The following is a 68,114-nucleotide window of genomic DNA, read 5'->3' on the forward strand; positions in this document are numbered from 1 at the left end:
CCCCCTGAGGGCTCTTCGCTGTAACCGCGCTGCTGCTGGCGCACAGCACCGCCCCCCCCTTCTTCTTAATATCACACACAAACGTTGAGAGATACAACCGGGAACTTTTGAGTATTCCCTACTTAACGACTTGTTTTTAAAGCTGAGGAGAGAAAAAATAATAATAAAAAAAAAAAAAAAAAAAATCAGTTGTGCAACAGTGAGGTTACCGCACAAATCTGGCCCTGGAAGAAATTATATCACGTAGTGCTTATAGGAACTTAATCCATGAGGTCCCAGGAATGCTGGGACGCTGTGTGTACATGCACGCACGCATTGACAAAACCGTTCATGGAAAAATCCGTTTCAGACTGTCATTTTTGGACAGAGCAACTCATTCTCGCCCTGTTAAAGAAGCCCTTTTAGGATTCTACTGGTGCTGACATCGGGTGGATTTGCTGGATCAAAAAAATTCTGTGTCATATATGATTATAGGACAGATTTCAATCGAGCTTGGTAAACTATGGGATCTTATCTGTGTCCTGACTAAGAATTAAAACAAAGGTAATACTGCTATGGACAAACAGGGGAGCTGCAACAGAACAGCGGGGCTATGTAAGAAAAGAGGAAAACAAATCACAGGCAAACCTTAACATACTGGTAGTTAAAAATATAATTTTCCAGGAAAATACTTTTCATCCCTGCAATAACAGCAGCAGGTTTCTCAGCTTCACTGAAGAGAACACATCGAGCATGACAGCATCCCAGCATGGATGGTGCAGGGGGAAGTGAAGCCCAGAGCAGGAGGGCTGGATGGAGATGGGATTCAGCATCACATGGGAAAGCGACCTGGGGAAATGACAGCTCTGCTTTTCTGGTGGGAAGGGAGCAGCCACGCTCTGTGCAGCCTGGATAGAAGTGGACAGGGATGCAATTACTCCATGCAAGACTGAGGTAAGCACTGCAGATCTGTGCAGTGTCACTTTGCCCTGCTGTGTCCCACATCAGTTTCAGGAGCGCCACGTGCCAGAGCCACTCAGAACGTAGCTGCAGCATTTATCATGCTGGGAGAAGACTGACACCATTCATGATCTTCACTACTAGATCTGCTCTGCACTCTGCAGTCCAGTTTACGTAACCCTGACTTGCAATCATTCAATTACAGTAAAAGCAATTTGATTTCTCACATGTAAATTATTTTAGCACATGCTGAAACCCATAGAAATGGTGGTAAAGCCCCATGTGAATTCAAGTTTATGCACCATACTTTTTATATATTGCGTATTTGTTAGACTGGAAGATGATGTGAGGATCGTGTTCTCAGTAACCACCACCTCCAGACTGACCTAAAGCTTAAGAATGTGGTCACCTTTCAGATATACATTTATATATGTATATATATATATATATATAACCTGCTAGCCAGTTGGCTTTGGATCTCTTTCTGTATGAAACACATGTTGGTATTTGATTACTCACTATAATAGCATCCATCTGTGAGAAGGGCTGCAGTGCTAATACACACACGAAATCAGTAATCTCATTCTCAATACCAAGAACTGTTTTATCTGCTTTATCTTCTATATTTCCCCGCTGAGAACAGGTTGTGCATAGGGCTCTGGGGCAACTTGCTTGCAGTCCTTCCACTGCGAACACCTCCCCTTTCCACACCTCCCCTTTCTCATTTGAGCTGATCCTTTACACAGCCCAGCGTTGGTTTTTCTGTCTGTTCATCATCTGGCCCAAAGCCAAACCTCCTCGTGGGCCGGATATTAAATCATAAACAGTTCAGGACTAGCGCTGGTAATGGAGGTCGAGTATCAAATGCAACAAGAGGGGGGAAAAAGAGTCAGCGTTGCTCAAATGAGGACATGTCTTACTTGAACAGCTACAACACGGGTGTCAGGGCTGGAAGCATTGTCCCCTGGAGGCAGTTCCTAAGCCTACCTTGTGTCGGGTAATGCACACCGAGAACAGCCAAGCACATGCATACACAGCTGTGTTTTATATCTCCTCGTTCACCACGTTGGGAGGAGCCCAAGCCATCCTTGCATGGCCCAGTTACCAGCTCAGCATGGGATCTCAGCCTGGGATCTCCCAGCAGCAGCACAGCCACACTTTGCCTCTCACCTGCTCGTTTTGCTCTGCGGGCAGCTAACAGCAGGATTGATTGCAACTACAACTGGATTTAAGACGTCTTTTCAAGTATCTGAGATGCTTGCTGGCAATTATGGCAGGATTACTTTCATTGGCTGTAATTCTCATCTCAAATGGAGAACTGAGATCTTACAGAAGTACTCTGATACTTGCCGTTCACTTGTTGGTAGGGCAGAGATCATCTAGATGTGCCAAGACGGAGTAGGCAAAAAGCAATACTTAGGTCAATGGAGTAACCCACAATACACACATTTGATCCTAAAAACAAAAACAACGTCCCCAAAACCAACAGCACTGTTTCTGGTGAACGCTTCAAGTCCATTTCTGAACTCAGCGGCTTTTTCAGCTTGCGTAGGAAATAACACCGCGGTTTTACGGGGAGCACAATAAGGAGAAAAAAAATTCAAAACAAACAAACAAAAGAAGGTTGAAATATGGTAATAGTGTGAGTTTAGAGTGATCATCACAGATCTCACTGTCAAAGAAACAGCATTCTTAAGAAGTTCTTTGAGAAGTTAGAAGCCAAGCACCCCAAACAGAAGCATGCATAACCATGAGCTGCTTGGAACATTCCTGGCAAACACCTAAGAACAAAGATACATCTGTGAACAAAACGCTTAAGGAACACTCTTTGCAAAGCCTTAAATACCGCTTCTATCCTAGAATACAGGCATTTACAAGTCGTTTTGCCAGCAAGCAGTTGTAATTTTAGTACAATGTTTGTTTCCAAGTACTTGAAAGCACCCACTCTCGTGTAACGGACTAGAAATAGTCACTGCCAACTTCACCCTGTCTGCAGAAATCACTGGTTTTTCCTCCCTGAAGCTGGAAGAATGAAGCACAGATTTATCAGAAAGAAAGAAAAAGAATATCCTCTCTAAATTCCTCCACTTCCAACATATGGTTTAGTTTCAGTTTCCTCCAAGCTACAACAATATGCTTTACAGGAGACAAGATGACGAATGCTCGATTTTGGGCTCAGGAGAAGCAAACAACTTTCTCTAGAAGCACATGCTTTGTTTCAAAGTGACATTTGGTGCGAGCCCCGGTGTCCGTGTTGTGTTACATCACTGCAGGTCAACTGCCGGCACCGACACGGGACAAGGCAGGCTGCCCTTAACCCTTCCTGCTCTGCTTCTCCCGGGCACTCTGCACGTTCCTTTTGCACCTCCTCTAAATCGCAATCAAGGCTGGCTACGAGCTTTAAGTTCACGGAGGCCGAGGAAGGGATTAACACGGCAATGGCTTCAAAATACACCAGAGGAGCGTTTAGCACGGCGTGCAGACAGCGGCTTTCCGATGAGCCGTGCCGGGAGCCATCGCACAGCGAGATGCTGCACACAAACCTGGCTCCTGCCTGCAAAGACGCACAGCCCCCTCTCCCCACCGCCAGTGCAAAAAGGCAGGGCTTGCTGCTGCTCTGAGGATTCCCACTACTTCTGGCTATCAGTAAGTTTACATTTTAGCACAGCCATTTACCTTTCACAAAGTATCAACCGGGATCAGAGCTGTTTATGTTTCCAGGTTGAAGTTAAGTGGCTGAATCCACGTTTAAACTTGTAAGTCAGTGAGGTGATTTTGTTACATCACCGACTTACAGGTGCACAACACTCCCAGAACCTTCACAAACGAGCCAAGATACTGCCTCAACTTTCCAAACCAACCGCACCACGAGCTCCAGAAGACCTAACACCAGACAGGCTTGCTTACTAAGGGCCGACATCCCCTTAAGACCCCCCATGAAAGACTGAACACACACCAGGACAGAACAAACCACCCCCCACCCAGCCCATCTGCTCCCATTTGGGAACAGACCACTCCTACCTGGACCCTCTCTGCACTCAGTCCCCTCTCAGGGCAGCTGCCATGCTACCTTTATATTCTTTCCCAATCCCTCTCAAAGAGAGTTTAGCTCCTTTACTGCCACCAGCTGTGCCGGCCCACCCCACGGCAGCAGTTAACCCTTGCAGGACCTGTGTGTCCCACCACCACAGCAGACTATGGGAGATAAGGCCTGGTGTCCCTCATAAGCTTACCAGTAGGATTGATCGGAGGTTAGAGAGTGTGAAAGGGGACCCCAAAAGTTCTTCAAGAACAGTCATTATATTTCTAAAAGCCTTAGTATGGATTTAGTTTACACTGGAATTAAATTTGCATGGCTCGTGTTCCTTTGCTATAGCACAAACAACCACCAAAATGCTTCTGTGCCCAGCATCAGTGAGTTCCCTGGGTACTCAGAGCTGTTTCGCATTTACCTGGGTCTGCTTCAGGATTGGGATTGTGTTGAGGATCTGTGTTCACTGTTCTCCATACTCTGCTGTGGTCATAAGGGAGCCCACTGCTCTGTGTCAAGGTGACGGGGGCAGTGTCAAGTGCTGCATCACCTGATTGCAGTGATGTGATAAGGGAGGAATTTGGACTTCGTACCTTTCCAGTTTAAAAGCAAATTGTTAATGCTTCCTCTGCAGGATTAAGAAAAAGCAAAGAATGTTGATAAGGGATTTGTTTTTCTTCAAAGCTTTTGATAATTTGTTCTCATAAAATAAAATAAAATAAAATAAAATAAAATAAAATAAAATGCAGTGTTGAAGGAATCTGTTCAGTCCTTCAGTCTCTGTCAAGGCGGGTGCAGAATTTCCTGTTTTTGTATTCTCAGAACTGCTAAACTGCTGAAGTTGCCAGTAAAGACCTGGGTGTGTTATCCAGAAGAGGTGGAGCCTTCAGCAAATCCAGCTTCTTCAATGATATTCTCAGATGAGTATAGAGAAATTACAGCTATCCCATCTCTGTGCTCACAAGTGGGCTCGGCCCCCACAGCCACAAATCCTCTGCACTCTAATCCTGGGTGTATTATTGCCATGCTATCCTTTCTCAGTATGAAACCACAGATTTTCTTGCATGCCTTCTCAAAGCCAGCTGTAAATGCTTACAAACACTAGAGCACAAAGGTAGGCACAATGCTGTAAAAGCACAAGGTGCAGGGCTAGCAGTGTGACACGCAGCCACATATACCCACCTGGCAGCAGATTTGTCCATCCCCTGCTCTCAGTGTGAGCACACCTCATTGGTTATCTCTAAAGCACAGCTTTGTCATTAAGGAGCAGAACACAGCTCCTGCTCCCAGCTGGAGAGCTGCTCCAGCTCCACACCATGCTGAGGTGGGATACAGGCCTGGCATGGCCAACAAGTAGACAGCACAGGTGCGAGGTGCTCTCAGGTGTGTTCCTTTCTTTGCCAATCTTCTCCTTGGAAACACAATTCAGCAAGCAGTTTCAGTAAACATGCAACCCATGAGGAACCTCAGAAGATGATTGCACAGGAACCAGACCATTATTATGATATTTTGGGGCATATAAGCATGGCTGAGAAAAGCTATGACAACATGAAAAACATGAGAAGTAATGTACCATGAAACTCAGTGCCCCAGGAGCCTTGTGCTCCGCACGAGTCTCATGCTCAGATGGGCTCCCAGGTGCTGAGCAGCCCAGCATGCAGGCAGTGAGGCTGAGGACACAGGGAGGGTGAGGGGCCCAAGGGCAGCCCTGTGCTGGGCCTGTAGAGCCACAAGGGCTGCTCAGAGCCTCCAGCCTCGCTGCCATGTGCAGGACAGGCTTGGAAAGGGTGGTTTGTTGTTGTTGTTGATGTATTTTGAGAGAGGCTGAGGGTGATGCTTACACCAAACAAGTACTAGCTGCTGAAGTGCAATTATTTATTTTGTGTGTACTGGTAATTAGCGGCTGGTTATGCTTACAATTAATGGGTGGACTGTTTGAAACTGGATATTACATTGTTCTGTGCAGGCTGTGTGCTGTACGAGGCAGTGCAGGGCAGCTTAGCTGGGAATTATCTGTAGAACCCACCTTGAAGTGAAATGAAGTTAGACATCTGGACAGATTCCAGAGAAGAACAATTGAGCTCTGATATACTTACAAAGGAGATGATTTGCTTTCAGGCTATGAAAACCCACAGCACCCGGGCTGCTGCGATGGTGCTCATCTCCACGTGTTTGGACACAGCATGGCCCAGTCCAGCTCAGCCGTGCGCTGCATGCAGGAGGGCAGGCCAGGGGGTAAATGCCTGTCCACTGCAGAGGAGTGCTTCACACACAAAAAGCAGCATTTAAAATCCATTCCCTGGGTTATTTGTATCATCATGAGATCGCGTTTTGCCCTTAAAACTCTTCTGCACGCGTATATCTGAAGCAGTCTGATCTGCTTCAATTCCCCTCAAAAGATCTTATGTACAAAACCGGGGCTGTTTGCTGACAGCGCAGCCTAAATGCAACGCCTTGGTTTGGCCGCTCTTCTCCTTTGTCTTGGATTGCAGTCCTTCCCAAAGCTTTGATTTCCCAACGACCCGTTAAGCTTTACCGGGCCCGAACACAACAGCTGTACTTTCAGGTTTCTTACACAGCGTGTGGAATGCGGAAGCTCGACTTCACTGGGGATGCATCTCCTAAGACTTTAGTTCCTCCTGGGGCTCCCTGTGCTGCTTTGTATTAAGGCTGACTCGCTTCCTCAGAGCTCTCGTTTTCCTGTTGTCAGAGAGGAATCAAACAAAACGGGGAATTTCTCTGCAGGACGCAGTGCCAACAGAACCCTTATTTCATCTGCAATAACAGCTCCGTGGCACCGCGGCACCCGCGGCCAAACTTGCTGTTTTTCTTGTTTTTCTGCCAAGAGGATTTCCTGATTCCTGACGTTAACCCCACCGCCAAGGCACAGGGACAGAGCTCATCTCACAGCCCTCGCTGCCTCAGGAGGACAGAATGGCAGTCAGTGCAGTTCTGCTCCTTGAAGCACAGACCAGCAGAGAGCTATCTTACACAGATCTATCCGTAATATAATAACAGTTATACTATCTGTAATGCAGTAATAATAATGTATGGTGCCCATAATACGATTAATTAGCTTGTGGGTTGGTTTTTTTTTCCATTTGAAAATAGATTAAGTGCTGTTCTAACACAGAGCCAATTGCGTGGGGCTTGAAGTCACTGTTACAGCATGATAGCTTATTCTGTTTTTCTGATGGCATTCACTGTGCTGACATCTAGCTCTCTCATACACACATGTAACCATGCTGACTGTCACACCATAGCCTTGCATTCACTGATTTGACTAAAACTCTGTGCTCCTGTGGCACAGACAAAGCCTAAAACCTTTTTGTTTTGTTGCAGTGTTGGATTTAACAATCCCAGTTCTTCCCTCTTGATGCCATAAAAGGAGACCCAGGTCTCATGCAGCAGTAGAAGTACTCTGTTATGAATCAGGTTTGAAATCTGTAAGCAGTCGCTGTTGGGTGATATCTGCATATGTTAAAAGCCCACGGAGCCTGGGAGCAGAACAGAAAGTGCTACTGTAACTAAAAGGCCTTTTGTCTCTGCTTTCTGCACCCAGAAGCAAGTTTTGGTGGTCTGCATCAAGCCCACAGGGCAGTGCAGAAATATTGTCCATCTCCAGTGATTCCTACGATGAAAAATGACTCTCTTACCTCGCTCTTCTTTGGCTCATCTCTAGTTAGAAATGTAGTTCCACAGACCTTACAGAATTCACATTTGGTTGCCTGTCGTAATCCTTTCTCAAATAACGACAGCTATTCACTTCACAGGCAGGACTTCAACGTGTTGATTTATACCTAAAGGTCACATCAGTCATCTGGGAACAGGGATGTAAATAAAGAATTTTGTCTCCAGATTAAAGCAGCTTTTAATTTTTTTGAAAGGATTAGTATTCGTTTATTTAATCGTAAGGAGCCAATAGCGTACAGTACTGCATCTTTCAGACACAAATGTGCCTTAAAGCATCAGGCTTATGGCTCCTTGTTTGAGCGAGCCCAGGGTTGAATAAAGGCACCAACACCTCTGTTTTCTGCAAAATTTATTAACACAGTTATTACAGGAGCCTCGTGAAGCAGGGAGCTGCCTGGGCAGCTTTGATTTTATTAGGATTAATTACAAGTACGAATATAAACAAATATCGGAAGCAGCTAAGTATTTCTTCCTATCATCTGCCGAACATTAGGAGCAGGATCGAGGCGCAGCCTGGCGTTAGGGCAGCGTGGGGACGCGGCTGCCCCCGTGTGTTCCCATTAGGACCTCAAACAGCTTTAAATCTGTTATCCTGCCTCGCCAAGGCAGGAGGGAAGTTGCCTCAATCACGGAAAACCTTTGCGTTTTAGCTTTGTAATTTACATTAATAACCAAGACGAAGCGTAACTTTAGAGCCGCTGATTCTATCGGACTGCAGGCTTGTGGCTAATTTCAGCTATAGAAAACCACGAAAGGTGACTTGGTTGTTTTTACATTGAAGTATAACGTTTATCAGAGGGGATTTTCTTTTCCTGGCTAATTTAAAGCTCTCTAAAGCTGAGGATTTGTTGCTCACACCCTGCTGCACAAACTGCATTCCTTTGTCACGTGCACTTTTTCTGCTATTTATTTAATTCACTGCCGCTTTCTTACCTTACATTCCCCACCTTCCACAGACTAAAAATCACCCACATGACCTTTCTTTAAATATGCTACTACACACTCTTGATGATCTTTACATTTTCTTTCTAACATCTAAAGAACAAACCCTGCAAATGATACACCTTACATGATACTCCGGCGTTTGCTCGAGCCTCGGGCATTTGATGACAGCCACGTAAAGGAAAATAATGAGTCAGCTCTGGTGCAGGTGAGCTCACAGGGAGCTGCCCATCCTCCCACAGCCAAGTGCATTCATTACTTGGATTTCCCAGCAGGAAGGATAGAGACCGGATCTGTTTGCACTTCAGCATCAGACATCCTTTTGGAACCCTGTGGAATAAGATACAGAAATGTGTAAACTTTTTTTAGTTGGCATTTCAGAACAGTTAGGTCAGGGACTACATGTTAGAGCTTCCCTAGTAGACATCACCCACTTGTTCTCATTCCTGCTCTTTGCTTTTCCTAATTGGCCCCTCACTTAGTTTACATTAATATATGAACACATCCTGACAGTCCCAGACCAACACAGCCTGTGAGTTTGCTTAACTTATTATTTTAATGTATTTCTAATATAATTTTCCCATAAAAAGTGATTGTGCTTATGAAGTGGACCAACATACCAGAGACATGTTGCTGCTTACTTTCAGTATTACAGTTTTGGCCAATTCTCACTAAAATATCTCTGGCCTACATGGTTTATTGAAGCCATGCTGGGAGCTTCTCAAGCATGATTAATAGTGTATTATAGCCAGCCTTGGTCTGCTCTGAGTTAAAGGAGCATTAAATACTTTCATGCACGACAGAAATTTGACAATGTTAGAGTGATAAAACTTTTCTACACGACACATATAATTCCAGGTCTGGAACCAGTTCAAGACACTAATCCAGTTTAGGTTGAAGAAGTGCACAGATCCAGCTTGCCAACTAAATTTTTGGCTAATAATTAATAGAAACTTGGCTCTAGTTTAAGGTACCTTGACCTGATTTTGCTGGCCTTGAAGCCATTGAATCTCAAGAACACAGCAGCAAAATGGATCCACAAACATTAAGAGACGGCTGTTAACAGTGTGTATGGATGCCAGTTCTGTTTGTAGCCCCATGCCTAAATCATTGCAGGCTGAGCAGAAAAACACAGTGACAGTGCTAAATGGGCTGTGTGCTTTCCCTACAATCTGAACTGTGCAGAATCATACGTGAAATGTCCTTTCACACAGCATGCTTCATACTGGGAGCCTGACTCATCACTTCGAGACACCATGGGACTATTCTGTGTCACATGGGGAGAGAAAGACCTCAACTTCCTCATTCCTTTCAAAGAAATAAGATCAGTGTTTTTTTATAGTGATTAGACTTCACTGCACTGATATCCCTTTTCACCTTTGTAAATCTAAGTATAAAGAGGAGCGGACAGCAATTGTAATGGACTGAAAACATCTCCTGCCTGAACGTAACTGCAGTCCTGTGCTGGGGTGGGTGGGTGAAACACCATTGCTTGCTTCCAGTTACATCATTTTGAAGATGCTAGAACAGAATGATTATTGTTTTGTCACTTATGTGCAGCAACAAATAAAAGACATTTTAAAAAATAACAGGCTGTAATGTCTGTCACACAGTGCCAAATGTCATTTGTTTGGTGAACACGACTTGTTTGCATCATTAGGGTTTGTCCAGCAATCCTAAAAACCTCCTCAAGTTAGATTTCCTCCTCTATAAGACTCACTTTGAGCTGCAGTTATTCCGTCCAACGCATGAAGATACTGAACATTTCTATGCTGATCTACAAAATAAGATGATACCATTTGCCATCCTTCCTGTAAATGATGCAGATTGGGTGGAGGAAGGAGTAGGGGAGGTAAAGGTCATTTCAGATAATCCCCGTTTTGACTCATTTAGCACATTTGCAGAAGTATCTCAAGTTATTTGCCAATACTGGTCTCCCTGCTGCACCCATTTTCAAGGTGATTGCTGAGTAAAGCAGGAAGCAGTGAGGGAGAGGGCTGATGATTCTTGTTAAACTGGAATTTCCAAGCACCGCATAAAATAAAGAACTTTGTTCCTGCCCTTTTAATGGCCAAATTCCAGCTCTGCCATCAGAGACTTAAGCACAGGTATTGCTGCCTGTGTCTCGCTCTCCATTACTCTGCACGGCCCTTTTCAGTGCAGTGAAAGTTGTCTGCATTTGTGACAGCTTGGCTGGAACACACTTTGGGCAGAACGCCTCCAAGTGCACACCCAGCAATGTCACAGTGCTGGAGGGGTTTTTTGATCAGAAGTTCGTGTCAGATCTGAATAGGTCAGAACGTTTCCCATGTGCTGAGCACTCCCAGCTCCTGACAGTGTCAGTATGAGTTATGCCAGCTCAGAAAATGATGTAATTATTTGTTCTTTTATTATCAAATCTAACTTTTCTGAATGTCTTCGTATTTCATGTAGCTTAGAAATTCATCTCTTTAGCCATAAGAGCAGATATTACACTTGCAGTCTGTGCCAAAATCACGCAGCCAGGCCATGGTATTGTTTGCCTGCATAAGTGGCTTCATTTGGATTAAAAATTTCAGTATTTTTCAGCCCAAGTGGGAGCAGATGTTTGAACTGAAGCTTCTCCATCAGCTGCATTCCTGGACTATGACATCCTCTCACTCTTTGCCCTTCCCCAGAGGACTCAGTGCATTGAGGAGAAAGTGGTGTTAAAATAGCTGCAATGGAAATAGCTTGCCAGAGTTCAGGAGGAGCTCCATGGCCGTGGGTTACGCAAGCCAGGCCTCCTGGATCTCTTTCTTAGTGTGTCCTGCTTCTTTTCCATCAGCACAAAGCTTAGTATTTTTTCTGAGTTGTTACCAGAGATCTGCACCATTATCTGAAAAAGAAATTTCTGGCATTGGTTTGTGTCTAATCTAATGCTATCAGATTAATGAGTCTTCCTTCCTGGGATTGTGCCAAGAAAAAAAGATTTCTCCTTTTGATTTCACTGGGTCCCAAGATGAATGAAACCAGTGCAAGTTGGTAGGTACTCCAAGTTCCAGAGCTCCAGAATTTCCTTGCTCCCATTAAATATATAGGAACATCCCAGGGATTCTTGCAGATCAGGATTTTACCCTGAACTGTGTGTATGTGGGGGGGGAGGGAGGGGAGAAAAGCAGAAAACAGAAGTGGCTGAACTGTCCTACTGCCAATCATATTGCCAAATGACATTTTCTTTTGTTCTTAATCCCCCTCCCAATATTTACTATTTTGGTAACTCAAATAGCCTTCGCTGGGATACAGAGTAATTCAGTGAAACGCGTGGAAATTAAACGCTTCTTATGATGTGGAAAAAAATGTCTGCCTCAGAATGAGTCACACTGGTCTGCATGGCAGCCTGACTGCATAACCCCAAGTCCTAATGGGGCTCATTTTCAGACCCATGCTACCATTTCACTCTGTACTGCTTGACATTTCTTTCAGACCTGGAGGGTTTCTTGTCTGTCCTTTTCTTTTGTGACACTCTCAGAAGCAAAGTAGGGAAGAAGGGATAAAAGCTGACCATCTCTCAAGAGGAACCAGATTCACTAGGAATCATGGCAGGTAACGTTCAATCAGTTCACATTCTTTGCACCACTTGGACTTTGTGATGAAGCTCAGGTTACAAGTTTTCCAAAGGATGCTAAAAGTGATCCTGTAACTCTAGACTCATTGTGGCAATGTGAGGAAAGATGCAAAACGCTTCCTTTCAGATCTATCAAAAGTAATGGAAATCTGCACTCTTGCAGAGAGGCTCCAGAGGCAGTTCCATGTCTAACCTGCACCCTGAATGCAAACAGGAGAAAAAGAAATCCATGCATTTAGTGCTCTGAGGAAACATTTATCGCATGAGCAATAGCAAGCCTTGCAGAAACTCAGACTTTTCGTGTCCTGAATGCTTTCATACCTACATTTAAGGTTTCAGTGAAAGGGAGCATATCAATTTTACAGTACATTTTGACAAAAAGAGAAAAAATAGCACGTGTAATTTTTCATTTGCTGATCTGTGGTTGATTACTAATTCTTGGAGCTTATCTTGTGATATCTGTGCTGGTTTCCAACCAGCAAGAGGAATGCTTTGATTTTCTCTTGGTGTTTGGACCACTGCTCCTTGCAGTGGCACCATCTGCTCCAGAGCAGCAACTGAGCTACCAGTGTGGAGGCAGCATGCCTTGGCAAACTGACACCACCCTCACTTTTCCTTCATGTATACACCATAATTTGTAGGTGGTTCAGCATCAGCTACAGGAGCAGGTGAATCATCCCCATGGCCAAGGCATGAACCTGTGAAGCAGGGGTGTGGGAGCAATTATGGCTGTCCCACAGTGCACTGTACCTGTAAATCACCACCCTAAGGCCCAAGTTTCCTTGCCTTTGACCAACACATTGCATTTTAGCTCTAATCCTGCAAGCTGTCTGCAACATGACGCTCCTGACATGGACGCACTGCGCATCAGAGCACAAATCTCACAGGGTTAACAGCTTGCAGGTTGGGAGTTAAAACTAGTTTAAGAAATAACTTATAAAGATAGGATCAACAGAACGTACAAGGCCTTTAAAAAACCCTCCAAATGACTGCCTCTTCTCCATCCTCTTGAAGGAGGTGGGGTCCTTGGCAGCATCCCCTCCGCTCTGGATGGAGTCGGTCTCAGCTGCGTGCTGCTCCCTGCAGTCTGGCTGCTCCCTGGTTTCCTGCTTGCTGCCCTTCTGCTTGCTCAGCTCCGCTGGCGGCTTCTTGTCTTTGGAACTCTCCTTACTTTTTTGGCCCACTGGTTCACTTTCAGCTGTTGCCACTGGCCTCTCTGTGGAGTTTAACGTCTAAAGCAGTTTCAAACAATGGTTATTTTTAGTGGGAAAAGTAAACATTTTGGAAAGCGATCCGTAAGTATGTTTAAACATGAAAGGCCACCTGGCAGGGAGAAATCCTGCTAGCCAACAGGTGTCCATTTCCAGAGCTCGAGAGTGACTCCTGCAGCCTCGACTCATGGAAGTAAGAACTCCCAGGAGCTGACTGACCTGAGCAAAGATGGCAACGTCGGGCCATCACCGTCCAGCCTTACTGACAGGTTTGTGGATGCTCCAGCTGCACTGGGAGTCAGGGCTCACACACACAGATGCTCAGAGCACCTCTACAAAACTGCAACACTGCATCAGAAACTAAAAATTGGGCACGGCTATGAAAAACCACATAGAAAATGCCACCCACAAGTGCAAAAGAAGAGATGGTAATATCCCAAAGACAGCAATGTCGGTGCACTTATTTATAGCGAAGGCAAAGATTTTGAAACTCAGAAAAGTACAGGATGTGCTTGAAGTTGACAGGAAAATAGGTGGATCTGGCAAACAAATAGCAGGAGAATGAAGTTGTCACTGTTTTCACAGTAGCAAATGACTAGATAGGTTTTTCTCTTATGCAAAAAAAATCTTATTAAACTATTAAAACGTTGAGATAATTAAACACACGAGTTTGCCATGTTGAAAAGTTGGAAATCTTAGATCTGCACAGCTCACAGCTTAAAATACGTCACTTTTCCAGCTCTGGGGATTTTACTGTTACTCTTTTAATGGCTGATGTTCTTCTAAAGACCTGGAGTCATATGCTTACAGGACAAGCTTAGCTTCCATTTAAAACAAGTGCATTTTTGGACATCATGGCTTCAAAGAAAAACCTGAAAGGAGGAACTCTCAAGAAATAGAATGCAAATATGCCTCTCAAATCTATTTTAAAAATAATAATAATAAAAAAATCAACCCCTAGGTTACTCTAATTTTGGGCAAACAAGAATGGGAAGCAGTAGCAATACTACTGGCTCTTTTCACTTGGTTCTCCATTCTTCCAAACCTTATCTTAAAACAAAAACAACCACTGACTGCGTGTCATAGGATCTGTAGTGCCGCATTTAATACATTCAGCCTTGACCATTTAGCTTAAGTCCTCAACAAAATGTGCTTGGATTTAACTGTTTCCCTTTCCCAAAGGCAGACACGTGTGGGTACATATTTGCTCACAGCTGGATTTGTCTGCTTTTAGACTTGAAGTTAGCCTTTGCTCTTGTTCCTCAGGACGTGTGAAGCCAGCACAAGAAATCCAGAGGTGCAGCCCTGTGACCCACAGCCACATGGGCCATGAATAGGCACCATCTGAATTGCAGCAGTTGATGAAAGCAAATTCAAGCAGCTCAGAATTTAAGGGAACAGCGAGGTGAGCTGCACTGACACCACCTGCACCTCCATCTCCTCACTGGAGGAGAGTCCTGCTTGGATTTACAGCAAGGACCCAAGTGATGCACGAAGCTCTCCCAGCACAAGGACAAGCAAGGCTCCATAAACTCCAGTTTAATACTGTCTTTCATTCTGACCCATTTTGACTATCAAACAGGAACACACAGTTGCTGGCTCCATCAGTTAGTCTTACAAGAGCCTTCTTATTTACCTTCGCTTGCTTTTGAAACGTTTCACTTCAGTGCAATTGCAGATGTGCACATCCAGTTCAAAAATAACCACAGCACCCAAAATACACCTCTGAGATGGATGTATCAGAGTTCAAAGGTGGCAGAACAACTTCCAGCCCCTGCCAACACCCCGTGAGGTCTGTGGGTTTATTCTGTGTAAAATTAGAGCTGATTCTTCCTCACCGCACATTTCATTGTGTCGGCTCCTGAGAGTTGAAGTACTGCAGCCCAATGCAAATTGGATGCAACAGGGCTATTTCTGTGAGCAGGTCTGGGCCTTTGATGTTTGTGAAAAAAAAAAAAAGAAAAACACCCAAACACTAAAAAAATATTCACAACATATTTTCCAGGCAAAATAAGAAAAAAATATTCAATCAGATAATCTCTTTGAGGTGTTTCATATTAACCTTGAAAGGCAGGAAATTGGCATATTTTATATTGACAGGAGCAGCTCAGGAAATACAAAGTGAAACCTATGAATAATGAAACATGCTAATGTCTCTTATTCTACAGGCTGATCTGCACCTGACAGATTGCTTTTGCTCTCTCAGCTTCAAGAGTGCCACTGAAAGGAAAAAAAAAGAGATTAACGGACAGTGGTTTCCCCATGGTGCTGCAGGAGGCCGTAATCCAAGGCTGCATTTTAAACGTGAAAGAAATACACCATAAATTTCAGCAGACATTGGGTGAGTGCTGTAATGCATTTTGGTGGGGCACAGAACGGCAGTGAGGAAAAGAGAAGAATCACAGCATTCCAGAAACACTGTGGCAAAATGTGAGGAGATTATTGGGCAGAAATCCTAAAAAAAGGAGGAAGTCAGCAGCAGAGGCAGTCCTCCTTGTGCACAACGCTGCCTTGACTTCTGGGAGCACGAAGAAGAAAGGCAGCAGAACAAAGAAGTTGTTCAAAAAAATTTAAACTGGATGCGAATTGAAGTAAGGAAATACTAAAGAACATAATGAAAAATAAAATAATGAAATGCTAAAGAACAGATCCAGGACTGTAGCTTTTAGCCACGGGGGGTGATTATGCTGGATGTCCTGATGCTGTGACTCTCAGAAAAGGTAACAGCATTTCCACGTCCAATTAAAATACAGGGTTTTTTTTGGAAGCATTTTTAAATCTACAGAGCATATAATCTGAAGTTCATATTTCAACTCTCAGTTGAAATGATACGACACAATAAAACAAAAAAAAAACAAAAATGACAAAATATCTGCTGTGACTGTCTGTAAATTGCAGTGAGCAGTTCTCATTCTCTCTTTTTTCCCCTCTTCTATGGGAGCTCCCCCCTAAACAATCCTTTCCTCTGCAATATAAATCAGCAAAGTCAAAATCATCCTATCTGTCTGCATTTAGCTTTGGTGGCTAAACCAAGGTACGTGCAGAACATAACTAACAGGAGAGAGAAGAAATGAAACTTTAACTATTGTAACTAAAGACAACAAAAATCCCATGATTTCTAACCTGGCAGCGGCCTTTGAACACTTGTTTAATGGTATAGAGGGATATCATACAGAGAGAAGGAAAGAAATAAGGGAATAAGGCAAAACAAGAAAGTTGGTGAGCACGCAGCACTGCTGTGCCAGTCGCTGCCACACGACAGAAGCTAAGGATGGCAGTAGGTGAAAGCAACCCTCCACCAACAGAGGAAAGCTGTGGGCACTTACTTGGTGCTCGGGGCTGGGGGCAATCTCCTCTGCCGGGGGGGTCGGCCCTCCGCTGCCCCTGCCTGACTGAAACAACACAGCGTTACCGCGCTTCTGACCCCGCTCTGCTCCGCAGCAGTCAGTGACATGAAACATGGATGTGGAACAGTGCCAGGTTTGGTTTAAGGGCATTTGACACTTCCAGGATCCCTACCAATGTTTTTTAAATAGCCACAGTTCAGATGTAGATTTTTGCTGGTTCTGTTCTATGTGCTGCGATTGCCTTTTACAGGGCAATTTTCCCATGAAGCAGTAAGAAATTCCAGTGTGGTCTCAGTGGACCAGAGATCTTGGCCAGTAAACAAGGCAGTGCTATCAACCTGCCCTGTGGTGTTCTAGGAAAGGGATTCTGCTTGCTTTCCAGAGGCAAACCTGTCTTTGAACGTCGAGAGCGACTTCCTTTCTCCTGAGCCGTCACACTAACTGCATACTCCTTGAATAATTAAAACCCACTTGGCTTTACAGATACATTTTTATACATATTTTTTCCAATCAGAATTCATTTTCCCAATTTCTGCCTGTCAGTTTATGCCCTCTCTCTGTATACATCTGCCTAACAGCCCCTCTGGCTGCCCACCTTCCCATCCCAGTGCAGCACAGCGGGCTGCCAGGCTGCAACACATGCAGCTCACTCACAGCATCTGAAGTATTTATGACAGAGAAAAACACTGCTTGACAAAACGAGCTCAAGGAGTTAACAGTACAGGATTTTTGATCACTAAAGTTCAGTTACAATTAGTAATACAAAGGAACTGTATGCACATGTTTAATTAAAAAGCATGTTGGAGGGTTCAGCGTGGTGTTCCCTGCAGTACCACATAAGCTACGGAGTTTAGCAGCAAAGCATAAACTCCAGAATTTCAACATGCCCAAATTCAAATGTCATTTTTCATTGCCTATGCTCACTGAAAACAATGAAAGGGTGTGACTTTTGCTCTAAAGGTACAACAGGACGATTTGTGGTTTTATGCAGCTTACAGATTTGTTACTTGAAACACATTAACTGCTCGATCCTATGTGTGCTGTTATTGCAAGGGCTTGTTTCAGACTCTGATTTTCCTATGAAGCCACAGAAAAATCAGTATGTAGCAGCAGCAGCATGAGAGAAACTGCTCTGTGAACTGCTCCACAGCAATTAATTAATTGTCACAGACCGTGGCAGAAATATCCCTTCTGGACCGAGCCTCTGCTCAGCCCTTTGCACATTTATGCTCATGAATCTTTATCTGTGGTAGAAATGGGGGAGAGGAGGCACCGTGGGCTGCCCTCACACTACAGCACAGAAACTCAGTCCCAGAGTGCATGAAGATGAATGGAGGTAAGGTTTAGTTTGCAGTTCTGTGTCAGCAAGCCTTTAAGTGCCTTCAGAAATATTTACTAACTTTAAGAAAGCTTATAGTATAATGGCAACCTCCCCTTCTTTTTAAATCTATTTTTAAGTAAAAAAAGCTTTAGCTGGCCTTAGATCATCTTCCTCAATTCACACCAAAAAAGCACAAATAATCGCACAAACATCTTGCAAACTTTGCCTGGACAAAGTCTTCTCTCAACCACACTGAAATTTGGACTTCATGACCCAAGGACGTCTCTGCAGAGCACTGCTGACTCCCTGTTCCCACTTCTGGTTGTTTAGGATTGCTGGAAACTTCCTGAAATACTTTCTGCTTCCAGCAGCAATAAGGCTGGATCATCACGTCTTCAGATGGGAGCAGGTTGTGACAAGCAATAAACTTGCCACATTTTTGTAAATAATACGGGAAAACTAGGATGAGACAACTTGATTCAGGCTACAATTAATTACATAGATATTTATATGGGGCAGCAGGCTAGCACAGCTGCTGCAGAATAACCCCTACCACTGCAGATACCATTTGGAAAATGTTGTTAGTTACTTACTCTGCCTCAGAGCATCTTTGTTAGCCCAGGAACAGGTTATTTTATTTACAGACCACACTCACTGCACTTTCAGACCACCTGTTTTGCTCAGCATCTTCCTGGCTAAGGACAAGGACTTTCAGTCCCAGTTTACAGTTAGCAATCCTGCTCATTTGGATTAAAGAATGTTATTTTATGTTCTCTTACCTCCACAAGAGATATTTTGAAATGATTTCTCTTACTTAAACTTGCATTCCTGTATATAAACACGAAGAAAATGGGAACTTTAAAGGCTCAAATCATCTGATGTGGTCTAGATCCAAAGGGACTCTTGGACTGCTCACCACTCCTCATTGCTTCCACAGGGCATATGGGGGAATGGCTCACATGTCACCATTGCCACTGAAACACCTGGAGTGGGTTAGGCTTATCCCACTCTGCACGTAGTAAGACAGCTATTTGATTTGATTAATGAGAAATGACTGGCTTCCAATTAGCAGCCCTGGATTTTGTATTTGTGTAGACATGGCCCATTTAGATAACACAACAGGGGGATTTGACATCAGAACATATCCTTAGTGGGGCTGTTACACAGCACAAAGCTGCATGACAGCTACATGGCTTGGATTCTGTGCAACATCATGGCAGTTATCCAGCAATCCAAAAGTTATTCAAAGGAAACTGCTTGGGACGCACATCAAAGGGCAAAAATTATATTCAGTATTCAGGATCTGCTTGGAAATTGATGGCCAAAAGTAGAGTAGATGAATATGAAGTGCTCCAAAAAGCCACAAAACCACTTGTCTGAAGGTCTGCCTACATTCTACTTCTGTCTGTCTGGGCCAAACTGTGGATTAACCCTCTGCTCTTTGAACACAGCTGTTTTTTTCCATAGTGACTAAGATGGGTGTGGAACATAGCTTTATTTTCAAACAGTGCTTTTTCTTTCTTGGTAGGGTTATATGGCTTGAAGTCATAGTTGTCGCAGACTTCAGTGTTGGATGCATATTCCTTATTCCTAACAGACAAATTATTAAAGTGCCCTTTGCAACCAAAGGCCTGTTGGGTTTACAGTACCTTGGCTGATCCTACAAATCATGGTTTAGATACTCAGATCCACCAGACGGGCTGTGTAGCAAAGTAACACCAGAAGAAAAAAGTAAAGGCACCTACCATGGGTTGGGCTGAAGCTATCAAAAACAGTAAAGCCATAAACATTGCCAAACTCAGGGGATGGGTGGGGAGAGATTTGGAGTGTTGCTTTTGCATCCTAGGGTCTGACTCGTTAATTTCAATCTTTGGCAATGTGACAATTCATAGCTGCGATCATGTGGAAAACGTGGGCTATTGCATGGCATTATAAGAAAGGAAAAAAAACCACCTCATTTTTTGATGTCTAAACTACTCTGACACCCACACCATGTAGGTGCTTGAAAATAAAACAGCACTGACTAAAAGTTAAATTCTTTCATATAAATGGGCAAAGCTTGCCAAAATAGATCAATTGCGGTATAAAAATCCTCAGGTCTGCAACAGCAACAATTCATTTAATCAGAAAAGTTATTTCTGGACTGGGATGACTTTGCTCTCTGGACACCACTCCAGAACCTTTGGAGGAACCCTGCTATCTGCACAGAGACTCCTCAGCTCTCCACGCCTATCACTGCACACCAACAGCTGCCACTTCATCACCTCACTGCTTTCCTTCTCCCCTCCAGTTCTCTTCTGGGAAAGAGGATGAGACTCTGTGCCTTTATTTCACCTATTTCGTAACATCTTCGAAGCAGCAGCTCTGCCTTTGCGTGTGGAGTGCAGCTAACGGAGCTGCATTGAAGGCTCGTGCCGCAGCGGGAGGCAGGGCCGGCCGGCAGCACGGGGACGTTCCACGCCGCGCCGCCAGGGGGCGCTGCAGTACGCGCCTGAGCCCTGCGTCGGACGCAGAGGCTCGCTTGCAGTTCGCCGCGCTCTGCTTACCAGCTTAAAAAACTTCCTCAGGTTTGCTTTGGGGGTTTTGCTTTCTTCTCTTCTAGGTTTCACCTCCAGCACTTCTGGGCTCCTCTCATCTTTGTCGGGAGTCACAGCTTCTAGAGATGTGTCTGCTTTCTCACTGTGAGCAAACTCTGCTTCTTCCGATGCGTTCTAGGGATTGTTTTGAGAAGACATTGAGAATGCAGGAAAAAAATAAATACAGACTAATCAGTGAGTAATCAGTAATTTTGGATTTACAAAACAAAGAGAAAGTTACGAAGTAGCCAGTGGTTGTATTTGTTCCTAAACAGTAATTTGTCTTCAGCTGCAGTTTAAAGAGAAAATTTAAATGGAATTACTTGCAGGAGGATGCAGTATGAGCAGGTGACCCTTGCTATAACCAGTAAAAATGAGCAGTGCCAGACCCAGGTGGTCACATATGGAAGCAGGAATATGATCACAGAATCACAGAATCACAGAATCACAGAATCACCCGGGTTGGAAGGGACCTCAAGGATCATGTAGTTCCAACCCCCCTGCCTAGCAGGGCCACCAAACACACACATTCAGATCAGGTTGCCCAGGACCCCATCCAACCTGGCCTTGAACACGTCCAAGGACGGGGCATCCACAACCTCCCTGAGCAGCCCGTTCCAGGGCCTAACCACTCTCCTTGTAAAGAACTTCCCCCTAACATCCAACCTAAATCTTCCCTCCTTCAACTTGGATCCATTTCCCCTAGTCCTGCTGTTGTCAGCCCTTTTGAAGAGTTTACTCCCCTCCTGGGTGTAAGTTCCCTTCAGGTATTGAATGATGATGTAATTCAAAATGAAGCAACACAAATACACGGACACCAGTAGTCAGAACTCTGATCAGCACCCTTCTCTGGCAGCAAAATGCAGACATTCTCACATTCACAGTGCTGGTTTCCTCTCCCAGATGGAAAGCTAAATGATTGCTTGAGATACAGGGCATTCACGTAGCTCATTTATTAACTCACCTAATCCCAGAGGTCACCCCTATGCACTATTGGCCCCTGTTAGAGTTCAGGAAGCTCTGCTGGGTACCCTTACAGAAGGGTTTTGAGCCCTGCTGCACTTTTGTGAACAGCTGGAAAGTTCCTCCTATTATAAAACACTTCACGAAGGGGCATGCAGCTTGTGGTTCCTTGGAAATATGCATCCCCATAAGATTTCATTCATCTCCACAGCTCATTTCAAAGCTATCCAGGGAGATTTCAGTGAGTTTAAAGGAGCAACAAAAACATCCGCAGTGAACAGAGTGAACAGGAGCTCATTTCTGCTGCAGGAGATGGAGCATACATCTCCTTAACTGCTGCTTCTGCCTTCGATAAATGCCCTGGTAAGTAACATTCTCCCATGCCCTCAAGAACCACTAATTAATTCCCATCCCACTGTAATTGTATGAAGAAGCATCTTCCTTTCTGCCATAAAGAAGCTATTATGCTAATAACCAGGTAATCTGAACTGAAGCCAGCACTTTGTCATGCTGTATCCTTTTGCAAAAAGGCACACAAAGCAATACACACAGCATAAGTTACACCTTCAATACACAGCCTTCAATACCAAATCAAACAGAAGCAGTCACTCATTATTGCCATCTTAAACACAGGTTTCTGGTTAAACACATAGCAGTTACAGCTGAAATGTATGCTGACAGCAAAAGGAAACAACTGCTGTAAGTAAAGCAGAATAATTCATGTTTGATAATTTTAGCATATCAATCTAGGAACTCACATTTAATGCATACTCAGTCGTTTTAATAAACGTAATTTTAGTCATATGCAGAACATAACTATTTAGAGGACAAGACCAAAGATGCCCTGCAGCACCAGATGTCATCTCTGACCAAACAGGGATGCTTCCTACAGCAACAGCTTTCAGCACTGCTGCCCTCTTACACTCAGTGATTGCCATGTAGTACATCTGGTTTAATAGTCCCCGATGGACTTTTCCTACACAAACTTAGCTGAACACTAAGAGTCGATGTAGACTCGTCGATGTAGACTCCTGACACCCAGCAGCATCCCACAGCAAAAAATTCTGCAGCTGAAGTACGTGTTATTTGGTAAGTACTTTCTTTTTATCATCAAATACTTCCATTTGGTACTTTGCTGCTTTTATTTTTGAGCAATAACAGCTGATCTTTCCTAGTCACGTTTCATGCTCCAGCAGTCATTCTGCATGTTGCTATCACCTTCCTTTCTGCCAACTTTTTTGAGCCAAAAAACTCTGAGTTTATGTACTTCTTCTAACAGAAGCCATTCCATATATTTATGCACTTCTTCCCTCCTAGCTTTATACCTTTGGCTTTATGATATGCTCTGAGCTGGGAGACCAGGGCTGCAGCCATGTGCAAGGCATGGACTCAACATGTGCTTCAGGAGCAGCACAACAGCTTCTCTGGTGTTTTTTGCTCCTTTTTATGGATGAGGTGACTTTGGGAGATGACAGGAATGATGCAGGAATAAATATCCCTCGTCCCCACCTGAGATGACAGCAGCACAGCCTCCTTCCCATGGAATTGTAGATTTATGTTTGTGAATATTTCAGAGATAATGCCTAATAATTTTAATCTATACTTCTGTCCCATTCACATAAAGTCATTCACTGTCTGTTTGCTTGCAGAAAACAGTTCATTGCTTGAGTTGGAGGAGTGGCTCAATAACGCAGCAGCCTGACTTCTGGGAGCTCATCGTTCAGTGACTGCAGTTTGGGATCATATTCCTGTTATTCTGTTACAGCTGCAACCCAGATGAGGTTTGTCTCTCAAGCTACATCTGTGCAATGGCATCAGTGTCACCACTGACCAATGTGTCCTGGGGGAAATGCCAGACGGAGAAGCACTGCCTATTTAAAAGAGAAGAGAGCTAACAGTTGACTATTCAGGGAGATGGATTTCTTTGAAGTAATCGGTGTCTCTTTGTACATTTCTTGCACGTTACTCAGAAGCCTCCAGGAAGATCTGAATTCTGCTTTAGTGCACCTAATTGTGATTTACTGATTGAAACAGATAAACCATTTACCTACTGAGTTATTTTAATTTGTGCTCTATCAGACAAGGTTGTTGCAGAATTTAGTTTATCTCCAGATCCTCACCTTGCAAAAAAGGACCAGAATCCCCTTCTGTCCTGTCTGCCAGGGCGTGTGTTCCAGGTCCAGAGCAGGTAAACGATGATGGGAACTTCATAAGTCCTGAGTGATTTTAACATTTATCCTGCAAGCTCTGTCCAAAAATTTATCTTTGCTTTCCTAATGACACAGTATGGCTGCAGGATCAGCAGTAAAAGGTGTCATTCTGCTTCACTTAATAGCTAACCTGATGGCTATTTGTATTATTGGTACATAAATTCTCCTCAGTAAGAAGAACACTATTTTGCTGTGTTTGTATGGCAACAGATTGCAATGCATCAACTCTCTTTTTTTTTCCTTAAATAGATCTGCTTTTAAAGACAACTTTTAATTTTGATTTTCAAAGACAGCTGTCTCAATGCTCTGAGATTTCCTCCATTCTTTACTTGCATACTTTTGATCTGATGTGAAGGAAGTGCTGCAGTTCTCTGCCCTGATCATACAACTACAAGGCTTTGAATCAAGGTTTTCAGCACAGATATGCGAAATTATGATCTGTAACTTTATTTTAATATTCCTTAACGTTTGCTAGAAATGCTTCGATGACAAACAGTGAAGTAACGCTTGTTAATGTTCTCATATGGAACAACCAGGAAATGGTGTGAATAGAGCTGAAGCAGTTTCAATCTGCAGAGCCGAATGAGGACTTCTCTTCCTAACATACATATCCACATCCAGCTGGAGCTGCAGCATTAACTGCAACACGTTGACAGTCACTTCATTAGCTGAGCTTTGAAGTGAAAGCTCATCAGAAGACGGATATCTGAGAGTCTGCCTGGAAGGAGAGCAGTTTGGTCTGAATTCGGAGTGCTGCAGTTGCTATTTGTTAGTTCAAAAGAACTGAATCATGGAACAGCTGTCAGCATCATTGCTCCCCCTAGCAATAGAGCTGTGCATTCAGCATGCTAGAAAGAAACTCAGCAAAACAAAACACTGCAAGCAAACTGAGAGAATCCTCAAAGCAATCCAAGCTGGAGATTAACCTCTACTTTAAGAGCCATCATACATTATGCCTTTTCTTAAAGCCTCAAGCTGATTGGGTTACCCAGATCTCTCAAAGGAGAGAGTTATTGTCTGCCAAGATAATGCAGCAAAGCAACTTGAGACTTCCATAGGTAAGGATTCAACCTCAAGCAAGCAGGTTTTATTTCTTTACTTTTTAAATCCTAAGGACCACATTCGGTTTTGTGTTGCAGAAGCTTACTCTCAGAAAACTTGCAAAAATAATTGGTCTCGGGGTGATTCCAGAATCAAAAAGTTCACATTAAGCATAAAAAAAGCTTATTCTGCAAAGCTTGATGCCAGGTTTCATCTACTAATACAGCTCACTTTATTTGGTACAATGATTCAAATAATTCTTAGTGGTTTTGGTAGCAAGGTAAACAGCTTTATTTTTACGTAGGTAAAATTAGATCCAGCATTACGAGCAGAAAAGTGAAAGGATTTTGGCAAGAAGTGTGCAGCCCTGAGGTGCTCAAGATGCCAGAACTTCTGTGGGAACTGTTGACAAGTCAAAAAGCCACACGGTGGTTATGTGGGCCTAATTAAACTGCAGTATGCAACACAGGGATCTTATGGTGATCACTAAGGACAGAACCTACATTAACCAGAGCCCCAAAGATCCGTACCCGCACCAGTTTGAACAGATCTTCCTAAATAAGGTTTTGAAATCTTTCTGAGGTTCTACCAGATTTTTGAGTTCCCTGTTTTTCTACAAGAAAAAAAATCCTGTTTATGTTTTTCCTTTCTTAAATACAAAGGGCTTTGTTACTTCAATTGATAAAACACTGAGTTCAGACACGATTTATTACTCAGCTTTACACTGCAACTGCATACAAGCATTGAGCAGAAGGACTCCTCATTTCACCCTGATGTTCAGCAATACATCCTGCTTCCCAGCCTAGCTTTCAGCTAAGCCAGACTACTCAGCTACAGAGGAGGTTTCTGTAGCAATAGCAGCTACATAAAAATGTTCCCTTCCCTCCTCCTCCTATACAGGTTTTCCTGTCATTCTACTTATCCAATTCAGCCAGTTCCACGGGAAATAAGGTCCTCAATAACAAATGTTTCAAGCTTGTTTACTCTGTAAAAATCTAAACTTTTTTTTTTTTTTTTTTTTAAACTGCAAATAACACCCAAACCATTTCCAGTTTCTCTGCCCACAGGAAAATACAGCTGCAGGGCTAGCTGCTCAGTCTGCATCTGTGTATTTGGAAGCATTTCATTTCTGGGATTGGAACTTGAACAGAAGCCCAGGAAAGCAGTTATCCCACATCCAACATTTCAGTGAAGTTTAACCCAGCTCTTCTCTTAAAGAAGGAAAGCAGCAGCCTTCAGCTGGTGAAGCACTAAGGATCACAGAAACAGTCAGTCCCAATTTAAGTCAAAATGGCAATTTAACCCGTGGAAATGCATTTCTGTAAACAATTGAGCTCCACTGCCAGACTTCAAGACTGATACACTCTTGTGATTTCTTTTCTACAGAATAAGAACAGACCCACCAGAACTAAATCATTTCTCAGAAACAAACTACATTTCTATATCTATATCTCTATTAAGGAGATAACTTGATAAATAATATTATCTCTGGGATTTTTAACACGTGTGTGGAACTGATGATTGTTTTTTTTTCCACTAATATTATTACTTGAAAATACTACAGCTGGGTTTTAAAGACAGTGGTTTTACAAGATTTTTCCAGAGGAGCCCAATTGCCATTATTGGCAAGGTGTAGATGTGACTGCCCAAAGCTCGTATAAACATGAGCAGCTGTATATATTATTTGTGTCCCTATGCACTTAGCATGCAGGATCTGCTCAGCTTTGCAGATCTGCCTGCTTTACTGCAACCATACACACCACAGTGCCTCCAGATACTGGGTGATGAGCGAGCAATGGGACGGACCAGCTTCAAAACCCAGACGTACCTTCTTCCAAAAGAGTTTGCTCAGTGGCATGGGAGTGGATGATCCCTTCTCCTTCGCTGCCTCTCTGGGGGCTTCAGTGGCTGCTGCCTGCTGCTGGGCTGTGGGCTCAGGGGCCTTTGTGCTCTGCTTAGCTGTCTGCGGCTCTTGAGCAGAAGGAACATTCTTGTCTGATTTTACAGAGGTGACAGGTTGCTGTTCACTGATCTAGAAATAAACAAACACATCAGCTGCTGGAAACACGTGAATGATGAGCTGACTGCAGTGTGTTTGGGCATCAGCTGGTACAGAAGGCTGGTGCACAGCAGGCTGCCCCTGCACCGGCCGTGCAAAGCAGCAAGGTGCAGCTTACGAGCTGCCTTGCCCTGTCTTGAAGTGATGTGTCAAACAGGAAGCAAATTATGTAGCAACCCACCCTTCCTAACAGAGAGGATTAATTGATAAAAAAAACCTTAAACACTCTTTGAAGCTGAGAATGACAGTGAGAATAATTACCCTTAGACTACATTATTCATACATAGATAACTGGAATCATCCTACTCACTTTGGTGTTAGTTGTCTGTTGGGTCTCCTTCACAGCCTGGAGGGAAACAAAAGAAAGACAAGTCTGACAACACCAGCGCTCAGTTACACAGCCCAGGAATTGTCTGTCACAATATCTCATATTTTTAGTGAATGTTTGTGGAAGTCCTGGCTCCTGCAACCATGGAAACTGATCCCTGACAGAGGCAGGCTGCCTGGAGGAAGTGCCTGTGCCTGTCCCACCTACAGCAACTCCCCAGCCTGGTGCTAAATCATTTCATGTTAATCCTGCTGTGCTTGCAGTCCTCAACTTGTTTTTTTTGGAAATAAATGTATGTTTACATACACATTCCTAATCTCTTCAGGTAGGACATAATACAGGGGTTTAAGACATTAGATTTTCATAGCTGGCTCTGTCTGTGCCACTTTCCACGCACACATGGAAACTGGAACCAAGTCTGTGTGCTGGTCACTGGCACATGAGCATCAGCCTTCCAGCAGTAGGCTTTGCCCTCTGGAATACAGAACAGAAGGTTTCTGTATGGAAGAGGGTATAGAAAGCCACAATCTCAGGTAATTGTCAGCCCAGCAGCCAGGTTTTGCAGCCTGCTGCACTGCCTGCAGACCTCTTGAGAGAGCTGGTGAGAGTTGTTTTGCAGGAGCCAATAACTTGTTTTTGTGGTTAGCTGTAACAAGTAAGAGCCAGAATGAACGATAAAAAGTAATGTCAATGCCATGAGCTGATGTCAGTGCTAACACTGAAAGTAAGTGATTAACTCTTCTCAGTTAGAATTCTGTAAGTCAGATGCTACACAACTGGCATGCAACACAGGTATGCATGGAAGGGAACAAAGGTACAGAGAGCTGTGAAACACCATTCAAACTCAGTCCGAATCTGAGTGGTCAAATCCCAGTGCATCAGGCTTGTTACAGATTTGTGTTAGGATGCTCGTGCATTGCTTTGAAATTAGTACAGATTTATGTAAACACAGGACACTGAGAAACAAGGTTTTTCTTAACCCTGTAGTCACTCTTTTCTTAACTAAGAGATACGTGCAGTTTTGTAAGACTGCAGAAACAGAACCTTCAGAGGAAGCAGTGAAGTGCCTAGAATTAAACATGAATATCTACACTCTTGAAGTGACCATTTCAAATAAACCAATTTGTTGCCTATTCATCTGGTTAGCACACGTGGCATTTCAAGGATGCAGAACCTTAAAGCTAAAGGTGATAATTTCAGGGCTTTCCTGTCACATCAGTGTTCTGATTTGAATTTCTACTTTTGATCAGCCTTACAAGTAAATGTAGCACCATTTCAGTTCATCTTGTTTATTCTTAATACGTTATGAATAATACCCTGTTTTTTTTCTATATTTTTGTGCATGGAAATAAAATTGTGTAAATAAAACAGTGAAGTCACATGAGACAAGTTTTTTTTAATCTTAAAATATTAGAGGGACTGTTTTTCCTCAAGATAATGGCTCTCATTCCAGACCCAGATATTAAAAAAAAAAATAAATCATATCAAAGCCTAAAGCAAAAAGGAGCCATTTCTCCTAACAACTCATCTCATGACTGAGATACTTTAAGAGGTTTAGTGCCTTAAAAAAAGAAAACTGTTTATGGATTCTTTTTTTTTTTAAACCTAGAGGAAGCCCTAATTAACGATGGAGAAATAAGTCATATTTTAAGTGTATTAAATAAAAATTAATCAGTGTCGTGTAAACAATAACATCTTAATTGTTTAAGTAGTTGGCAAGAACTGTAGTCTTAATGCATTGGCAAGATTCCTTCAATGACAAGTGGATGATGGTTTTAATCTCAACAACGGGAAGACAGTGGAAGGAACTTAATTGTTTCCACAATATTAAAGAACTCCCTTGCCTTGTGCTCAGATATAACCCTGGAATACAGAGCCCCAGATGCCCTGTGGGCGTTTTGAATGAGCATTAAGTATTAATTACTTTCCTCCCCCAGCCCAAGGGTCTCTGCTTCTGCATTCTTTGGGCTAATCAGCTACAGCTCCCCGCTGCCCTGCCGCACAGCAGCAAGGCACATTAACCTCTTCTGAAAAAAGCAGAAATGCCTTTCACTGAGGATGGTGAAAATTTTCAGTTTTTATTTTAAAACTGGAAACCACCATTTGCATGAGAAGTGTGCTTCTCAGACCACTTTAAGTTATTTTAAGTTACCCTTGGAATCTAAGTTTTTCCCATCCAAACTAAACTTTATTAATGATTAGTTATCAAACTTCATTTTGAAAAGTAACATTTTAAAAGGAAATTTCTCATTTCTTCTACCCTATCTGTTGGACATCCCAGTTCATCAGGTCACAATTTTAGCCACTGATCTCTGCATGTCAATATCAACCTTAAACACTAGTTGGACTGGGCTCTTAAATGCACCCTGCAATCCAGACACGGACATGTCTGCACGCTCCATTGCTTGTCAGTACACTTTATTTTCTCTTTAAGAGGCCAGTGACATTAGCAAGCATTAGTAAGCATGACCTGGGCAGCCCACGGCACAGCAGCTTCCAGGGATGGTTTCAGAATCCTGGCTCCACACAGATGGTCTAACACGTGCAACATTGCACACTGAGATTGTTTCAGCAACGTGTGGCACAGAAAAGCTCTCACTGTTGGTTTTCAGAGCACTGCAAAGCGCGGCTGGTCAGACCCAGTTCAGTTAGAAATTTAAGGATTTCATTCTGGGGCAGGAACCATCTGTTACTGCTCAGGGTTCTGCTCTTCCCTGGGTTTCATACAGACCTTATGCCTAAAGAGTTTGCTAAACGTGCTGTGTCCTAGCTTGGGACTCTCTGCCTTCTTTTTCTTGGCTCCTTTGGTTGGGGATTCTGCAGTCTTCGGAGCAGGCTGCCCACCACGGCCTTGTTCTGCTTTCGACCCCTTTTGTGCAACATCATTTAAGATCAGCACTTGTTAAAGAACTTGCACAGTTTGTTTCATGAAAAAAGATTCAAACATTCATATACTTTAAAGCAAACATTTCCTTTCTACTCTGGACAAATTCTACCCCTCATGCCCCCCAAGTCATTTGTCAGTTCAACAAAACTTTCACAAGTAATGAATGAAATGCAAAAGATACAGAAATCCACTTGATTCCAAATAGAATCAGTTCACTCAAGTATTGAAGGTAGACTTGTGCATCATCCTAAATTCTTAAGCAGCCAATGGAATTTGGGGTCGTAAGTTTAAACAGGGTAAATATATAAACATTTGAGACTATACTAAACAGTTTTCTACAGACTTAATGTTGTGCACAACGAAGTATTTCTGGAATGTGCAATATCAATATTCATGAGATACTGCATGAAATATTACAAGTTCACACTAATGTTCACAATATCAGAGAGATAAGAACATCAGAATGATATAATGATATTACAAGTGTTGAATCAAAAAGCATTGGTTTTCTTGCACTCCCTTCTAAATGTCTTCAAAGGGCACTTTTTTTTTTTTTTTTTTTTTTTTGCAAGTCATTGCCCACAGATGTTGGAAACAGGATCTCTAAAGATGTGAGCACTCATGTGAGCACTGCAAAATCCATTACAAAGAGCTACAAATCCAAGAAAAACACTGATATTTGTATTTTTATTTCCCTCCCCATTACTTTCATGTATTTTGACAAGGAAAAAAAAGGGGGAAACCCAAAAGCATTGCTTAAATGAGCTGCAACACACAAACAAGTCAGCACAAGTGTGAGCTGTGCTGGCAGCCTGGAGCACATGCCCACAGTGTGTGACTAACCACAAACAGGGCAGCATTCTTCCCACTGCAGGATTTCAGCATCAAGTCTTGAAGCACTGAGATGCAGTTGTTATGACTTTACTAGAAAGGAACACGTAATATTTTAAGCTGATGCTTGCTGGTATCCTGGATATCCTTCTTGTCTCCCATAACATGTTCCTCATACAATTTGTTTCCTGATTTAATATTAAACAGTCCAATATTTAATTTTAAAACATATTTTCATCACATTTCAGTTAGAAATAAGCACTCACTCTCCTGGGAGCTTTGAAACAAACTGACCAAAAATTTTAGGAGCTACAAAAACAAGTGACTGAACTCCAAATAAATAAATCAATCAGTCTGTAGAATCCACACCATAAAGCATCAAGCACTGCGGCTGACAGCAACTAACAGGACAGCAGAAAAGGTCCAAAACACACAGTGCAACACTTGTGAGCATGTTGAGTCAAAAATCTTGGTTTCAGGATTGTTTCACTCAGTGCAATTACAGTCTTCTCCCATGTGTGTCCTGTCAGTACCTACTGGGGAAGACTTGAGATGTTCTGGAGCCAAATGAATGCCTTTTGGTTAGTACAAACTTACAAAGGATCAATTCACCCCTATGACTCAGTTGAGCATTGTTTACTCTGGAGGCTAAACTCTATGTTTACACGGATGGAGTGACAGCCATGAAGGGTGTGCCCGTGCTGCTGAAAGCACACGTCTTTAGGCAGCCAATTAAAGCCAGGGGCATCCCTGATAAAAGCATATTGCTACATAGCCAGTATGGAGCATGAAGCCAAACTTGGTGGTGCTATGATTTCTCCAAGTTATCAGGAAAAAAAAAAAATAAAAAAAAAAATCAGAAGAAAACCTGTCTTTTCAGCAGTGAGAAAACATTATTGAGTCACTTGGGATGTACCAACCCATGGGTGATAAAACCCAAGTCCTTCTTATAAAGCAGATGCATAAGCAACAACACAATTGGGACTCAAATGCAGTGGCCTCAGTGCCAGCCAAGCAATGCAAAACAACAACAAAAACCAAGCAAACCAGCCAAAGCCCTCTGGAGCTTGGGAAAGGCTCAGCCACACTTGGAAATGCATCTAAGACAAAGTGTTTTCAGAGGTGAAAGTGACCATTATTTCATTATGCACATCAACTGCCACAGAAAACATAAAAATTTGATAGCTGACATTACCCATTTTAATACATTTTTCTTGGATATAGTGAAAATGTCATTCTTCAGATCAGACATACACTAGTGACGATAAAGAAATTCTTTGTAAAGAGCAACTCACATTCACCACAGTATATAAAACCTTTGCATATCCTGCTAGTCATCTGAATTTGTTTACCCTCATAGGTGTGATAGCAAACCAAACCCCAACTGCATATTTGTTTCTATATTACAGCACACCTTCACCAGTCACCTGTTGCAGGAGCACATGATAATGTATGGAAACCACACTGAGCAGCTGGAGCTCTCAAAAGCTCTTGAAAGAGCCCTGAAAGAGTCTCACACTGAAGGGGCAAGTTTGCACTGCCTTTTCTGAACCTCTTAGAAAGCATCAACTTTGATTAACAGCTCCCAGAACTGAGCTGAAAAAAGTTCTGGAAAAAAACTTCATTGTAGCACAATTCAATAGAAACTGAGTTGGACAAAAAGGTCAAAAATGGGATAGAAAAAGATGCTGATGCCAGAAGTAATTTGTTACCCGATAGGTGAGTGGAAATAACATTTCTAGGGATTTATTCTTGGTGTTAGATTTTTTTCATAGGCAGTGCAAGGAAAAAAAAAAAGTTGTTCTAGTCAAAACAATGTAAGCACATTTAATCTGGGTGTTCCCAGCCCTTGGGACAGCCCGTGATGTGCCTGTAGGCTTCTGGAACACTAAGAGAGGAGAAGGCAGCTTAATGCAGATTGTCTCACAATTCAGCTTCTGTTGAAACTGTTATAAGCTGTGGCATGAATTTAACAATGGGCAAGAAGGGGGAAGGAGAAATCTTTCAACACCTACATTTTTTTCCGTTCTAAAACATTATATTTTCAACTCTAAGTTTTTTACAGCCCTTGCAGTTTTCACAAACTTGGTAAGCACATTGACTCCATTTGAGATTTTCATCATGTAATAAAGAAAGGCCATAATAGTGAAGTCTTTCTGAACTCGCACATAAAGGACCCTCACTGCTCACGTGCTGGAAACAAGTCTGCTCCTGCCAGTGGAATCCAAGAAAAAAAATGGTTTATTAAGGGGAACAAGAGGCCACGTCTGCCCACTGCAAGAGGAGCAGTTTGGGGGTAGCATTGTACATGTTTCTAAACAATATGGAGTTGATCTCCCAGCTGGAACATTAAAAGCATTCGCAGGCAGCTTGCAGTATTGCATTAGAACAACCATTACAACAGAGTTAGGCCCACCCCACTGAGGTCTGAGTCTGGGAAGCAAACTGATCCTCATTGCTGCACCTAGGTGGAAGAATCCTCAGTGGCTTTGGGAAGTACATCTCTCTCTCTCTCTGCAAGTCCCAGTGCTGCCCATAGCAGCTCCCTCACCTTCCTAAGGCCTGTGCTGTGAGGAACAGCATGTGAAGAGCCATGTGCTTTACCCAGCTCCATGAGAAACAGGGGCTTCTGTGGGCTCAGGAAGATTCCATTGCAAGGGCAAGTCACAAACAAAAATGTTGTCAGGACACGAGTCTTACAGAAGACACTACTGATCTTGACTGGAGTGTATGAGATAGAGTTACTCTTTATTCATGCTCATCTTTCTTTCCAGCTTATTCAGATGGAATAACATTTTAAATTACTGCAAATGATAATATCAGCACGGGAGGAAGCAAACACAATGAAGAAATACTTGCATTAAAGCCCATACATTTATCAGTGACAAAATGAGGATCTGCCTACCTTGTCTTCAGGTTCGCTTCTGGCTTCAGCTTTGCTTGGGGAGACCTTAAATACATTTGAGGAAAAAAAAAGTTGTATCTAAATCTTCCAAAAGCTTTGAAGGATCATCTGTTTGGTTCTAGTAAGTTGATTTCTTTTTCCTGAATACAAAGGTGAAGGGCATAGACTTTTTTCCCCACATAAGGGAAAACAAATGTCTGAAGGGTAACCTAAAGGCAGTAGCAAAGATGAAAGATACATAGAGCAAAAATTATATTGGTTGTACAAAATTCAGTAACACCATAAAAGTGAAAACTATTAGAAAATTTAAAAATCAGTGCTTCAATACAAGATATTTAAGGCAGCCAAATGCCTCCAGGTCTGCAGGTGTCTGTGCAGCAGGGAATGGTCTCAGAGTAGGTCAGCATCATTAACTCACAACTGCACTGTGCCTGCAACTCTGTACCTCTCATACCATTCTCTAAGGCATCTGTTTGGCTTCGTTATTCCTCAGTGCACATGGCAGTGAGTACATTGCATTAAGCTGATCATGGCCACATGGGATTTTTTATAAGAAATCAATTTGAACTCCCAGATGAAGAAGAAGAGCAGTGCTTACCAGTGTTTTAAGGAAACTCATGACGGAGTTGTTGTCCACTGCAGTAGCTGCCTGGGAGTTGTCTTGCTTTACCTCTGCCTTTTCAGGCTGCCCAGCAGGGAGACCACTGACACCTGCTGAGTCCTGCTGGAGGTCCCTCTGGTTGCAGTCATCTATCTCCTAAAAAAACGGGGACAGAGTTCCCTCAGTCTCAGCCTGCTTACTTTGCAGAGGAATGCGAAAGTAACATTTGTGACTTGCATTATGTTCCTCAGAGTCACAACCTTAATTCCAACCATATTTCTCCAGCCTACGTCTTCTGAACAATCGAGCATTTATACAGCTCTTTCCCCTCATTTCTAATATATTCAGCGTTTGTTGTTGATTGGAGGAGCATTGTTCCAAGCTACCAAGTATCACAGAAGTAAAGTTGCACACAGCATCCCAAACAAAACTGCTTTTCTCTTTCCAAGGCCAAACTTGTGAATAGAAACAAATACTGAGATTTCAGCCTTTGATGGCTCAGTGTCTGATTGTACCATACAAAGATTTCTTCCAACACCCTGTTATACTGCAACTCCAGAAATAAATTATCTTGCAAATACAAACGTGGTATAGATTAAAAAGAAAAAAGCAACAACTCAAAGTAATGCTTTTGAGCCGGGTTGAGCCGTCTCCTCTTTCTCTGGAATTACATTTACCAGAACCCAAAAATAGTATTCCAGTGCTTAAGCACTCACAAGTGTGCAATATTCTTGAAAACCACCTTATTCCTATTCAGACACTGAGACAAATGTCTTTTAGATCAATTTTGGAGAGCCTAGAGCCCCTTTACACCAAACTGTCATGCCATTCTGCACTTTTGCTTTCAACCTGCACAGATAATGGCAACACAAGCCTTTCACAGGAGAGATCATCTTAAGACAAGTCCTGATGTCCTATTCAACATCTCTTTAAAGACCAACATTAATAGCATCTAGTTATTAATATCCAAGTCTTAAGAATAATATTCTTTCCTTTTGTTCATCTGTACGCCATAAATGTAAGAGTGGATCAGTCACTGTTAGAGAAGTAATTGTGCTCAGCATGGTGGTGACCTGGACTTCACTAAATGGAGCATCCCAGCCATGCTGTATTTCTCCAGAAGCTGTCATCCCCAAAGAGACAGCAGTACACATCTTGTCAGTGGGAGGCACAAGTAGAGGAGCAGTTGTTTGAACACCAGATAGCCAGATGAATCCAGAAATAAAATTAAGACAAGAAACAGAAGAGCCTGACCAGGTGTCTCTAGTGCACAGCATCTTTGAAATACTGTCTCTCAAGGACTGGCTATAGTTCTAATTAAAAAAAAATAATTGAATGTTGGCGTTATTTTCCTAAACTTCCAAATATAAATATTCATTTGATTTTGACCAGAAAAAAATATTGAAGAATATTAAACTGTACTCATGAACCTTTTTCCTATAACCAAGGGATTTAAAAGCAGTATTTTTATAGGACTTTTAAAGAGTCTACTTTTTTGTAGATCTTTTAGAGGAGGAGAATAAACATCTATAATTGAGTGAAGACTTCAGGAGGCTAACCTGGCATTAGAAAAAATGAACTTAGAGTGACCAATTTTGATGCAGCTTTTAAGGAGCTAAACAGACAGCTTTACATACAAGAACAGAATTCTGTAATTCTCCACCCACTGCGTTCCAAATTTACCCATGAAGAAACACAGCACAGTAGCTCAGAAGTTTAACAGGCTATTTAGGAGTTACTTTCAAGGTCCTAACACAACACTTTGTCCAGCTGCCAGTTAGAGGCCCAAGTAGTTCCAAGAACAATATGTCCCATGCAGAATGCATGCAGACATGCCAGCTCTGGCAGCCCTTCCTCCAGGGATGCCATCTAAAGAGTGCTGGTTTTATGAAAAAATGCTGGCTCTATTTCAGATATGTAAGGGGCAACAAAAGCATGAGGCAAGAGACCCACGTTCTCAGAGTAGGTCACCATTTAGGCGGAACATACATCACTAAACAAGATTTCATTAACAAAGTGTTTGATGCTATTAAAAAAAAACATTTTTACACATGCTCAGATCTCAGCTCTCCCTGCTTAGGCTGTGCACATCATTTAGGAAGAAGAAAGCTGCTGAACATCAAGGGAAACAGCTATTATGAGCAGCAACTACTATCTGAACCTATTGCACAAGTGACAGTCATGACCACTGGCACTTCTAGCAGTGTCTCCCTGCTAATTCTAAACTGCCCAACAAATGTAAAAGCTATTGCAGATCATGAAGAGCTGGAGGCACAGTGCTTCAATCCAGAAATCCCTGCATTCTGGCATGCAGAGCACAAAGATGCCACCAAGGAACCCACGGCACACAGAGCTCCCAGGCCAGGAGTCCCAAGCCAGACCTGCCACTAGATACTGTGATATAACTCAGTCAAAGCTGGCCTTGCATAGATGCAGTGATCCTTCTTGCCTTCATGGGAACACTGCTGTAGGAAGGAGTACAGAGTCAGGTTCAGCATATAAATCAAAGAGAGATAGCATAGAGTCCTACAATAACGCATTTTAAGAGCCATTGTCCAATGACCACAGAAGGCTCTGCAGCAGCTCACTGTGTAAGGCATTGTGCAGGGCCCTGAAGGCAAATACTAATGAAAGAAAACTCTCAGAGTAACAGAAGAAAGTCACCATTAGAAGTTAACAGATCCTGTGCAAATGTTCAATTCATTTCTTCGGGGATCCAAGCTTGGGGGTAATAAACACCTTAAGTACTTACACTGTCATTTCGGTTCAGTCATTAGGAAAACATATCAAAAGAACTGCCAGCACTTTTGTTTGTATGAATCACGGCTCAGTGAAACGTTACAGGCATATAATTTATCTTTTCTTTGGCTTACATAGTAAATGCTTCATGATTTCATGAATTCTGTCCTTGTTTTAATTATGCTGTCTTCTGAATGTAGTTTTGTAGACCACAAAAATAAAGAGTGTTTCACCAAACACAGAATGTTTGTGCAGCTCTTAAGCTACAACTGTGGAATCTCTCTTACTCACCAGCAATGCTGCTTGTTATGTGCTGGCACTCAACTCAGGGAAAGTCGTCTTTTTCTTTTACAAATACTACAAGCCATCATCCAATAAGAAATTAAAGAAATCATGAGCAGCAATATCTGGATTTTTAGTATGGTTATTTGGTAACAGTTTAGAGTTAAGAAAGTAACAGTAATTAATTTAGATTTGGCCATTTCTCCATCCTACAAGAGAATGAGCAACTCTAGAAGAAACAAAGCAAGTGAACTGCAAGGCAGAGCCTCAGCTTTTGTTTTAGGAATGCAGTTGAAGTCTGGCAAATACCAGGAGTGTTCAGCTGCTACTTTTCTCCCAGGAAATGCCCTTGTCAACTGTTTCCCTGTCCCCAGCACATACTCCTTCCTTTGTATATTTGAGGATTGAAAGACAAGAATTATCATCAGAAAATTCAAGGATAAGTTTAAAAATGTCACTCTCCCTTATGATACAGTCCTCCAGATGAGCAGTAGTCCTAATGTATCTGAACTAGCAAAAAAGCTTTAGAATTTCTTGTCCTGTCCCCATCCTTGATGGATGCTCATCAGAAATGCCTGATTGGTCTTTCCCCATTCACCAGCAAGCCTGTAACTCAGACTCCCAATTAAAGTCACTTCAGCTTATTTAATTAGAAAATATTTCATGCCATGGTCCTTCCACAGAAAGAACTGTGACCTTTTGCATTCTGTTTACAGTCTCAGCAAAACAGGAAATGATTTGTCATTATAAAACAGATGTTTGCTTGTAAAATATAACTATTCCAGCAAACAGCAAATTTTATGCTGTGTGTTTTAGTCAATATCTGCAGGAGTTTACAACAACAAAAAACTTTGTTGTAATAGCTACAGATAGAAGCAACACATCAGAGAGATTCATTCTGATCCACGTCTGTCTCTGCAGTGAATGACTGGATGTGCTGCTAAAGGCTGAGACTGCAGATGCCTTACGGTAACATGTAGAGATGAGATACTGGTGGTGGGTTACACTTCTGAAACACGATTAAAAGCGTCACCTAAGTCTTATGAACTAATCTTTAAAGACATTTCAATTTTTGCATTTATACAAGTAATGAGATCGTATCTATTTTATATTTCCTCAAACGTGAAGTAGAAGAATAGAAGTTAAGAGGTGTTTGGGAATAACGTGTACTGTCAGTTCTAGCTGTGAGCATCCTCTGAGCCATGTTCAACATAATTTTAAGCAGTTTCAGTGCAGCAGTGTTATTTGAAAGCCCAAAGTAATCAGATAAAAACCATCACCTTGAAAGTAACATTTAGAGATTCCATTGAGGGGAGGACATGCAGCCATTGCCTCCCTCCTGTTCCCAGCCCTGCAAGGACTTGCACTAGATCCTAAGTAGTACAGACTGGCACCATTCCAGTGAAACTATTAAGAGCTATGCCACTTACACTCAATCCGAAGGCTGAATGTTTTCAACAGTTAGCTGCTGAAAAAAAACAATCCTACAGTATTTTTTACTGATTTCAGACTTACCAGGATGTGTAAAAATCTCATCATCCTGTCCTTGAAAAATAGACTTTATTTCAGATACGCACTGGGGCTGAAGTGAAGCTTTCCTGTAGGCAGTGAACCATACCAGTGATAAGCCTGAGAACTGAGATGTTACACTCATTCTGGTAACAAAGGACAGTAACAAATGGACAACTTCTCACCATTTGTCTTCTATTGCTATCTGTCCTTTGGTTTCAGACAAAAGGATAGCATTTGGGTTACAAAACAGATACTGCTAGAAGTAACAACACATTTCCTTGATGCGCACACTAAACCCAGATCTGTTCTCAGCTCCTCTGCCTGGCAAGCTCTCCATGACAAGCTATCTTATATTGCATTCTCCCCTCCTGCAAAATCAGTCCTAAGGACTGAATTTTTTTTACTAGAATTTGTGATGACTAATAGTACAAAAGCTTTTACTACATCTTCCTTAACGGAGCTTGCATGGGACGCAATAAGCAGACGCTGCTCGAGAGAAGCAGCCATTCCACAAGAATTTCTTTAACTATCTGGCGTCAAACTCTAGAAGCACAAGTAACAACTTTACCTTCAGGTATTTTGGCTTTCATTTGTAGATGGCCACTCTTTGCCATTCAGACTACTGAGCGTTAATGCTGTTACCTTGCCTGTGCACAGATCAGAGCTGCTGCTGCCTCGCCGTGGGTTCCCCTCCCAGGGATTACCTCTAGTAATTTTAAGACTGCCAACTCACTCACTGACCCATCACTGCAACAGGCTGCCCTGTGCTGTTATTTCTAGTTGTCTTTAACTGTGGCATAGGCTTTCCATGCACTTGATTTTGCAGGAGGGGTGAATGCAATATAAGATAGCTTGTCATGGAGAGCTTGCCAGGCAGAGGAGCTGAGAACAGATCTGGGTTTAGTGTGCGCATCAAGTCCCAGCACTTACCTTCTCAGTCGGGATGCTGTTGGAAGCACTCTGCGGTCCGGCTGCTTCTTGTGTAGTGCTGCGCCCGTCAGGAGCACCCAAAGGCTGCCCACCCTCCTGGGCACCCGGCTGCGCTTGGCTCTTCTCCTTCCCCTTCTCCAGTTTGAAGATCTTGTCAAAAAAGTTGACTTGTTTCGGCTTCAGCACGGCCGCATCCTCTCCCTCAGGTGTCCCTGGCACTGCAGGGCTGCTGAGTCGAGGTGCGGCTGCTGGCAGGGCCTGCTCTGGCTCTTTATGGGTGCTGGGCTGAGGCGCAGCTGCTGCAGGGGAGGCCGTGCTGTCACTCGGTGCTTTGTTCACGCCGTGCGCCTCCGAGCTGACATCAAGCTTCGCCAATCCAACCGATGAATCCGATGCTGGGTCTTCAGTACGCCCTGGTACAGACCATGAAAATGCAAAGACAGAGCGGTGCTTTGCAGATGGCAGAGCCCTCCTGGCAGCGCTCCCAGCAGCCTCCCTGCCCACCACGGCAGCACTCTGCTCCTTTGTCTTTGGGGAAGAAGCAGCTGCATTATCCCGTGCAACGCTCTCCTTCACAGCCACTGCAAAGAAGTACGAAACAGTAATTATCCCACACAGCAAAGAGGTTGTAAGGGTTGCACAATTAAGCATGGTGACCACCCTCCTTAATAAAGTAGTTTAAGATTGGAGCCCCAGCAAGGACCACATAGCACAGCTTGTTTAAACCCCCTGTTGTTTTCTTGCATTGAGCACATACTGCAGCTTATCTGTAGGGCCAGCTTGTCTGATTTTCCATCCTGTTGTCCCACACTGGTGTTGGTGCAAATTCTATGCTCTGCATAGCCCCTGCTCAGCTGCCAGTGCTGGGTTGTAGCTGAGCTTTTGGGGCACTCACCCTAGCAGGCATGTTACAAGAAACAAATCAGCCCCGATGCCTTCAGCATTCTAATCAAGTGGTCTGGGTGAATTCACTTCATCTGAATATAGGCTACTTCCCAATTAAACTTAAAATGTTATGCAAAAGTATTGATAAAACTTGAGACAAAGTTCCATATTATTATATTACACTTTCCTCTATCGGAGCTGGGCAGAAATAAAGATCAGAAACAGAGGATTGATTTTGTTTCCTGCCTTACCAAATTCCCAAAGGCCTGTGCACTCACAGCCTATTTCACTCAGTTTTCCAAACCTGTTGTCTCCCTGTCTACACTCCATAGAGCCATTTCTACTTAGAATCTTCTATTTTTTGTAGACTAGTTTAAACTTAATTTGAGCAGTTATAAATCACATCTGAGCTGGACATTGTATTTTTACACACCGTATTATGCTTTTGTCTCTTTTCATCCTGAGGATAAGACTATCACCTTTCTTTCTTCTATCAGAAATTCTCACAAAATTCTCCCTTGGGTACATATAACCATTACACTTCAGATTAAGAAAAAACTTTCATCTTAGAGGCATATTTCATGATTGACATTACATTGATGCTTCATTAATGTACATGAGGTAAAAATCCCAAGTACTATATAAGCAACGATTAAGGATCTTGTGTTGTACAAGACAAAAGCAACAAGAGAAAATGCCTCTTATGTCTGTTTTGTGGATAGAAGACTGAATCAGATGCTCACGTAGTGTGAAACCCCAGAAAACAAGAAGTCTTGTAAGGAGATAAGCCAGCCGTATGCCTTGAGCTTCTCTCCTTCACTTTGACTGGGATCAATATGGATTTTTACTGTCAATCACTGACACGGACTTCAAGTGTAAATTTAGCTCTACTTAATTATAGCTGGGCAAAATTGTCAGTCTCAACCTAACTTGAGAAAATTCAGTTTAAAAATCGCTGTTTTCAGAGTAAAGTTTAAATTATGTGTAGTAATTATTATAATCTTTAGGCAATATTGCATTGCATTGTAACAGAAATGAAACTCCAGTTGCCAATAAAGCTTGCCTAAAGATTTTTTTAGATTGCAAAACCCCAACCTACTGGTTAGCTTTTCACACTAGAGTTACACCAGCTTTCCAACAGAGATGGGCCAGTGTGCTGGCATGTCATCATTTACACATTGAGCAAATTTACTGAAATGCTCTCCAGCTGCAAAGGCAACAGCTGTCAAAGCACAGACTGCCACTGCAAGAGTGGCAGCCAAGGCCAGCATCTCAGCAGCCACCAGGAGGCCATGGAATCTGCTTCCAACATTTTACATCTGACGTTTTGCTTTCTTATTTTTTTGTGCGTGTGCAAAACACGCAGAGAGGCCCGGAGTTCCTCCATACAACATATTCTGCCCAGTAAACAGATGTTTGTTTCTTTGTGCCCTTTAATGAGAAAGCTTCTTGCCCTGAATTCTTACTATTCAAGCAAGAAAATTACTCACGCTGGCGAGATTCCTTTGCCAGTAATGTTCTTCTACAATGTTCCACCAAAATCAATTTCAACATACTGACATGCAAAGAAAAGGTGCAAATAATTCAGCTCCCATATCTGCTGAGGCATCAGCTACAGTTTCCCAAACCTCCTGTAGTGCTATATGAGACTGAAGATATAACTACTAATTATAGCTGGAAACTTGGGAAGAAAGCAAAAAGCAAACCCACCTCCAGCTGAAGTGGAAAAAAATATGCACTGGAAAATAATTGAAATAAATGCCAAACTTCTGTTTCATGTAATAGATAAAAAACAAAGCACAGTTTTTATTATAAAATAGAATATAAGATCACCTTCAACAAAAGTAGCTCATGAACCTATCAAGCTACTTTTATCTCTAATTGTAATTGCAGGAATGAAAGACCTGGAAAGCATTGCTGGCATGTGCTCTGCAGCACATCTCTTGTGTCAAAACAGTCCCAAGCACTTCAGAGAAAATCTGCTCAGACACCAGGCAAAGCAGATCTTCCCACCAGAGAGAGGGTATTAACGTGGTGGGTGAACAGAAGGATTCGATGCATGCCATGTTCACAGCAAACTGCAAAGGAGGAAGTTTTTGAAATCGTATTGTTTGGGTGGAAATGTTGCCACTTTGACAACAACATTTTCCAACCTCTTGACACATTTCATTTCAGCCTTTTTTTGCTCCCACAAAGGTTTTCATTTTTAGCCAAAGTCTCTGTTATTGCCTGGAAACGTTCAGCAATGTCTAAAAGCATTTCTGTGCAGCACCTCCAGACTGCTTTCCTCACTATAACCCAATTTTCTCTGAATCTTGGTTTGCTCTTCACGTTCCTAGCAGCAGCTTAAGCCACGTTCTGGGTGAACATCTATTTTTAATACTCAGGTTGTACAGTTACATCCTCCAGATTCCTTCTTAAAACACAATCCTTCCCCTTAGCCTTTGTTTGCTAGTCTTCTTTCAGCAGCTACATTCACCCTCATAGCTAATACTGTCAGGGAACCTCTTCAACAAGACCTGTGACGTCTCATGTTTGCAATTTCTTGCTTCCTGCCCTTTATCCTGCTGAGTCTTCCACAGTGCACCTCATTTACAGCTATTGAATGAGGAACAACCTGAATCGCCAAGGTCCTCAGCACGGACACGTCCTGCTGTTGGCTGCTAGCTTGTGGTGAACATGCCATAAAACAAGTGCTAGGAGAAAATGGTTCTGTTTTTATTTTGGGGGGTGGGAGGGGTGAGAACTCATCTGACCAGGGCATTAAAAAGATATGATCTTACTATCCCTGGCTATTTGAATAAAAACCAGTTACAAAGAGATATTCTGTTTAGCAATGTTATTATAGAACTGCAGCATTATTCTCTTCCTTGGAGGTCAGACAATCACAGAGACAATAGGCATATGTACTCTGCGTGGTTCAAAACCCAGGGATACACTGCTGCTAGCTCTGTCCCCTTCCCCTTGTTGTTAACGGAGCACTTTTATCACTTGAGGTTCAGAAAGGCCAGCAGCAGACATTAGAAGTCATTATCCTTTTGCCACAAAGAAAGATGGCAAGAAGATGTAAAGGAGCCATTGTATTTAAATAGCTTTAAAAGGGGGAAAAGGTGGATGATAGCACTGTGCAATGCCTGCAGCCCAGAGAATCAGGAGAAGCAGGAAAGGCAAGCAGTAGAAAGAATCCCTAAGCCCACACATCTGTCAGCCTGTTTGAGCACAAGCAGTGAAGTCCCCAACCTGCTCACCCAGATGTGAAGCAGATGGTGATGGGGCTCTCCAAAACAGCATCACTTCCCCTAGTCATATTAAGTTAACTTCCACAACTCCATTTTTTCATTATATTAGCAGATATAGATTTCATACACTCATTTATCAACTCTATCATTTAATGCACAGCACATGGTCATATCTGGCAATCTAACAAGATGAAGACCACAGACATATCTGTTATCACAGCCTACTTGCTTCACTTGCCTTTTGCTGCACGAAATAAATAACTGCACTATTTTTTTGCCCTTTCCCAGATTTCAACCAGATTTTCTTGATTAAATTATGAAATCTGGCATGATTTCAGTGGTATCTAAGCAGTAAATGATTCAACTATCCCTTAAACATTAATAAAATTACAGAGTAATATCAACATAGCCTAGTCCAATTCTGCAGCTTGCTACTTAAACTTGTTTAGTAATTACATTAATTGATGAAACCATTTAAATAAAGTAATAACATATGCTTAATTTTACATGTTAAAATTAAAACATATACTTACTTCTTAAGTCTTTACCTGGCTTTTATTTACTGCCCAGATCTCCTCTGGTTTACACTAGCAGGAGCACACAATGACAGGCTTGTAGTTTTTAGTGGGCAGCCATTTCAATTGACTTCTTTTAGCTAGGTGACATTAGGAAATTCAGCAGGGAACAGGGCATTCTGATGGTAATCAGTACCATCTGCTTATTTCCATACCAGACTTGATTATTTTTGTCTACATTTAGATTTTTTCAACTGGATGTAACAGGCTGAGAAGTTTTTCTTAAAAACAAATAATAGAATAATATTTTCTTTCCTTACTGAGATTGGAGGGAATTGTTGGCTTTCACTATATTCTGAGACTAGAAAGAAATCTAACGCAAGGAAAATAGTGGTAGAATTAACTTGGCTGGATCTGCAGAGACATGAACTGAAGCAGTGCTGCAACAGTGAGCGCTGCTTAATACGGCTCCAGAGCCAATGAGAGGTAGTAGGAGAAATTAATGAGGTGCTGAAATGTAAGGGGGGGAGAGAGAGAGGGAGACATCTGAGGCTGAGAGCAATTGCCCACCAATATGTGGAGACAACATTTCAAAATTGCTCACAGCCCGATTTTTAGCACTTAGGCCATGTACCTCACAGCTGATATTCGGAAAGGATGTGAACAAGGAGAGCAGGGCTGAGCTGTTGACAGGCACCTTTTCTCAGAGCCCAGGATCCAGCCTGCCTCCAGTAGCATCATACGCCAGCCTGGTTGCTGCCCTGCTATGCACATCATGAAATGGGTGAGAAATGGAACGCTCTTACTGAGGCAGCAACTTACCCACATCCCTCCAAAAGCACCTGATACCTCTCTTCCATTTCCTGTTCTTTATTTCATACAGGAAAACATTGCACAAGAGCCAAGCCATGCTGGATTCCAAACTAACAATCACAATTTACACATAAGGGTATATCAGCCACAATCAAACTGTGCTTGCCCTGTAATATTTCATGCTGAGCAGACTCAGAGGTAAGAACTAAAACACGAGTTCATCACTTAACCTGAGACCATACATCAATACTTATTGTTGCGTCAGCATAAAATTCTCTCTTTCATAGCAAAAAGAGACTTAAATGCTCCCTAGTGCATACCTCCACCATTCATTGCAGGAGAATGATCCTGGGCAAATACAGCAGATCCATTTTTAACAGTTGCAGGAGATTCAGGTAGAGCCTGAAATACCAAACAAAACAGTTCTTAGGATTAGATACACCATGAGATTTGAAACATAATGACTGCAGTAAGTTACAGCCAAGGAAAGTGAATGTGGGCAGCTCTTAATTACCTGATAGCTTATTACTGGACACGGGCAATCTCCTTTGACTTCCTCTGGGGCACTCCCTGTGTTCCCCATAGTCCCTACAAAGTGAAGAGGAAGGAAAAGTACAATTTTTCTTTCTCATTTATATCAGTTTACCAAGCAATTCAAATTGAGAGACAACCAAGGTCAATAGACTTTGATAGGCTGCTTAAACTCCTGATAAGCTCCACCTATTTTCTCAAAAACACCTGCCCTAGTCGTCAGCCTGCATCAGCAGGAGGTGTTCCAGCCTGGTTACTCATAGGGGCTCACAGCTGCTTACTGTAAATGCCATGGATTACGTTCTTCTTTCTTGAAGAAAAGTGGAGGCAGTCACACATTTTTTGTTAGGACTCATTAGACAGGAAAGAATTGGAGTTAATAGCAAAATGAGGTGAAAAAGACCAAATTATATGAAAGTATTACAGCAGCTTTGTGGAGGTTTACATTTTTGCTGTCACTTTTTAAATAACAAGAGAGAAAAAAAAGTGGATGCCCATGGCTATGAAATGTGGGGCGGCTTTGCTACTCAGCTGCAGCTCGTAGATGACCTGAGTGGTGTTCCCTGGGCTAGCTGGAGCAAGGCACGGCCATGAATCAGCCCCCATGGTGTTCACTTGTAGTCCTGGATGTGTTTTTAGAGCTTTTTGCATCTTGTGTTGATACAGCTGCATCACTGCTGCCCGTATTTGGCAGGTGTAAGACCACTTCTTGTGTTCGTACATGTTGGAGTCAAAGCTCTGACTGCAATTCGAGAATAATTTTAGCTAGTTAATTACCATTAGCTCATTAGATAATTAAAAAATTTCAGTCTGAAATATATTTATGTACCCTCTGAATTCTTTGGGACCAGACACATTCCCTGCAAGTGGCAGAAGGTTGAATGTAGAGGAAGGTTCCTGCTGGCTTTGGCTTAGGTTACGCGTTAGGCTTCACCAGTGAACAATAAGGAGAGACCTTTCTGAGCCACTCCCTGATGGAGGAAGGTCTCCAAAGAGAGGAAGGTTGAGGGCTGCAGCCAGTTCTAGCCCCAGGGCATAACGCTGGACTCCTGGCATGGGCACCGTGAGTGCCAAGTGTCCAGTATTGCTTTGCTGAATGTCTGCATCGATCAGGGAAGTCGTAGTGGCACGGTGGAACAACTCCTTCCTTAGTGCTTTCATTAAGCAGCCATTGGCAATTGGAGAAAAGGAGGAAAAGCATTTTTCCTTAAAAATTGAATCTCCGAATCAGGAGGAAGCTCTCATTTCAGCCTATACCTCCAGTGTCTGCTTCCAGTTATTGTTTCAGATGGTGGGTTCTTGCTAACCGCAGTCCATGTGCAGAGAAATTCAGGTCTGGTTTCTATTTTATGCTGCATCGTAGTTGACGTGAAATACAAACTGTGCCTCTCTTCAGGCCTGCTTTTGTCCTCTGAGTGCCCAGTGCTGAGCTGGACACCAAATGATCCCCACCAAAAGAAGCTGAGACATGAACTGCAGCCGCATACAGTTGAGAATCACCACACTGATAGCAGCTGTAGCACTGAGCCTTGATTTCAGATGCAGAGTTATTTTTTGTGGGTTTTATCTTCTCAGCTGATATTTCCACTATAAATCAGAACTTCTGATTTATTGTGGAAAACAGCCAACTTCCCCCCCCCTGGATGTACAATGGCCTCTTGTCCTTGCTACGTAGTTCTGTTTCTTAGCAACATTGAATATTATTCTATTGGAAGAGAAGAAAACAAGATTCAAATCCTACTGCTTACTCTCAGTGGTAAATTTAGTATCTTGTTGAATCTGGAGGATTTACTTTTGTTTTCCATTCCCAAGGCCTCCTGGTTTATGCCAGGAGACAACTTAAGCAGTGGATGGAATATTTGCAGGCTGCATGCTTCCATTTTCGTGTGCACTATAAAACCAGTGCACATCTGAGAGAAACAAAATCCTGTTTTTTTCTTATTTATTTCTACAATGATTTGTAGCTTGATTCTCAATTGCTCCAGTTTCCTGTTGATGCAGCTCTATTTGCATCAAATAAGTTATCTTTAACTGATAGAGAACAGAGATCACAGGCTCTGATCTCTGGTGTGTTTTTTTCGTGGGAGAAAAATTACCCATCTTCTGCAATCAAGTATATAATACTGATCGAAATAAAATGCATACAGTGATTATGGGGGCTTTTAAAATATTACCCCTCAGAAGAAGCCAGAAAAGACTCACAGGCTATTTTTGCTTAAAGACTGGGACTAACTTGCTGTGTAACTGCCCTGGAATACATCCCAGAAGACAGAGCTCCACCATGCATGCACACACATGCATGTATATAATATTTTCAGAATTCTACCTCCTTGCAACAGCAGTTGATTATTGCATTGGGATTTAAATGGTGTAAGCAGTAATATGACTGCCTTTTTAGCATGCTCTGGGGCAAAGTGGAAACAGAATGACGGCAAATCTGTGGCTGTTCCTCACAGTACTGAACTCATATCTGGTCCAGACTCTCCAGTAAAATCAGGAAGATTTTCGTGCATGTCTGTTTCTGCCTTATTTTAACGAAAAAAAAAAAATGAAAGATCACTGCCACCTACGGACAAAACTGAGAATCGGCAGAGGGGATATCGTACAAAATGGTATCAGGGCAGAGATTCGAGAAGCCAATTGAGCAGTGTCACAGAAACTCACTTCTGGCATCGCACCTAGGAGTTGCCGCTGCAGAGACTATGACTATTTATATTGTATTATTAATCATGGCTATTCATGAGTGCTGCAGGACCCATCGGTGCTGCTGGAAGATGCTCATGAAAGCAGGAAGGGATCCTGATGCAAGAACACGTTTTTAAAATGTGAACAAACCCTCAAAAGTTGAGAGGAAATGGAGTCAGAACATTCTCATCCTTGGGGTTCTTTTCTAGATAGGGATTTTGTGATTAACTTCCAAAGATATTATTTACCCTCACGGGGGGTGGGGGGGCTCACAGCCCTGCTGGAATGTAACCGGACTGGTTTGGAAGGAACACTGCCAGTCTGCAGCTCAGACACAGCTCAGAAACCCTTCCTTGCCCAGATAATGTTTCACTGCTCCTATTGTAGTAAAGAAAAGAATCCAAATGTCAACTTGTACTTTAAAGATTATTTTTATGTTACACGAACTGTAGAATGCCTCAAACATGAACTCCACACTAGGTAAAATTTGCTGTTTTTCTCTCATTCTCAAAAGCCTTTGTTTTGCTCTCGACAGTGCAGTAAGCATTTTGAGAACTAAGAAAATTACTGCAAAATCTGTGGTCTGCTGGGCACTCTGGTTAAAGCCAGGTGCTGACATTCACAGTATATTGACCAACCTACAGCACTACAATCACCTGTGTCACACTGTTTGTTAATATAGAAAGTACAGGCAGATTCCACTGGTTCCTCACTAAAACTTGTCATATGTTATACTTAAATGTCAGAAGAGAGCAAAGATCAACTTCAACCAGTTCACTGTGTGTATCATTTCATTATAGATATGTCTGCTCCGTAAGCATTGGAAAAAGACCAAGAAAACCTTGCATAATTTCCCCAGGCAGTGATGGACCTAACATGCACCAATTCACACAAAGAGCATCTATATCATGTCCTCAGGGTGAGGGCTGGATCCAGTACTCTCCAGTATCTCTCTATAGCCTGCCTCTTGGGAATGGGTAAATATGGGGCTGTGTCCAGGCAGAGAAGCATTGCTCCTGCTGTGATGCAAGTGGAGCCAGGCAAGCAGAGGGTTTAGTCTATCTCCTTACCTTTCTCCTGCGCAGATCTCAATTGCTCCCTGGCAGGAAAAGATAACTCAGACACGTGCTGGGTATGATGAAACCAGGCGACAAATAAATCTAAGGATTGTCAGTGACCACGGAGGAGAAATGAACAGACAATGGACAGCAAAATGACAGAAGGAAGGATTGAGTTGACTCACCCACAGCAAACAGGAAACACCCAAGAACAACTCAAGCTGCAGCCAGGCAGCTGGCTGTACATTCAGGACATGCAAAATTACAGTCTTTGAGGCTCTGCAGGCAGTTTTAAATACAATCCCTTCAGCCACTTTGCATTGTAGTCAAATGGGAAAAGCAAAATGTTCAAACATTCACACCCCAGTTTCAGGGTGGGAACAGCTCAACAATGGCACAGAAGTGAACAATCCCAACCTGGATGGTAGAAACACTCTATCAGAAAGCAGATCCTTTTATCCTTCTGTCTTTGCAGAAAATACGAACGCACAGAAAGGGAAAATTCGTACTAAATATGTTAATGCCTAAAAATAATAAGTTGAGGACTTGTTTGGAGCTCCCAGACCCCCTTAGCAGGAAGCACATGCAGTACCCAAGTGTGGGACAGAAGTGGCAGCAGAAGAAGACCAAAAGCAAAGCCAAGAAGAGCACAGATGAGAGCAGAAGCAGCACGAGTTACCTCAGGGAAGGCACCCAGCACTCAGGGACCAGCACTGCTTGGGGCAAGGAGCTGCTCGTGTCCACAGCTCTGCCCTGCTCTGCCCCAGCCCTGGCACTGTGCACACAGTGGGTGCAAACACACAGAGGGAGGGGTACTCCTCCTTCCCAGCCCTTTGTGAAGGCTGTTCTGTTCTCCCTGGCCACCCAGACCTGTACAAATGCATACCTAAGTTTATGGCTTTGTGGACAGCCATTGCCTGTTGGTGCTGGAAATTGTGGCTTTGGGATGGACACATGAAAACCACTTCCAAACATGGGTGTTTCTCACAGTGAGGAATAAAAAAGTGAATTTAATGGCATGGCTCTTTGCTGTACTTAATGAGGATCTTCATATCCTTCCGTAGTATGCAACTGACCAAGCACTTATATCTTAAACCTACTGGCACAATGTGCTCATCCCTCATGTGAGTCACTGAGCCTGCACTGGGGTGCCTGAAGCAGGAACCGACCTTTTTCTTCTGTGCATTCATACCTCCTCATAAAATAAAACTGTTGCATGAGCTGGGGGTTCCCAGAGGTTCTCTGTAGGCTTGCTTTCATCCCAGCCTGCTGTACACAGATTGCTTAACTGTCAGCTTCAAGTGTTCAAATACGTTAATCAGCTTGTTTCAAGTTGGGTTATCCACAGAGTGTGTGTCTCAAGAAAGAATTAAGTTACACTACCAGTGCAATACCCTCAAATTTTCCCTACTGTCTTGCTCCTATCATGTAGGCAGCACTGTTTCTCTGTATCACTGTTTTTGAATGTAATTTTGTTACTAGCCATGATAAAGAAACAGAAACAGATCTGTAACAAGGGTGATGTGCTGGCGGCTGGTGGTTGCAGGTGTTCCAGATGACGACAGAGAAAAAAAAAACATGAAAGCAGTGCTTCAGATTACATCCACCAGCTCAGCAGTGTGGGAAGATGAAGGAATATTCTGATTCCTTCAAGTCTTTGAGCATTAGGTTGAACACCTTTGTCATTTTTTCTTTATTTCATCATTTTAGATGCTGCAAGCCTTTGTCTACAAGCTCAGAAGATACCCAAATTCAGTCTCATTATCCTGTCCATCCTGTGTCTGGATGATAGGTGTCATGGTGGCCAGCAAACTTACTGCAGGCTCAGGCACAAAACACCAGCTTGGCTATAAAATCAGTCATCTAGTCAGTGACTCTGGGCCTGCTTCTGTTTGCTTTTTATTTTGGTCATTCACATTGCATTTAATTATTGTTATGAAATAATTTTGAAATGCAACATGTAAACATTTCTTTCCACAAATACTTCATTCCTTTTAAAATGTCAGCAAGATTCAGTATATGCTTGCAATGTATTTTGATTTCCTTGGATTTATTGCTCCTAAAGAGTTATCAAAGTCAGACACAACTTGATGAGCATCATATACTTACCTACCTTATGGCATATGCTGTGAATATAAGCAAGACTCCACTCCCTTACAAGAAACGTTATTCTTAGAACTGACTGGTAACCAGATGGCAGCATTGCTGAAGGGTGTCTGCTTGCTTTCCTTTATTTGCCACAGCCATAGAGACATCCTGTGTGCTCACCAAGGGCAGACCAGAGGTGCCCATGGTGAAGCACTGCCTGCTTCACTGTTCTGGCAGAGATGGAAAGATGAGCAGCAGTACAACCTCAGCAATGCCAGAGGGAGCCAAAAGAAGGAACTGCAGAACAACCAAGGGAAGGAAAAATTAGGCAGTAATCCAGGTGAATTTTGACAGCTTCAGACAAAACACCAATGATTCTTTGACTCAGCCTTTCCCATTTTAATCCCAATAAGACGAGTGAAGTGAATCATGGGCTTCCTCTTTCTTTCCCACAAGGGAGGACCAGCCCAACATTCACACTGCCCAATTTCCCCGTTCCCAAGGCCCGTCAGCCACATCCAGTCTCGTGCCAGCTGAGAAGGAGGAGTGGGTTGGATGGACAGGCATAGGGTGACACACAGGGCTCAAGGTCTGCAAGGTTTGCCCTGGTATGCTGGCTGAGTAACATCTGTAAGCACCATGTTGTGAAATAGATGTTTCATGTGCAGTGAAAAAACCCGGGTTCATTGAGTGCAATTTCATTCCTGGCCAAGACTACAGCAGAAAGGGAAAATTAAGTATATTTTTGCCTTGTTTAGCCAAAGAAAGAGGCTGATCTCTTGGGATTAGAGATCCGCATTAGTGATGTGCTGGAGTTGGTGAGATAGAACTGTTTCTCATGGTAACTGGGTAAATCCATCAGGAGCTACGTAACCACCTCCCTTTCTGTGGTTTTCAGCTTTATCTAGATGTCCAAACCACATCTAATATCATCCATCAGTCTCAATGGGAATTTTCTGCAATGAGAATGCGAGAATGTTTGCCCAGTGCAACACTTAGTATCCTGTTTCAGAGAAAGCTGTCCTGGCTCTTGTATGTTGGTACAGTCATCTCAGAGACTGGGAGAGACCCCAGCTTCTAACACTTCAGTGCGGGTGGTAAACAGCAAAGGGCACAAAGTGAACAAATGCAAACAACCTCAAATGCAGCCTTGCATTTCTAGGACACTTTGAGTGAGACCTCTGCAGTTCTGCTCAGTCAGACCAGCAGAAGTTCCTTCAGTAACCCATTGCAGAACAGGTTTGCAAAAGCTTCCAAGCAATCCAGTGTGAGGTTGTTGCAGACCTGGGGCTTCAGCAGCTGATACAGCCCAAAATAGGACACTGGCACTCCTGTACACCTGGAATGAAGTTAATAATCCTTGGAACAGATGTGGGCTTGAAGGATGGTGCAGAGATAGATTCAGCCATCATCCAGCTGTGCAGATATCTTCTCCTTTGAGAGCAGGTGCTGTCCTGGGCCAGACTCTGAAGAGTGCATCTGAAGTCCCGTCCCTCCAAAACCTGCATGTCTAACTGAGAGTAACAGGGAAAACTGTTTCTACTTAAGTTCTGCTTAGAATCTAAAGTTTATTGGATCTGACTCCTTTACAGTTAGCAATTCCTACTTATTACTAAGAAATCATGCTTTCAGCAATTAGGTTTCCCCCACTGTCTCATATTAATTGTAGAATCTGTCTTGTATTTAGCCAGTGCAGCCTGAATGGGTAATGAAAGGCAGTGAGTAATTGCTTCAGTGCAGGGAGCCGTGTGGGTAAACCAGCAGTAATCAGTACCATGCTCACAGCTTCGCAGTGGCTTCGGTGAGCGCAGCTGTGGCTGCAGTTGCTGCGCTCCTGCTCCAAAGCAATTCCACCAGGCTCGGAGGAATCCCTCCGGCCTCACTGCAGTGTGAAGGCAGAATCTGGCTCACGTTCAGCTGACGCACCATGAGGAATGAGAGCCATTTGTCAGACAGCTTACCGGATGGAACCAGAACGTGATTTTCCAAGCCATGTGTCTCAGCCTCTGGTTTCTCCAGAGGGTCATTGTGGTTCACAGTGCCGATGGAGGAGGAGGATTGGTAATCTGTTATTCTCTGCTTTCCTCATCACAACGTCAGGCTCCTGATGCCGCTAATTTTTTTTTTTTTAAAGAGGGAGAATTACAAAATATATACCAGCCATTTCTTCATGTGGGAGCTTCTGGAACAAAGAAAGGTTACTGTGTCAGGATTGAAACACAGAGGCATTGTACATATAGCTCCTTAGTGGGTGGGACAGGCATCTGAACTACAATTATTCTCCTGTATGAGCATTTTATGTTTCCATCAAATATGCACTGATGGTAACAATACTATGTTAAATATTTCACTTCATTAATACAGCTTCTGCAAAGGCTGCCTCATTGCTTTCGGCAGCTGTCACAGCTTAGGAGCCTGCAGGATGCACAGTACCCCATCAGTCTATCACCCTTCCTTCTCCCAAGGCTGAAATATGAAATGTGAGGAGCCTGGAGTACTCAAAAAGACTTACTATAGACAGTGTGTACTATGCTTTGCTTTACAGAGAAACTAGTGAGGTCACAAACTGTGAACCTGCAGCTGCACCAGTGGTAAGAGAAGCAGCTTATGAAAGAGGGTGCTTGACCCATGTGGATCGTATCTGTGATGCTCTGCTGTCCTTAGAAGGAGCCAGGTATGGGGCCAAGATTGCTCCAGTGGATGAAGGGATGGGATGGTGTGGGGTTCCACCCTAAATTTCCAGCAAAGTGCAAGTCCCCACATCAGATTTTGTCTTGGCAAAGGCCTGGTGCCAGATGTGGGCAGTGACCTGGTGCTAGCAGTCCTGCCCTCTGCCATGGTTTAGATCCCCATCAGCCCTCGTGTCTTTGGGCTGAGATACCTCCCACTGACATTCCTCCTCCAAGGGATCAGTGCTGAAATCACAGCTCTCTGATATTAATTTTGCAGTAAGGACTAATGTTCCCTGAGGCAGAAATGAAACTGCATCGACTTTAATTTGTCACATCTCAAGTTCCAAAAAAAGGACATCCAGACTCTCAAAGAAATACAGAGACTTTTTTTTTTCCATTTCAAAGATGAACCCGAGCCCAGCTGATGTCTTGCTCTGCAATAGCTTGTTAAACTGCTTCCCCTGGATGTCATTTTTTCAAGGTGGCAACTCAATGCTGAATCTTTACTTCTCTGTCCTTTAGGACCAGTTGCAATGACATTCTCCTGCCTGCTGCCCCACTGCAGACCTCATAGCACCAGAACTGCAGTTGGCAGCCAAGTGTTGGATGGCAGGCTTCTTCCTGAGCTCCTTGGTAAACATCAGAGGGTTTGTCTGAATGGAGTACTGTGTTAATCTGTCACAAAATTCTACATTACATTAGCAAGTGGATTAGAGGTGCTGAAATAAATGTAATAGCAGGTTTTTCTTGCAGCACAGGTGGGCTTGTGGGATTTAGGAAACACATTTTTTGCAGTTGGACTCTTTGGAAGCAGCTCATTATGTAGATGCATGATCAAAATAGCATTCACTTGTATTTCATCGATTTTTAATGTCGTAAACTTTAGATGCACCCCCATTCTATGTCTCTATATTGTTGAGATTACAAGTGCTGTGTTACAATGTCAAGAAGCCTTGTGTATTCTTAAGAATCAACACTTAGGAAACACAATAAAACAATGTGGGTGATAGCAGAGTGAGTAATGCTCTCAGGAGCAAGCCAATTGTGGATCAGGTAAACAAACGAAGCCTGGGAGTAAATGTGGGTTGGGTGAAAACACCTAACAGTCTTGTTGGTACAGAGCAATTGCACTTTGCCTTTGGGACAGGTGCCAATGGGAATGTCCCCAAGGTAGAAAAGCATGCCTGCTGGCTAGCTGCAGTGGTGGCTTGGGCGGCACTGGGCAATGTGCAGAGGTGGTCTGGGTGCTGCCAGCCCTCTGCTGCTTCTCCAGATCCAGATGGGAGAGTTGCTGCTGCCTGCAGCCTCTCCTAAAGGTCCCAAGCATGGAGCAGGAGCTCTGGAGAGGTGATGGGTTGCCCATTGTGAGCACAGGACAGGCGTCCTCCTGTCTGCACCAGGCTGTGCTTGGGTGCTCATGTGGACATGTAGGGATAAGTGAAGTTACAGCATAGGCTGACTGTCAGTCTCAGTGCCATAGGAACTCCACAAAGGCAGATGTGAGATGGCATGGTGAAAGCACAGCCATCCTGGATTTATAGGCATCTGTTCCTATTCAAGGAGTGCCAAGATTTTACCTCAGATTTCTGCTGAGAAATTCAGATTTCTGCCAGAAGGAATTCATTCTTTCCTAACAAACATCTCTTCCACTGCAGAGAAGCAAGCATCCACCTGTATGCCTCCAGCTGTCAGCAGGAATACTTACCTGGGGGAGGTGATAATCTATTTCACATCTTTTCACAATAACAAAAGGCTTATTGCCAGCTTTGCCCCTTTTATTCCTCACCACCTTATCCTCTTTAGCCTCACCGTCCCTCAGCACGGGGTGGGAAGCCACCTGGGCTGATGTGTATATGGCACATAATGCAGGGCAATGTGATTCAGAACTGTGATTTCTAAGAATGGCATTAAAAAAGTTGTGGCTTCTCCTAATGACTTTTGTAGAGAAACACTGCTCTGTTGCATTATAAAGAGCAGAGATCGGGCTGCTGCTGCTACTGAGGTGGTTCTTTCATGGATAGAAGCCAGTTTGCTCGATGCACTTAATTTGCAAATTACCAATGCGTTCAATTATACTCGATTACTAACACAACTTTAGACGTGGGTTGTTTTTTTTTTTTATTATTCTAAATTAGAGTGAGGATGGCAACACTGAAATAAATATATATATAGTATATATATATATAACCACTATATATATATGTATATATATATAAACACAACTCCCAGAGTGCAGCCATTCCAAAATAGGAAAACGAGGGGGGAATTTGCTCCTATGGAAGCACTTTCCCCATTCAGGCCGCAGAGGAGCAGCAATGAAGGCGGTTCCTGCTGTCCCACCCCGGCAGATGGCAGCGTGCGAGCGCCGAGAAAGGACAGAGCCCAAAGCGGAGGGATGGGGCATCCGAGCTGCCCAGCTCCGGGATCCGCAGCGCGGCATCCATCCGTGCGAATCAGTTCGATCTGAGATCGCTTTGGATCCGAACTTTGCTGCTGTGTGACCGACTGAAAGGAAGTGGCTGAAGGGGCAGAGCTGGGAGTGCTGCAGATGCTGAAGCTGAGTTCTTGCCAGTGTCCGTGTGCATCTCAGCAGGTGATCAGGGACGTTTTGCAAAGGGAGGTTAATAATGGAGCATCTGTTCCTGACCTCCCGCATGAAAGAGAGATCTCAAACCAAAGCCATGTAAATAATGAGCATTCCAGCTCAGTGAGTGAAAAAATTATTCAGAGATGACTCAAAATGAAAATATTTCCCCCCCCCAAAAAAGGGAAAAAGAAATCTTCGGTTCATCTGGATCATCTGGAAGACTTTATTTGACCAGAAACTATGATTAAATAGGCCATATTGAATTCATTTCAAAAGAAAATAAAAGCCCTCAAATTAAACAAAACAGAATGCAAAAAGAAAAAGGAAAAAAAAAAAGAAAAAAGAAAAAAGCCACAAAACAAATGTCACAAAATTACAAACTGAGAACAAAACCTTTGAATTCATTGGAATACTTTTCCTTAACTTTTTTCTTCCAGGACTTAAGCAGCTTCATCCACATCTAGGAACAAGTTCCCTCCAGCTCTTTCCTGATGAAACAATTACCTGCTGAAAACGAGTCGCCCGTTCTCATTAATCATGGATGCGATTACTCAGCTCAGAGTGTGGCACTCACACTTAATACACATCTGCCATGCAAACTGACCCAAATCCTTTGTATTCCTCTATTTACACATTGGCTGAGCCCACATGTAGCAGCACGAGACCTAAATCCCCGAGGGGAGGCAGACAGGCAGAATGTCATCCTCTATTACCATTGCTGTGACAGCAGATAAGTAATTCTTGCCCTTGTGCAGATTTACAGAAGGAATGCCCTCAGTCAATGGGAGCCTGTTTTTTGGCAAAGCCTTTACTGAGTGCTGCTACTGCAAATTCTGCAAGTGGAATGGGGAGAACCTTGCTGGTTATAGACACTGATGCAGGCAGCTGGACTGAGCACCGCTGCTCTACTACAGGCAAGGATTCCCAGGGGCTGAATTCCCACCTGAATGGCATTTCCCATTTCCCAGTGAGTTGGGAGAGCTGCAGGAGGTAGCAGCCAGTGGTGTGAGGCAGAGGGGAGATGTGTGAGGGACACTGTTGGGGAAGCAGTATCTGGGGAGGCAAAGAGTATCAGCCAGCACTTCCCCCTGATGCTGCCTGCTGTAATGGTGAGTGACTCACAGGGAGTGCCTGCAATGCTGTTGCTGCTTTGCATTTCACTTTCCCCATCAATCTGATTAGAAAGGTCAGCTACACTTGTCACAGGGTGAGCCATTTCAACCAGCATTTCTTATGGACTTGGGGATTTGGGGATTTAATCATTAGAGCAATACTGTAGATATTGCTGTGCTGTCATTTGTCTCCTTCCTATCCCCGATAAGCTGGAGCAGTGAGGTGAATGCTGTTCCTCCTGCCACACCTGTCCCTTGCAAGCCTCAGCACCTTGCACTTTTAGACCTGGTATCTCTTGTTTTCCAAAGTCATTGTGGTCAGTGACTGTTGCAAAGGGCGTAGGTTGGACCACAGCACCCATGAGGGTGAGATTTCAGAAACATTCCGAGGGGATTGGCTGCCACATGGAAGAAAAATACAGAACAAGAGTTACTGCTGGTGTGCATTTAAAATAATGTTAAGTAAAACACTGTAGGTTTTCAGATCTTAACAGAGATTAAGAGACCTCAGTAAAGAACGGGGTGTTCGGTGCTCAGCTCAATCCACCTTTCTCCTGTTGTGCTTTGGAGGTCTTTGAAGCTCATTACTGGTGACAGTGAGAACAGTGACCGACCAGAGGCCTCATCTGAAAGAGCAATTCCAATAGATCCATAGTCTGATCAGCAGTTTGGGTAGGATCTAGGAGATTCCAACAAGAAGCCACTTTCTTTCATCCTAATTTTATCAAATGGAATCATTGTATCATCCGAAAAAGTTCCACTGATCCAACAAGCTTCCATTTTGGCCATTGTTTGGGTGGTTCTGTGATTCTATGATTTAGTGTTTTCTCCCAATCCAGGTTCAGGTTCCCAGAGGACACTGAAGTGATTCCTATTTGAGCACGTGGACTTCTGGCCTTCTCAGCTCATCTTGCCTGTATGACTTTGGAAGTTTGTCTTTCCAAACCTGTTCAGTCTGGTTCAAAGCTGTCCACTGTGTTTATCTTTGTGCAATGGTTTTTGAGTCAGTTTATGAATTTTGCATTAGAAAGAACTCAATGCCTCAAAGTGAAATCCTGTTAAAACCACCAACTTTTTTCCAAGCCAGTGAGTTTTACATAATTTCCCCATTAGAAACCACCTTTCAACCATATGCTGTCCTTGATGCCAAGCTGAAGGCCGTCTGAAATGTCAGATCTAGGATTACCGAAAACACAAATTTGGACTGTCTGGGAATTTGGCAGAGGTTGCTTTGCAGTGTGATCTCAGTTCATTTGGCAATTGGTAGGGGGTAGATTGAAATTGAGTTTGCCTAATTTGTCCTCAAACCTAAGTGCCAGCATTGCCAGCAATGAGGTTCAGGCAAATGGAGATTGCCAAGAGAACAAGCTGCACTCTGTTGTTTTCTCTCCGATGACAAGTCTCACAATATAATTGACCTAATTTTTACATTTCTGAATGTGGCTGCCTGGAGATCACTCATTCTCAGACAGCTTGGTGCTCTGTAACCGTGCACAAGTACTTCCAGACTCTCCCTCCCTTTTGCAAGGGAATTTTCTATCTGCTCTCTTCTGCCTTCAAATAAGGAAGAACTTGTCTGATTAATTGCACATGTATGTTCATGTTTGTACAAATCCAACCGAAAGTGACGTCTCTTATTTAGTCAACAACCTCTGAACTCATCCTTGAAGTGCTCTTTTTTATTGTTCATGCTGCTTGCCATTTCCCATGTGTTATTAAAATAGACATATTGTGGTGGCTAAATGGAGAATTTAATTGTAAAAGAGCTGTTCTTGCCACTGACATATCCATGGCTGGGTTTGTTTTTTAGCGTCTGAAGTAAATCCATAAGTCACAGCTGTGAAAATAATCTATACACATCAAGTCAGGGACAAGCACATACATCCTTAAACAATCAAGCAGTCCCCAGTTATGTTATCTGTCTAATTGCCTCTTAAATAAATAATTACATTCAAAACTAAGCAGCATCTACGATTTCTCTGTAACATCTAGCTATTTAAGCATAAGGTCAACATACATTTATCTGACCGCAACCAATTTTCTCTCAGCGCTGACTGGACAGGGTGTGAACATACTGCTTGTTGCCATCACCTCCTGGGGCAGCCGAAGTATTTCCTATTCTAGCTTTATTCTTTTGAACAAAACATCCAAGTTAGGCACGAGGGACTTTCTGAAGATGGATCTACCCCCCATCCTACCATGTGCATGCTGTGCATGAGCCACGATGCTCAGGCTGTCTCCCAAGCCCCATGGCTGGACATGTTTGCTCTGAACTTGTCTCATCCCAGTGTTAGCTTCTTCAAACCATGTTTTCATGCTATTGAAGCTGCTTCCAGGGGTTATGGAGTCCACACTGACATTTTCAGGTGGGGTTAATGATTTAGTGTGACTCATATGTCAGTGCTAACTCACTCAGGTCTCACAACAAATCCAACCGATGACTCAGGATGCCTTTTTATCACTGTGTTAAATGATGGGTGCTTGCAGCGTCCAAGATTTCCAAAAGAAAGAAGTAATATATATTTCACAGTTTTTTGCCCCTACTGTCTCTTTACAACCTTGTGAAGCAATTAGATAGCCCTTATCAGAAATAGGTCATGTCTCCCAGAAAGCCCCAGGCTGTTGGCTCCCTGCTGCTGATAGTGAGTTGGGTTTAACGGGGACATAGTAGTTAATATTTTTGCAGTCAGCATGTGACCTCTGCCACAGGAGAAAGAAGAGAAAGAGAGTCTGTGCTTCTTGTGGTGCTGCCAGGGTTGCTGAGTACAAAAGACAGAGTAATTCCAGTCTCATGTAGGCATGTGTGAGCCTAATGGAAAGGAACCCATCAATATTACCATTTTGCAAACCACGAGTAGTGTGAAAGAAGACAAATAACAAGAACACTACAGAAATAGTGTTGTGTTTTTTTTTTCAGGTGCTGGTGTGCACAGCCATGGCTCTCTGTGCCCAAACAGGAGAATGGTCCCAGCATAGAAATAGGTCCACACCAGGATGAGACCGGTGCATGGCTCTTTGCTCCTGCTTTCCCTGGGGCACACTACAGAAAGGGGCCACGGGATATTCCAGGTAAATCCAGGCATCCATCCTGCCTTGCAGATTAGATGCAGCCAACAAGAGCACGGGTCCCATAGGAGAGACGTTTGTTCAGTAGAATGCTTTCAGATGTATTCCATCCATTTCTGTCAGAGAACTAAAACAGCTTTTTTCTTTTTTTCAGACATTGTCAATAGTCTGAATGCTACAGTTAGACACTAACTTTCGTAGCACTTCCTCTTGAGCAATAATATGAAATGAGGACTTGATTACGTAGCAATGGACTGAGTTCATTTTAGAAATGGTTCTGGGATTGCAGCAGATATGATCACTGCATATCCCTGTCCCCGTTAATTTGTCAGAGATGCAGCTAGCATAAACAGAAGCTGGGCTTTTGGTCAAATGTAAAGAATGAGTTTGAAATGCTGATTCACCGCAAGAAAAGTATGAGCACAGAGCTGAGGCTTGGAGCTGTCTTGTAAAACAGGAAACTTATTCAGCAAATATTAGTAATACCTTAAATACAGTGTTACAAGAATACAAGACTTTGCTATGCTGGTGAGACAGAGACTAATTTTTATTTTTATTCTTATTTTTATTTATTTGTTGGCTTTTTTTCACTTGGGCTGGGCATTCAAAGAGCATCTTTGTTGCATTTGCAGAGCCTGCAGTTTCATACTAAAACACTTCCGAAGTCTGATCCCTGTTTTTTTAAGAGTTATAAATAGCTGGTAGGAAGTACCACACGTACCACTAGTTTGTATAATGTTTAAACTAGGTCAGCGTGCAATGAACTCTGCAGGTAACGGAGTCCAGTGGACAATTATTGCCTGACACTTCAGTTTTCTATTTGGATAATTTGACCTTTTAATTGAGCACTTAACCTGAAAGTTTACACAGTTCAGGGCCAATTTGTGGGGAAAAAAAAAAGCATAGCTCTACTACATGTGTTGCTCCCTAAAATCCCAATTAAAATGAAGAAAAAGGAAAAAAGCAAGAGTTTTCATGCAGTTGATGATCAGTGTTGAATTTCACAGGAAGAATGCATGGGTGTTTCTCACTTCAAGCAGAACTGTCATGTTTTCCAGCAGGGCAGAGTGGTCACGTACTCATTTCAGCGTTGGGATAGGCTGCACTCTTTGGCCTCTTCCTTATCGTGTGAGAGCTCTGTGCTGCGCATTTGTTCCCAACACACTCCGTGTGAGCTAGGTTTGCTATCCGCATAAAAAAACCACCGTATTTCGTGTTTTCCAAAACCTGATGCTTTCCTGGAAGCGCTGGATTTGCTGTGTGTGCCGTCAGTGTGCTCAGCAATTTCCTAAGACTGAGCAGGGGGAAAGCATGAGCAGACACAGCTGTCAGGCTGCTCCCTGTGCAGCCCCCAGCCGCCCCAAAAAGGCGTTTCCCACCGCTCTCCTAATTGTCTTGATGGTCTGATAAACGCTGCCTGCCAGCCGTAGGCTGGGTCGCATGCCTAATGATTGAGACTGGTTGCAAGAGAATTCTGCAGAAAACACTTTTTTGTTGTTGCTGTTTAGAAAAGCTACATCCGGATCAAAAATAAGGATTCCTTGTGTACTTTCTGGAGCAGTTGGTTTTCTTTACAGCCCCTATGGGCTGCCCAGCTGGTAAAATGGGTTGTAATACCACCAAGGAGCTCACACTGTGTTCCTGAGGCCTCAAATTTTTCCACCTTGATAGTGTCCAATAAAAGATCAAGGTTTAGAAGCAAACTGCTGTTCTTTGGATCAGACTGCTAAAAGCAAGGGCAGTGCTCTTACTCATAAGCAAACTCAATAATCCCAGCAAAGTCTCTCATCAGTTCCCTGGGATGAATATTCCAATAAAGATTATGCAGCTCATTGCTGCTAAGAGGAAGGAGGGGAAAATTTTGCAATTGGTGCCTAGGAGCTGATAACCAGTTTCTATCAGCCTTTTACTAACAGGTTGCCCATGAGAATTAATGAAAAACTTAAATCAGTATTTCCACGCCGCTGACTATCTGAAGGATTTTGGCCAGTTGGACTCCGGATATTTCAGAGGAAAAAACAGTGGTTTTGGCTCAAGCTGTGCTGAACCAGATGTCTACAACTGTCCTCAGTGTCCGTTCTAGCCGAAAAAACAAGTGATTAACATGCACAGTGAATGACAGACTGCTTCAGAGGAAGAGCCTTTAGGCAAGGGCTGACACAGCTTTAAAAATATATATATCTAGAAAATGGAAATGGTCATTTTCAGCTAAACATATCCCTTTAGTCATCAAAAGCAGGAAGGCAATGCTATGCAACTGGGAATGTGTGTGTTGTCACAAGATGAAGGTTTATCTTTAATGGGGACATAAGCTCTAAAGTGAAGTAAATGTGCAGAATCTCATGGAGGAAATATGGCAACTCAGATCTCCTGCTTGGGCTGGCAGCAATGACCACATGTATTTCCCTGTACTCAATGTGCTCTCTTTAATGAGAAATTGTCGATTAAAACATTTGTTGACAGCAGCGAAAATGACTAAAAAACACTTATCAAAGAACAGCACAGAGCCACATCCCTTTCTTTCCCCATCAGCTAAGGTGGGCTGGGCTGTCTGTGTGCCCCAGCTGACATGGGCTGGTGGAAATCTTGCTCTGAGAGTGCCCATGAGAAAGAATGTTGGACTTGTCAGTGCAGGGAAGAGCAACCCATCATAGGATGTTTTTATTATTTATGTCTAAATCCTGTCCAGCTTGAAAAAAAAAATAAAGGATGTTTTATTTTTTATAAATATGAATTAATCCTTCTAGCCTTACAGGAAAACCGGGAGTGTAGGGAGATCAAAAGAAGGGGAAATCTGCACAGGCCTAGAAAAATGTTTGCATGTTTTACAAATGAGCACGATGTGTAGTAGATGATCAAAGTTGTGAATTAGTTCAAATGTTTGTCTTGGAACAGAGCAGCAAACGCTGCATTTCTATTTCTTCCTCAAGTAAAAATACCATCTCAGAAATGAGAGTGACGTGCACATCTCTGCAGTAAATGCAGCTCTCCTGTGTGGACTTTCTTACTGTCCTCCTTTCTGATGAGGTGAGATTAACAGTGCTGGACACTGCATTGCCTCCCTCTGACCTCATCCCCAACCACGGTGGCACTTCTGTTTCACACATGACCAATTATTGTTGTGCAACACGGTGTCTGAGGGCCAACTGCATCTTTCATTTCCTCCCACCGCGATTCATCCGTTTTTCAGACTCCAGCAAGCTCCTAACGACATCACACTAGGAAGTCCAGGATAATTTGCAGCTGAGACTTGGGAGCTTGCATCCACCCACCAAGCACTGCTATGGTGTGTTCTGCCATAGGTTCTTGTTCCCACATGCCAGCGTTGGTGAGATTTCCTCCCGCAGCCACACACCACTGGGTCAGGGCTGCAGGGCAGGCTGGTGTTGGGTCACTGCGGTGCTGTCGGATGCAGTGCCCAGCTCCATGCTTGGGCATCCGGGCAGAGCCCTCTGTTGTTTTTTTTAAAGTGGATATGAAGTCATTAAGTTCACAAGAGCAGATGGCAAAAAAGTGTGAATGTGTTATCATGCAGCGTGAGGTTACTTTTTAACCCTTTTTCTATTAATAGTAAAGCGGCAGAGAAGAGGTCAGGGGTGCGAGTTCAGCCAGTGCGTATTTCAACTGCAGGAAGCCAAAAATAGGCACACAAAAGTCCAATCCTGATAAAACTTTAATTTATTTAGTAAAAAACACATACTATACTCACTCTGTGAGCCCTGGAGGCACTGACCCCTGACACTCATTTCCTAGTTCCTTGGGAGCTACAGAATAAACACGGGTGAACAAAAATGCAGGTGAGCATCATCCATTCCACTTCTAATCTCTCTTTTGATAGTATTTCCAAACTGATTAGCACTTCCCCCCCCCCCCCCCCAACTTTTCAGCCTATGAATTGAGAAGAAGTGGTGGAGTGTTTTACTGTTGTTTATTAAGTGCAAGAAAGTGAATACAAACCATGTGTGTTCATCAATTCTGCAGCAAAGAAAGTATTGCATATTTCAGGTTCAATGCATGAAGCTTCCAGCATTTACCCTGAATGCAGTGCTGCCAGGGTCAGTCCATGCTGATGTAGCTGAGGAACCAGTTGGTCTGAAGTGTGCTCTGTTGAGGGCTCAAACCCTCATCTCCTGGACACTTCCAAACTCCCAAGGAAACTGACAGACATTTTCAGCACTGAAGAATGACAGGATTGAACACTGCAGTTTATGTAGTTGTCCATATCTGAAAATCATAAGCACAGGGAAATAACATCAGATGAATGAAAGACAAGTTGCCACAGAAGTCTAGTGATAATTAGCAAAGGACAACTGAGAAGTACATTGCTGACACAGGGGAAACCCTCCAACCAGCTGGAGCTCAAGCAGAAAAGGTGATGGAGATGGCATTCCCAGACAGGTCTGATGCAGGCCTTCTTCACAGCTGACTCACACAAGCAATGAGTTTGGACAGAAGCCTCTTAGGACAAAAGAATTCAGCAGGTGACAGTAAGTGGTGTCACAGGTTATTTTTGGAAAGCATTTAGCACAAGCCAAACCAGTTTAGTGAAGCTGCTGCGGTGGATGTGGAGGGATTTCTTTTCCTGCAAAGGAAACGTGTATCCTGCCAACATGTTCAACCTCACCTTATCACACAGGAGTTGTAGAGGAGTTATCACCTGCATTAAGATATCAAAATAACTTTTCCTTGCAGCTGAAATGCACGGGTCAGCAGTTAAGGACTGCTGTAAATACGAGCCTAGTAGTCAGCCTCTCACCCAGTAAATAATGCCACCACTGCACTGCTCTGTTCATTCAGTCGCTGGCCATCCAAAGGCATTTCATCTCACTAAGAATACCTACGTGTGGAGCCCTGATGAGTATTCTGTTTCTATTACACAGGATTCACAGCTTTGTTTGTGTACCCAGGAGCTCCAATTTTCCCCAGAACTGCCAGCTTCTCCCTCTATTGCTTTTCCCTGGATCCCAATCTCTTCTATATATAGCCCAAAACTCTTCATGTCCTCAAAAACTGGTCGCCTCTTCCAGTGAGGCACACTGGGCACTGAGCACAGCCCAAGCAGGGCTCACAGGAAGGAACAGCTTCCTGAGGGGCCACTGAATATGTAGAAATATGCATGGTTTGTTTTTCTAAGGGCACCTGCTAAGAACCCTGCAGTTGGATCAAAGCACAGATCAAATATTTGGCATCAGCCATACTTTCCTCCCACCACCTCAACCTGCAGGTGGTATGATATGCTGTTTTAAAATATCTATTGCATTCATTTGCATCTACACATAAATAAAACTTTCCTGCCCTGCAGTGAGAGGTAGTTACTATTTGCATGCTCTTGGCCCACAGTGTGCTGGTTGATTCCTCCAGCAATGAGCTGATCTTTCTTTTTCAGTTCTGCCTTCAGGCAAGAGAAACTTTGCAAGAGTTATGAGTCAACTCCATTTGAAGCTGCCCCGTTTCCTGGAAAATGTCCTCAAGCACATCTTCCCATGCGTTAGGTGCCAAACTTCACTCCAAGTCTGTTCCTTTGCTGGAATTCTGTTTTGCTGTGATTCAGTAACATATAAGCCTTCTGCAATTCATATTCATATGTGATCTGTTCAAAACAAAAGGCAAACTTCTGAGCGGTTCCTACATGATCAATGTGAAACTTTGTCAGCTTGAAAAGATAAAGATCCAGTTGGATCTAGATGCTTTCATTTCACCTAAGTATTGACGAAGTTGAGCAACAGCATGTCAAGCTAAGTGGTCCAGTATCTGTCTTTCTCTACGAGTGATCTTGAGAATGAGTCCCTGAGTCAATCTGTGCCTAAAGGTGATTTACACAAAGCTTTGCTATTGCTAAAAGCTGTGCTCTGGTCCTCTTCACCTCAGCAGCCTCAGTCCCTGGATTCATGTTCATGCCACTTTCCTATGTTGACTCCAGCAACTTTGCACCCAAGAGGTGAGTCAGAGCAGCTCTCTGATCCTACTAAAACCAACCCTGCCAAAGCTTTTGTCTGGGTCAAAGTCTTGTGGTTGAGAGAGGTCACAACACTTCTCACAACAGGAGTGAAGGACAACAGCCCATAATCAGTCAGTGAACCCACAAACCAAGTTCTCTTGGGGCACAACCTCCCAGATGTGTTTATTACAACAGAGCTAACCCCACTTGGCCACTTCCCACTGCTGCCTTATCTGTGAATTTGAACTGATGTCAGTGGCTTCCATGACCCTTCTTTCCCTGGTCAGAAGAGGAGGCAAAGTGTAACACTGACAGGTAGTTAATGCCATTGAAACATGACATGTCTAACTCAGTGATGAAAGCAAGATTTATAAAGTGGCTTCAAAAAGAAATATCCCAACAAATGTGGCCTACATCTTTCTTGTAATTCTTCTTCTTCCTGGCGTGTCTTTTTCCATCTGCACGTAAATAGGCAGTTGGGCAGAGCGGACGCTTCTATGAAGATGCACTGCAGCTTCTGGAATTAATAGAGCTGAGAAAGCAATATTTCACTTCATGTTTCCCTCAAACTGCATTTTTTAATCAGTCCTTTCAGAAAAATGAACACATGAACTCTGTGATATTCTTTCTTTCTTTTTCTTCTTTTTTCAGGAAAAAGCAAATGCCTTATGTGTTATGGAGCAAAATTCCCAGAAAATGACTTGAGTAAAGAACCTTTCAATTACTTTTTGGTTTTTAATTTCTTCCTCAGGAGTTTGCAGAAAATAACATTGTTAATCTTAGCCTAACTGGCATTTCTTTTGTCCTTTTTTTCCCCAAGCTTTGAAATGTCGTACTGTACTGTTCTGGATGGAGCTGGTTGCCATTAATGGCAAAGTATACTCGAATCTTTGTTATTTAGGAAGGTGTCATCTTTTCACTGAATAAATCCTTCTTGGCCATATACTTCTTCTTCTTTTTTTTTTTTTTTTTTTTTTTTTTTTTTTTTTTT

General features: G+C 43.0%; 1 protein-coding gene across 3 annotated transcripts; it reads right to left on the reverse strand.

Annotated features, from left to right (window-relative positions):
* Positions 1-7,997: 7,997 nt before the first annotated feature.
* BCAS1 (brain enriched myelin associated protein 1) lies at positions 7,998-50,424 on the reverse strand. 3 transcript variants are annotated; one of them, XM_042834446.1, is made up of 14 exons: positions 50,340-50,373; positions 49,673-49,730; positions 45,901-45,974; positions 45,707-45,788; positions 39,935-40,515; positions 34,469-34,627; positions 33,871-33,915; positions 29,979-30,116; positions 27,230-27,265; positions 26,689-26,892; positions 20,617-20,781; positions 16,729-16,794; positions 13,154-13,423; positions 7,998-8,935 (listed from the first exon to the last, which is right to left on the reverse strand). In XM_042834446.1, exons 3-14 carry the CDS (start codon positions 45,967-45,969, stop codon positions 8,861-8,863), a joined length of 1,890 nt encoding a protein of 629 aa, XP_042690380.1. In that variant the 5' UTR covers positions 45,970-45,974; positions 49,673-49,730; positions 50,340-50,373; the 3' UTR covers positions 7,998-8,860. The 3 variants fall into 3 exon arrangements, with proteins under 3 accessions (XP_042690380.1, XP_042690379.1, XP_042690381.1); XM_042834445.1 differs by lacking the exon at positions 49,673-49,730 and having other exon boundaries at positions 50,340-50,424; XM_042834447.1 differs by lacking the exons at positions 29,979-30,116; positions 49,673-49,730 and having other exon boundaries at positions 50,340-50,424.
* Positions 50,425-68,114: the final 17,690 nt, after the last annotated feature.

The sequence above is a fragment of the Centrocercus urophasianus genome, unplaced genomic scaffold, assembly GCF_019232065.1.
Source record: "Centrocercus urophasianus isolate 14NV4802_14NV808 unplaced genomic scaffold, USGS_Curo_1.0 seq_46, whole genome shotgun sequence".
Classification (NCBI taxonomy): Eukaryota; Metazoa; Chordata; class Aves; order Galliformes; family Phasianidae; genus Centrocercus; species Centrocercus urophasianus.

Bases quoted from the DNA above. Each gene is read 5' to 3' on its own strand.
- BCAS1 (XM_042834445.1), bottom strand. From the start codon at position 45,969: ATGGGGAACACAGGGAGTGCCCCAGAGGAAGTCAAAGGAGATTGCCCG. The intron at 40,516-45,706 runs GTATGCACTAGG...ACTTCTTTGCAG, and splicing joins TCCTGCAATGAATGGTGGAG to TGGCTGTGAAGGAGAGCGTT. The intron at 33,916-34,468 runs GTAAGCACTGCT...AATGTATTTAAG, and splicing joins TGAGTTTCCTTAAAACACTG to GTCTCCCCAAGCAAAGCTGA.